The sequence below is a fragment of the Temnothorax curvispinosus genome, unplaced genomic scaffold (assembly GCF_003070985.1).
Source record: "Temnothorax curvispinosus isolate PA1 unplaced genomic scaffold, ASM307098v1 QBEX01018442.1, whole genome shotgun sequence".
NCBI lineage: Eukaryota > Metazoa > Arthropoda > Insecta > Hymenoptera > Formicidae > Temnothorax > Temnothorax curvispinosus.
The window spans coordinates 21,527-93,615 of NW_020228222.1; the positions used below are offsets into that span (position 1 = coordinate 21,527).

General features: G+C 43.2%; 1 protein-coding gene across 1 annotated transcript; it reads right to left on the reverse strand.

Moving 5' to 3' along the window:
* Positions 1-14,892: 14,892 nt before the first annotated feature.
* Positions 14,893-60,481, reverse strand: LOC112468406 (T-box transcription factor TBX20-like). Its single transcript, XM_025037559.1, has 6 exons — positions 60,109-60,481; positions 41,001-41,256; positions 36,552-36,825; positions 33,447-33,611; positions 17,821-17,897; positions 14,893-17,431 (listed from the first exon to the last, which is right to left on the reverse strand). The coding sequence occupies exons 1-6, from the start codon at positions 60,428-60,430 to the stop codon at positions 16,846-16,848; spliced, it is 1,680 nt and encodes a 559-aa protein (XP_024893327.1). The 5' UTR covers positions 60,431-60,481; the 3' UTR covers positions 14,893-16,845.
* Positions 60,482-72,089: the final 11,608 nt, after the last annotated feature.

Consider the following 72,089-nt stretch of genomic DNA (forward strand, 5'->3'; position numbering starts at 1 on the left):
TTATCCGAGGGGGGGGGATTATAAAGCCCGAGGACACGTTTCATTAGCTTCATTAGTCACCGCGCGTGAGGGTCGAATTTTTACGATGGAACGAACCGGTACGAACCGTACGGATTCCAAACACTTGTAGATCGGCATGGGATAGTGTCAGGCCGGACGATAACTCGCCTAATTATCGGGACCATGGAAGTCGCCCCGGTACTCCGGTGTTGAGAGACGCGCGCTGGAATTTCGGTAGATACTTTTACACGAGGGCGCCCAATTTATTAGCTGCAAGAATGGGCCCCGTTTGCCAGCCTTCTTCTTCTGCTTTTTCCCGGACCCCAAGAGATTAACTACGGATCTCTCGAAACGTGTTTGTAAATCCATCCGCGATAGGAATCGACGCGCTCGTTGATGTAGGCATGCTTGGCCCTTTAAATTCCCTTCAACACCGGCGCCTATCAAATTCTCTTTTTTTTTTCTGTTTTTTGACCATGTATCGATTGCATTAGACGTCTCTTTTTCTTAAATAACTTGTAATATACTAAAATACGTGTTGATTTCTTACTCTTAATAATTTTTCCAATAATCCAGACAAAACACTTTTTCGATTTTTCGGAAGAATTAAAATTTATAATTATTTTTTAAAGAAATTGAGGAAAATAACCCACCCAAATGTCATTTACTTTATTTTAAAAATAACTTTCTCGTTCAATTTCTCAGGAACAAAGTAATGCGCATGTATTTTGCCGAGAGGGCAAGTCCCGATTTCTCAGACTCGTGCCTACCGGAAGTCGAGAAAACAGCTGACAGCCATTCCAATACCCATCGATTCCCTTAAGCACCGAAACGACTAACTGAGATGTCGGATACTTCGAACTTTATCGAGACAGGATCTACAGTCAAGTTCCGACCAGTTACCATTTAATTTCCTTAGGCGAGCGAAGACGATTCATTTGCATTTGAATACCCAATATTACGTTACGTGAATTCGGCATCCACTCAACGTTTCCCGATCGAAGATTTGACGCACTGTCGACTTCTCTTGTAATTGCGTGTATCTGATAATTCAATGTTCTATATGTATATATCTCTGGAGCTCCTTATTTTATCTATTTCTCTCTCACTTTCGATTTTGCTACGAATTTATCATATTTTTTTTATTTCGCCCCATTATTTCCTTCATTGTCTTAAAATTTCGAAAATGATGACCATTAATACGAGGCAGAGTAAGAAGAAGAACAAGATTGTCCATTAAATTGACTCATAAGTAAATCTAACGACGCTTACGAAAATGAATCTCGTGTGTACGGTGAGGTATATCGACGCGCGGCTCGCTCGTGTTGGTACAGAGTCACGGGCCGTGGATGGACGTCGAAGGGGGGCAGGGTTCATCGAAGGGGGTGAGGGTGAGGTGGAGGGAGAGAACGAGCGGGCGGATGTGTCTGAGGTAATTGAGGCTACGGGTCATCCGGGTCGCAAGAGTCACGAGTCACGAGCGAGCGGCCGCGAACAATGCCGAGCGGGGCCCTTCTTGTTCATCTTCTTCTTTCCTCCTCTTCCTCGCCACCACTCTGCTGTTCCTTCTTCCTTCTCCTCCTCTTCTTCTTCCCTTGGAGGACCACTCGTCTCTTCCGCCGTTCTCCAACGTTCGCCTCTGCGTTCCGTACGAGCGGGCGATTCCGCCGAGCCAATCGCCCCATCGGCATTGCTCCGCGTCGCCTCTGTACTTATTAGATTTGATCCGAGCCGCAGATTAACATTGAAACAAACGTTATTTATGACGCGCGGTATCATTGCGAAACGGGCCGCGGTATGATGACCCGCGATATTCCGCGCCGACATCGTGCTCGCATCGGGGCCCTGCCGGCCTCGCGCTTTCTCTTTACGAACAGCGGCAGAGACGAGAAGGGATGAGAGGGCCCCGAGGGGGATCGAAGGAAGAGGAAACGCCGCGCCGCGCCGCGCCAGTCTTCTACGGAAGAACGCGGGTGCAAGTGAGAGAAACTCTTGGATGGATCCGGTAACGCAAACCGCGTCGGGACTTATTGTTAGCGATGGGATATTGGTAATCTCGCGTCAGGATTTTGTTGGTACCGTAAGATTAAAATGGAAAGAAGTAATGAAATTACTTGCGAAATTCTTTCGACTTTCTCTCGATTCTCGATCTGTAATTTGTTCATCCGCGATTATCCAATGACGCGGGTGGCGCAAGAACTTCAACGTTCAACTCGGAAAAACCGGTTACGAGATAATCCGTAAAAATGTTCGCTCTTTCCGGAGATGGCAATGGGACGTGGGGGTGGGAGCGAGGGACAAACAGAATCTCTCCCACGCCACGAGGTCCGGCGTGGCCGGGCAATCGAAGACAAATTAGTGTTGCGTGATGCGCGTTGATTCTCTTCGATAGCGGAACAACGGTTACGTATACACTCAATCGACGATACACAGCCGCAGGACTCGTCCGTAAACGCGTGTGCGCGCGCAATGAGAACGTATCTTAACGATGTACTTATCTAAATGTGCTCGTGTTTAATTTCGAGCAAATTTCAATATAATTTTTATTCCTAATCTAATTGCGAAGATATTTAATGTTGAAAATCAAGGAATATTGAAAAGAACAACATTCGATCAAATTTAATTTAAAAAAATAGCCGCAATCGCATATATTAGATATTCGCATCGTTAGTTTACTTTGTAGAATATCCTTTTCGATATTTCTGAAAACAACATTGTGCGATGTTAATATATGTCTTTGATACCGAGAAATAAAAGTACCTGTACCCTTACTAATTGGATGTAATCTTTGCAAAAGGATGGACGCAAAATTAGGGTTGACACAACCCGAAAGGAACTGAATACATCTGTATTTAAGTTGGTTTCGCGTGTCGACCGAATGATGTTAGGCCCCCGGTTCCGCGGAACCGCACTTGCACGCTTCATTTTTTGCGTTTTCGCGCACCTGTTCGACGATAATTTCTCCTTCGGCGATACTGGATTGTCACTCTGCTGGCAACGCGTTCAACAGAAGCGTATATGTGCCGCAGAGAGACAGCTGACAGTCAGTTGTGGCATAATTCTTTAATAAAAGCAGTCTTACTCTCATGCAGGAAAGGCCATATCTGAAGCGTGCTCCGCACACTTTATATAATTACTTGTACTCTTGATTATTCACTCCATTTTTTTGCTGACTTAGTGCCCGGTATGTCGTTGTAAAGATTGCAAGCGTGTCATTTATAATTATTTTAAACTTAAAAATTTTCAAGTTTTAACACTTTTCGACTTTTCGTCTTTTAAGATTCCCAAATTCAAGATTTCGATGATTCCGAAGCTCTAAACGTGAAAAATTGGCGAGATGAAAGAACGTAATAGCAACGCAAAGGTGCGGTCGATATGGTGAAACATGGGCGGGCGGCGTCAGTTAAACAATCCTGTAGTAAAAGGATGAGCAAACGGACACGTTTGGCGGAAGGAACTGTGTAGCGTCCCTCCGAGTTAATTACTGGCAGTGAGCGTGAACTAGAATCTCTTTCTCTCTCTCTCTCTCTCTTGAAACGTCTTGTGCCTTTACCTGTAATTTACGTGCTGGGCTTTAGATAACCGCCGTTGTTGTTTCTCCGTGCATTTCACTTCAGGTACAACGCTTAATTAAACTCCGTGTGTATAGCCGCTGAGACGCGAGAGCGAGCGAGGAGCAAGGATGCTCCTCATCTCGCCCTGGCTGAAAATCAGCCGGCCGGATAACAGGATTCCGCATCGCGTGTGTCGCCCGCGACAAACAATCAGCGAGCATCCACGCTCCAGTTGTTAGGAATTAAGGCGGTTTCTTCATAAGTATTTTCAAGCACGGCGGATGGAAGGCTATATTCAACTTCGCGGAAAGGTTGGATGTGTCCGAGAACTTCAGATATATACTGCAGATATAAAAAGAAAAAAGTCTTCTCAGATCTCTCCAAAAAGACAGAGGGCTACGAACCGTTCGATTCGTAATTTCAGAATGACGAAATAAAGATCTCAATAATTTATCGGATATATCAACAGACATTCGTTGACAGACATTAGAAATTAGGTAACACTTGTGTCCCTGCGCGCAAATATGAAAATTGTTTTGATAATCTTGAAAATTCTGCGATATATATTTATATAAAGATATATATCTTTATATAAAGCAATCGGGGGATTGACGGTTAACGTCGTTTTCGTTCGACGGGCTGAATTCGCAGGGAGAGGCTCGCGCGAAAGTGATTCCAGGTGATTTCACGAGCCGATCGTGGCGGATCGCACGAATTATCGGGTTCCTGTTAGTTGCGTGTCGAGTGTTGCGCGCCTTGGCCGAACAGCTCTTCTCCTCACGACAGGACAATTGCCGCGTTTCCTGATATAGTTTGCGCCCTTCCAAGTGTAACGGACGGAAAGTCCGCCGCGGTTGGACGTCGTTCTTCCGCGAAGGGCCGCGATTTTCTTTCCGATCCTTGCACAATCCCGATAAGTACGCGATTCTATAATTCGTCTAATTAATAGGACGTTGTACCAGCCGCAACTATAATCCTATTTGTCTTAGGACAGTATTAAGTACAATAATACGCGGAATTTTTAACTAAATTAATATAATCGAAATTGTGTGTATTGCAAGGGAAGGATCGATCTGTATTTAGATTCTGACATATTTAAGGGCATCGGCATATAATAGGATTAGATAGGTATTAGAGAGGGAAAAAGAGGGAAAGAATTACAAGAATTCCAAGCTGTACACAAATATGCAAACAGTGTACACTCAAATACGTTATTGTGATCGAATGTAACTATATAAGATAGGAAAGCGGTGGCTAAAAAAGAATCAATAGTCACAAAAATGGAGGCGAAACATAATATATGAGCGCACATGAAACGAGACAATGAAAAATGAGCGACGCTTTAAATATACATATATGTGTTACTTCCCCTAAATGCACACGACGGCCGCGGTAATACGAAGGATATCGTGGGGAAGATACACTTCGATATGGGGAATAACTAGAACCTAATACACTATTCCCCTTTATTTCTATCCTACCCGCTCCCCTCGTGTTTAGTGACGATATGTGACAGCTTATTTTCCAAAGGCGCACCGACAACCCCTAGTAGGACCGGTATGCTTCACAAATATAATCGAACGATCACGCTTTATCTCTACTACTCTCGCGTTACTCTTCGAAATCAATCTGCATATCGGAATGACCTTACGCGGATGTTGTTTGCAGATATAAATTCGTCTGTTTCGCGTCCGGCTAGATAAAAATTCGAGAGCTACATTCCGCGTTTTCGCTAGTCAAAATATGTTATTTACACAAGCCAAATGCATTAAATATAAAATAAATAATAAGATTAACAAACAGGAATTAATTTAAAAATTTTCGTAACTGAATAAAAATAAAATTTTCAGTATCTAGTCTTATCTTAAATAAATATCAAAATTAAAGAAAATTAAGATTAATAATATAATAATTATAGCTGATCCATATTTGAGTTTATAATATTGAGACTGGCAACATACTTCTTTTTCTCGCGGTTTATCCGTGTATAGCGTGCGGAAATTCAGAGAATCGGCCGACTTTGGATTCGCATCGACGAGTGCAGTTGCAATTCTTACCTGCGAGGGGAGCCTGCGCGCTCAGGCCAATCATCGTTGCTCGAAGGAGCGTGAAGTAGGAGGAGCCGAAGGACATCCCCGTTATCCGTGTCCTGACGTGGCGTGCGCGGTGCAAATTGGCAGCTTCCTTCCTGCCGACGCTTGATTCGCCACCATCGAAATCGCTCGAGCGTCGAGATCGAAATCGCGGAGCGGTTACCTCGATCACGGATCTCCTCGGCTTCGATTTACGAGCGAATCAAGCTCACGCGATCGCCGCTCTCGGGAATCTCTCGAGTGGCCCCTATTGTATTGTTAAACAACGAACGCGCGGCATTGCAAATAGTAATCGTGCAATCTGCATGGATTGCCTATGTAAATAAATTAGCGAGTATCCTTGAAGATTGTCGATTGTTACAAAATAATCGCATTAACGGATATCCCTTTCGAGAGATCCTTGGTCTAATTTAAGTCCGTCGCAGAAAATTGTTGATAAATAACGACAAAGCTATGGCGGATCAGTCTTTTCGAGCGAGTAACTTTAGAACGTCGGGAATAAAAGATGGGATCGGACGTGGATGCGTAAATAAAATATCATGTTTTTCTACCGAATAAATAAAGTATTGCGTATCCTGTGTAATGGCGATGTGGATTTAGCGTCGCGCTCGTTACATAACTTTCCGAGCTCGTAATGTTCCATTCGTTACATTACTTTCAGAATTTTTTGTATAATATGAAATGTACGTTTCGTACCCGGAGAGTGTACATTTTGCGTTGCGCGTGCTTGTCGTTACACGACGCGAGTTAAAATATAAAGATAAAAATTAAGATAAATAAATGGCAATGTACGACGTGATTTGTAATAAAGATGAACCGTAATGTCACTAATGTCCATAATAAATACAAGTACAAACGACTGATCTATAAAAAAAAAAAAGAAAACAAAACGCGTAAGAACACCATTCTTCATGAATTATACGAGATCCGTCATGGAGATGAGAGTGAACACGTTCCTCCCGTCTTCAGGCTCATCTCCGGAGGAAACCGAGAGCAACGAGAGACTCGACGAGAATCGCTCGCTTCATAGCCGCGGCACAATGGGATCAATATCCCGCTAGGGAGTAAACCCCATAATCCCCCGGCATCTGTGGGCCACCTGCAGTCGTGCGTTTCGTCACGGGTTAGCCGCGCGTTTTTCCTCCGGTGTCACCCGGCCGCGAGGTGATTCTAAATATTTGGACAAGGTGCCGGTTATCCCCTAAACGCGGTCGAATCGACAATTTTTCCCTAATCCGCTTGATCGACACTTAGCAACTGACACTGTAATCCTCACCTTCGCGAGTTTGTAAACCGCCGAGTCCTCTAGTTTCTCAATGTTTTCATTAATTCCAATAAGTAATATAAAATTATATAATAATAATATAATGATCCATTAATTAAGGTACATCAATATGCTAAGGTATTAAGAAGAATAAAAAATCAGGATATTCTGTTTTCTTGCGTGTCTCATTAAAATTGAGTTATGAACGAAACGTATTTTTCTATATTTCTCGGTGATTTTTAAACTTTTCTATTTATTTTGATGGAATCTCATTGTTCGTTCGTTCAATTATTGTGCGAATACGCAAAGCAAAGGTTGGTTAACTCTGACAGGCGAGTTCAACTTCGAGTGATCGCTCATGATCGACGAGGTGGTATCCTTAGAAACCAAGAGAAATCCCCGAGCTCGATCGATCATGATTCCGACCGGTGACAACCTCGAACAGAGGATTACGCGGTGAATCAAGGACCATAAGGACTTGGTTTATTCTTCGTCGTTTATTCTTGGTCTTTTGCCGTCGTCTCGTAATCTTTTTGAAAAGGGCGGGAAACGTCGCACCGGTCGAATCACAATTCAGAAATCTGTCGCAGGACTCCAAATATTTTCACAGCCACGCCAATCTATTGTCAAGCTCGGGGATTACCTAGAAGAGCCTTACAACCATTTTTGACTTCGCTACAAAGACTTGCCAGTCGGAATCGCTCGACTAACTGTTGCAGTCAAACTTTTGCATTTCCTAAATTCTACAGAAAATAAAATTAACGAAAAATGTATCCCGCTTAATTCAAAATCATCATTGGAGAAATTAGTACTGTGCTGTAATTGAAATCATGATATAATTTTATAATTTGTAATAAAATTCAGATTGTCGTTCTCAAATTTTCTACACCTATATCTGTAAGTAATATTATTTTAGATGATAATTTTGCACCAATGTCATACCATAATTTTCTAATAAGCGACCTCGAAATCGCCATCTCCCTATTCTTCGGGAACCAAGCTACTTCTACGTTGTAACTGCTATATTGTAACTTCAATTTCGTCAAATTTTATTCTACGCGTTGCCTAAAGATATTGAAATTTCTGGAATTCGATAAAATGATCGCGCGACGTTCACAAAAATTTGTAGGACCACTTGGGTGGCAGCGTCGAAACGGATAACGATAGACTCTACCAGCTAACTTTCTTTTCAAGTCAAGAGTATGATCGATCATCACGACACTCGGATTACGTTCTATTCATAAGGACATACTACAAGATACTCTCAGCAGGTAGCCGGCCCGCAGGATACGAATCGAATCACCCGTGAAAGCGTTAGATTCAACGCGGGTAACCGCTCGCGTTTTCCGCGCCCGCCGCCGCAATCGCCCCGGCTAAAAGCGGTCCCCTTAATCGCGCGCGCGCGCGCGCGCGGTCAAGATTTATTATTTATCCGCAGATCTATTGTCCTTAATTTATCGTGCGTTCCGCTTATCGACGTTTACGACCCTAATGGCGCTCGCTATCCGACGTGAAATCCGCCGCGGCGGGGCTGTTTGAATTTTTCAGGAGCCGAAGCGTCGAATCCGTCGCGGATTTCCGAGCGCTTATTTGGTCTCCGCCGCCGTCGCAAACTTTCCGCGTGTCAAACAGATGTAAATCATTCACCGTGCCGACCGAATTTTAACGACTGCGCCGCTCGCTCGAGCGGTGCACCGAAAAAATTCCGCGTACGCTTTTAGATCGGGAAACAAGCCGTACAATTTCCTTCGGAAAAGGATGCATGAGAAAACGACAAATTTAAAATATTAAAAGACGAGATTTCATTATAAATGTAAAATTTGGAACTAAAAATAGGAAAATTATTGGAACAGTACTTTTAAAGGCTGACTTGTTCATATACGTTTTTATAGAAATTGTGCAAGATTATAAAAAAAAATATGCGGGATTATAGTAAAATATATCAATATGCGATAACACGAAGTAATATTTTTCACGTCTTTAACCCAATCGATTAACGCAGTTATTTATAGGAGGAGCAACGGAAATCGTTTTCAAACTAAATTTTGCCAAAAAAGAGAAAACGAAAAAGGCAGTTTCGAGAGAAAAGAAAAAAAAAGAAAACGCGACCGGTCGGGCAACCAGAATCGGAATCCGATTCCGATACAGCCGATTGGATGTCGAGTGCGATCGATTTTCCTTCCAGCTGTAAATCGAGATTACTGGCGACGCGCGGTAGGTCCGTGCATGTGAGCGCACGCTCGAGAACGAGCGAACGAACGAATGAATGAATGAATGAACGAATAGAGGTGCCTCTATCTGGCGGAGATGGAAAAGGGGGAGAGGAAAGAGTGCGAGCTCCCTCCGCTGAGGTCGGCTCGGGTTTCGCCCTTCGAGGACCTCTCTCTCTCTCTCTCTCTCTCTCTCTCTCTACCCCTCTCTCCCTCTTTCTCTCTCTCCGTCTTCTTCTCCAACCGTTCGGTAGTCGGGTGGCACCCATTCTATCCACAGACTCGCCTGTTAACTTACCTAGCTCGGGTGTCGCGTAAGCCCGCTCTAACGAGGACCAGGCTCTCTCTCGCTCTTTCTCGACCGCTAAAGAGAGCGTCATTAAAAAGAGCCGGTCGCGATTCGTCCACTTCCAGGGAGGAAATCTAATAATGTGCCTCTTTATCGCGCGGGGTGTGGGTGAAGCTGCCGATGCGTATTTCAATGATGGATCATTTAACGTCGCGAACAGCTTAAACTTTAATTAACCGGCGATCTATGAGTTTCTTAATATTATTTAAGACTGTAACGAGCGTGCGGCCATTATCTGTCGCACGTATACAAAAATGTGGAAAGTAATGAGATACTAAAAGTCAACTGCGGCAATAACGCGACAAATGAATTATAGCGCAACAGCCAGCTATCGCTTTAACAACTTGCTCCATTTACGTTTAGTAACTTATTAAATTCGCATAATGCGCGCGGTCTTGGGCAAAATTACATTTGCAAATTACGTTGGAACGCACCGAGCAGTTAACCAATCGTCCATGCGTCCGTAACGCTATTTGCTAATTTAGAATAATTTGTTATGAGGCAGTAAATTTCTGTCGTTCTCGCATGAGTGGCACTCGAGTAAAAGCGATAACGTTATCACTCTTAATTTACTCTCGCTATCGCGCGCCGTAGCTAATGTGAAAATCGCCGATTAAAACGCGTAACTTTTCAGGACGCTTTCCAATCGTTCGTCGATTTTTCGGCGCGTTCAATAGCGTCCAAACTTTCGCGTGATCGTCAACGAAAATCAATACCACACGACGAGATTATTTCCCGTCGACGACAGGTGTCTCGCTCCCGAATCCCGGGGACTCCCCGCGGAGCCTCATGGCGCTCCGCGCGTCGGCAAATTAATTCGATCAATTAATACATGCTTAAGCGGCCGCGCGCGGACGACGCGCATTGGTTAATAACCAGCCGACTGGGTGCCATCTCGCCGAGTGCCGTCATCCCCCGCGCGCATCCGGGAATCGGCGCCCTGGCTCGCACCTACACGGACTCCGAAACGGCGGTAGCGACGGCTGTGCACACGCATGCACACGTACGTACGTGCAGCATTCAATCGATACCAGTGATATCGCCGGACGGCCATTTTTATTTCGGACCGATTATTTTTTCTATTGCTTTCTCTTCTCTCTAAACGCATTCCTCACATCGAATTCAGAGAGCTTAAATGTTTTTCTTTCATACATATTCCAATAACCTTTACTTTCTCCGTTTCTATAATATTTCATGTTGCTATTTAAAAGGTGCTATTTTCACACTTTCTAAAACGTGCTTTCTATGGACGAAAATCGTAATTAATTATTTGAAAACTGAGTTTGAGAAAAGGAAACTGTGTAAGAGGGGAGGGGCCCATTCTTCTATAGCTATAGCTATAGCTATAGCTTTGTCGGTAACTTTGTCGCTGTCGCTATCGCTATCGCTATCACCTATTGTGCAAGAGGCTTTAACAACAATTTCGTTATTGTTATATTTGCGTTGTGCATATATTATATATGATAAAAAAGTTACGCAACGATATTATAACAACAAAACTGTTGTTTAGAGTTACGGAATAGGCCTACTGGACATAACATAAATTTGGCGTCCCCCTTCCGCAATCGAACAATAGACAGAGTAGCATTTGGCGCTCTCTTGACGCCGGCACTCGGTGCCTGGGCCCCTTTCGCCCTTCCCTCTTCGCACGGCCCTGTTTCAAAGTGCGGAGAAATACAAATGTACATCAATCCTAATGTCGAAAAACAATTTTGTAGTAATATGTAGATCTATATAGAATACCACAGTGTGGTAACTATATTACTTCTGTGATAAATTTAAAGTTAAATTTTCCATAATCAAAACGGAAAGTCTTAATACAAATATACATATAATACTAATTAATCCTAGCAATATCAATTTTCAATAAACAAACATTTTTTCCATTTTCCTCGTTAATTTAACGCATCAAGTTTAATATACTTTCTGTTAACATATGATTCGATGGAGTTGACGAAAGTTACGCAAAGTCACAAACCTCGGCGAGCTTGAGATACTGGCGAAAGGGGGTTGGTACCCCGCTTGCGTTTAAGATGCCAACGTAATCGGAACCGGCGATCGAGATTCGATCAAGACCTGATAATCAGGTTGTTGGCACCTGTGGCGACGTAATTAATGCCGGTGCTAGATGCAGCACCCCTCCTTCTCTCCTTATCCCCTCATCCCTTCTCCATTCCTCATATTCTGTTGTCTCTCTTCAAAGCTCGTTAATTCTCGGCGGGACATTACCGAGCAAATTAGGCAAATCGACTCCCCCTCTTTCTCTCTCCCCTCCGTTCTTTCTTCTTTTCACTTTTCCTCCGTCGGCTTGCATTTTTGTGCCCCTTTCGCTCTCAAACGCGGAATAAAGTAGCCGTGAATCGGCCAGGAAGTGGGCGTTTCGTCATGATGTTTAAGAGACATGCAGAGCGAGGGGAAAGAAGGAGAACAAGAAAAAAAAGGGTACGACGAGGTGACTTCGTCGTCCTGGTTCCCCTGCTTGCCGTTGCTTTTCGCAAATTGGCTCTCTCCGCGTTCGTTCTTTTCAGATCCATCTCTTTTTCCGATCTCTTTCCTCTCTCCAGTCGCTCTTTCTCCGGCTTCACCTTCTCGCGGGAGTAATTAACGATTTAACAGACACGCTGGATGAGCGGTGCGTGAGTCGGTTAAGCAAGTTGTTATTAAGACTGACGCAGTATCTCTCGGAAGAGGGGGTGAGAGAAGACAAAGAAAGAGAGAAAGATGAGGAGGGAAAAGAAACGAATGAAATCGGCCTTATAAGAAGAGAGAGAAAAAGGAAGAGAAAAGTTTATTATATATCTTAGAATACGAATCTCCCTCCGGGTATTCTATATATAGGGAATTAGATTGTAAAGTAGAAATTAACATAATAATGTACGAAGTAAGGCTGGGTGCGTCTCGAGGCGAGGAGAAATGCAGCAAATACGAAAAAGTAGAAACGAAGCTGTGCGTTGTACGTCACAGTTGAAGGGGTGTATTACTTTAACGAGTACCGTAAGCTATAAAAGTCTGCAAAATACGCGTTGCGTAAAGGAAGATCACAATAATCAAACTGGCAGGTTCGGAAAGCGAGAGGGGATTTTCAGAAAATCGAATCTTTTTAAACTACCCAACGATACATCCGTCACGTTAACATTTCCGTTCAAGAAAAATCGCACATAAATTGCAAGATGGTTAAATTAAGAAATTCGCCGGGAGAAATGAGTTAAATGTTTGAGAAAAAGTACGTCACGGAAAGATGCGAGCGGGGATCGGCGCCAAGAATATACCGAACTGACGGGCGCAGGACGAAGGCGCGACGGCGAGACGAGCAAGGCCGTTAATGTTTTGTGTATTCAAATAAAGAGCGGCGGCGATGGGCGCACATTCGCACGCAAGTCGGGACCCGGGCTCGCCCACCGGCTAATGGGTTTATAATGCCTTTATTCCACATTAAAACGCCACCGCCAGCTCGCCGACACCTTGGCGACGGTTCTCGCGGTGTGTCCTGCAAGAGATCGTTTAGACCCGGTGGTACAATTCACCTTCTGTCCGCGATAATGCGCCGTTCTTGCGCGAAATTACACGGTTGTACCACAAAATCCGCGGCGCTAGAAGAAAACGAAACGCCCAAATATTTTTCTCGAGCGCGAACTCGGAAAGAATCATCTAAGAGAAATAATACAACGAAAAATTATTGAGACCTCTGCATAGTACTTTACACGTCAAACTCAAAGATTGATAATGCAAAAATTTGCTCAAAATAATTTGCCCATGAATAAGCATTTACTATAAATAATAATTTAATATATAATATATAATTTAATATAACAATATAGCATGTTAAACAGCGCCCAAGTTTTAGAGTAAAAAAAATCCAAAATACGCGTGGAGAATATCCGAACGATTAAGACTTTAGACGTCTGGTGTCCGTGACAAATTTTTCGTAAATTATATTCCCATCAGAAGTCGCTCTCGCGCGGCAAAATGTGTTCCTCTTTAATAAAGCAGAGGCGATTCATGCGCCGTCGTGCCCGGTCTTTTTACCGAAGGCGCAATCGCAATCGCGTGCTTTACGGCGACGCGACGGGAGGGGGGCCCTAATCAAGCGACCGGACATCCTCGATGTTTACGACGACGAGACGTTGCGCCCGCTTTTTCCCTTTTTCGTCGTAACGCTCTCACCGTGTCACTCCTCTCGGCGCGCCGCCACTAATACCGGATCCCGTCGCCCTTTCGTGCCGAACGCGACGCGTGATTTACGACCGAAGGATGGATCGGCAGGCCGACCGGCCGCATGTCTATTCATGCCTAATGCCCGCCTGATACGGCCATAACGACGAAAATGTATTCATTCTGTCCACTTTACGACACGATGATCGCCCGACGAATTAATAAAGCGAATATCTTGGCGAATGATAAATTTAATCCCAGTTTAGTATGCTAATTAATTATTTTTCAATTGCGGTTGCAATGAAAGTTACGGCTTTCATACATGTTCGCGATCTTAACGGAAGATAAAATAAATATGTGTTAATGATTATAAAGAATACAGCAAGATCAAAACCAGTTTGTAGAAATTTGTTAAAGAAAATGCTCAACGACGTGTGTTACTACCCTTGATACACGAGAGAACTTTAAATGCAATATATAGGATCAAGTATTATATACGATGCTGTAAAATATGAATTTCAATGTGTTTGCTCTCAAGATCCATAAGTATTTCAGCAACTTAAAACATAACATTAAAATATACTAAAATATATATTATTAAAATATAAATAATTCTTTATCATAATAAACGCGTGTCACGTGCGCTGACGAAAATACCTGGCGAAAATAACGACACGAGAACGGTCTCGTGACCGTGTCGGCGATCAGTCGGTCTCGCCGCCGGTTTGCATTTCCAGCAAATGGTGACTCCTTCATCCCCTAATCGCACGGTCGGCTTGAGGATCGCGTGATGATGCCTTTAAACGGGGCATCCTGTAGCCCAACCGTACAGAACCGACAACATTTGCCTAAGCGTGTACACGCCAGCTCGAGCAGAATCACTGCGAATAATAGTTCCTTACCTCGATCACATCAGATTTACCCACGCCAAGGATGAGAGAGTAGATACTCGAGCGATTTGTCCGTAGGATAATATCTGCGGCGCGACGATAAATAATCTACAAGAGAGAGAAGGAAATGTTTGTGTTATTTATGAGTTAATTATATGATAACGATATGATGTATACTTCAGTACCTCCCGCATGGATTATCCTGCATTAAATTCTTACGAATTCGGGTAATTAAAAATTAAGTCTCTGTTTATCTTTTCAAAAGTTCTTGTAATTTAAACGGGACAATTTTGGGAACGAGTGGAATGTGAAAGAAATGCATGGATAATCAAAGGGAGAATATTCGGGGGGAAATTTCGGCGACGCGCGAAAATATTCGGTACAAGAAGTTTATTAGGGTTTATTTACAAGGGAGCAGCTTGCACAGCAATAGGTGTATGCGTTCCTCACAACACAAGCATTAACAATATAACGCTCTACACTAACACTAATCGCCGCGGCGATAATAATCCTTTAGGTGTTCGCGGAGAACGCGCGAAGTGTCGCTCGGAGATCCTTAATGATCCTAATTCTTCAACCTCTCATTTACGCTCAACTTAAACGTGAATCGGATGTCGAAGTTCTCGGTCTTCCTTGAACGACTTATCGAAGGTTCGTATAGGTACTTTCAGTCGAAACGCATCGCGTCCAGCGCGCTCACTTCGCGCCCACTCCGCGTCGAAGTATGGAATCGAAACATAAATAACGATAACAATAGCTCGTGATACGAAATATACAGCTTATATTACAAGAGATAGAGGCGTAATTATCTTATATCGCAAGTAGATATATGTATACCTATATACAAGTAGACTTTAGTCGCCGTACAGCTTAGTTGCCCTTAAAGATGCATATACGTGTATTATGTACGGCAATTATGCCGCCTTTAGAACCAGCATGGTTACATATTTACAATCCGTTTGTATTCTTCGCGCGTGCGATCCACCGAAGATCATCTTTGCGGCAGTTCGACCTCGAAATGACGTAACCGTGTTTCTTGCGTACAAAAATACGCGACTACAAAATGAACAAACGAAACATGGAAATATATGGGGTGCATAACGAAAATATTTCCGCTTGAGAAATCATGCTATCCGATTTGGCGTATCATCGCAGTTCCTTCACTGAAAGCAGTCTTGGTGATCAACCTACGGTGCTGCAAGATACATGTATTAGAATAAAACATACAGAATGAATGAAAATTAAGCTTGAAAATCTCTTATTGCCAGCATCTTCTGAAAGTGTAACAAATTTTTGCGCGACGACAATTCTTTTATTCTTATCGATTTCAAAGTGCGTCCCTAGGTGCATCCTGACTACCAGGATCACGGCGGCCCTATCGCTTCCAATCGCTGATCAAGGCAAAGATACGTGTGCTCCTCTCGATCCCAGGGTTCAGTCGGGAGACAACGGAATCGCCGAGTCACGTGAGACGGCTCGGGTCCCCTGCGCCTGCCACCATGCCCGCCAAAGGTCGAAAGTTCAGCCGAGAGAGCATTCAGACTCTCGGAGAACGTGAGCTTTACGTTTTCTTTCCTCCGCATCGTCTTCGCGGCACGATAGAAAGACGGAGAGCGACAAATCGCCGTGGCCAACTCGGGAACCTTTGACACCGCACAATTATCGTTGCTATTCACGCCGGATTCTGTACGTTTCGTCGAAACCGCGGACACGCGGCGACCTCCTCCTGACGCCTTTCGACGCCGTGCGACGCCGCGCGACGAAAATCGATCCCCGTTCGCGCAAACATTTCGTAACGATTTGCTTTGTTACGCATCCATAATACGAATGTGAGAATGCTCGTTCATCTTGTATTCTAATGGAATGGAGACCGGCTCCTTAATAATATAATAAAGACAAGAAAATATAGATAATAATTACGATAGATATTGCACTTCTAATGAGAACATTCTATAACTGCTAAAAATTCTCCGAAATCTAAAAAAAATAAGAATTACTTGAAGTAAAGATAATACGATGGAAATCGACTTTCACCGCGCGCACAAATCTTCGTCAGTTCTCCGTGAAAGAAGACGAATTATTGCAAGGCGAATTAATCGCTACGCTTCGGTCTAAGTCGAGAAAAGGAGACTTTCATCACATGGAGAGGAATTAGATTCCTCTATAAAAAAGTCACAACGCAATTCGCGATCCAATTGCGCGGAATCTCCTATTTCTGAATGAGGAAAAACCAGCTTTCGTCGCGCAGTCTTAGTAAAATATTTCAAACTCCTTCTAGAGTCCCTTCACGAGAAAATCGTGAACCATTGTTTCCCTAATGAAGCCACAAGGGACTACGAGGGCGAGAGGTCTTGGGCCTCCCTGCTGAGACTATCCGTGGGCGACGGGGTCGCCCTTCTGGACGGCGACGGCGACGGCGCAGCCGGCGTCGAGGACTTGGGGACGGTCGCCGTGTGATAGGGCGAGAATCGGTGATGGCCCAGGGCAAGAGGCGACGGGTAGAGCGGCCGGGGGGCCGCCGGGCCCGACGGGTTCTGCTGGGAGCTGGACGCGACCAGCTGCTGTTGGTGATGCGCCGCTGCAAAGATAGTGGATCCGAGCGACGAGGCCCACCAGAAGTGGCCCAGTTGCTGTTGCTGCTGCTGCTGCTGTTGCTGATGCTGTTGCTGCTGATGGCTAGTGCCCGCGGCCGAGGCGCCCGGATAGGCGACCAGAGCGGGGTTGACCAACTGGGCGTAAGGACTGGCAGCCACGGCCGCCGCCGCCCTCAGCAGCATTTGAGAACGCGCGGCCCACAAAGCTTTCTCTTCGAGGCTGAGATTGCTCACGGCGCCCGCTTGGAGCTGCTCCACCTCAAAGGGCAGCCGATGCGGAAACCTCAGCGATTGCTGTTCTGCCAGCATTGACTCCATGGTCTCCCTGAAAGGGAAGCTGCTCCATTATGCATACCGTCGTCTAGCCGCACGATTCTCCGGAAGGACATTGAGCTCAAAACTTTGTCAGCCGTTACAAGCAAAATTCACAAATGGATTGTCCATTCCAGGTTTTTTGTTTAATTTATCTTCTTTTGACATAGGTCTTAGATGCCATTAAGATTAATGATCTCCTTTAAGTCCGGTAGCTAATTGCAATTTCACAGGCTAGTAAATAAACTTAACTCAAAAAAGAAAAAGATAAATCTCTTTTCGTACATTAATATAGAATCTGTTTCAAGCAAGATCAATATGATTTATGTCGTTGCAAATCATTTTATCATCGCAGATTTCATCAAATTTACCGCTATCTAATGTTAGCAAGGAGGAGTTTACCTTTCGAAGTCCGTGAGACGAGAGGAGTCCCGAAAGCCCTTGGCGAACGGATTACTGTCGATCTTGAGCTTCGTGATCTGTAACAGGCGGAAAAACGGCCGTCGGTTAGTACATGGCGGACAGGAGATTGGCGAGATCGGAGAGATCCGGAGTCGCCCCCGGACTTGCACTAACATCGACGATCTCTCGCAAATTCCCCGATCTTATTCCCCGGCGCGCGCGACAGCTCGGTTTCGCTCCGGGAAAATTACGTCACCGGACGGCCAGCCAACGGCGCGTGGCGGAAAACGGCCGGCTGTTTCGAAACGGTTCGTTCCATCGATCGGGAGTCAACGGCTCGTAAAATTAGAAGAAGGCGGCGAAGCGACGTACCTATATGAGGCGAGAGGAGGAAGTAGGGGAATCAGGGGGATCGGAGAAGAGATAGGGGAATGTCGCTGATGCACGGGAATCCTCGCGGGCGTTACGGGTGCGAGCCGGGGATCGGGATGCACCGGTTCCGAGATTTTTCTGGCGAATAGTAGCATCGTTGGCTGATTCACCGTTCGAATCGAGAGTTCGGATATTACTTTTGACTGGGGTGAGATAAGCAACCGCGATATTGCTCGATATCGAATATCGTATATACGACAGTTAATAACCCTTCGATAAAGTGTCTCCTTAGCACAATAGAATTGGACAGTTTTACAATTTATTAACGATGAAAAGAGCTGACAGTGGGAGCTTTCCAGCAAGCGACACAAGTCGACACAAGTGTCGTTTTGTCTTTGTTACTCATTGCCAAAAAAGGAAGATAGAACGACGTTTGTGTCGACTTGTGTCGCTTGCTGGAAATCTCCCAGTGTTCGAGAGTGACATGAGAAAAATTATGAGACGTAATGAATTTAATAAATGTATCTGTGTATATGTATAGGCTGTATGCATTTTAACAAAATGTTATTCTAATACACAAAAGGCATTGTTAAGAAGAAAGCTTTTCATTCATTTTCTTCGTAAAATCATAGATTTGTAGTCATTAAAGTGATCCCCTTCTTAAACGCTTGCTTCACAAAATAAATGATTTTTCGCTCCTAGTAAATAGTAAATGATCTTCTCCTTCTTTCTTTCCATTTTCTGTATAATGGGTCTATTTTATTCTCATAGTCTATGCTGTGTATTGCTACGTTAGCAGGCAAGACCTACCTCTCACTGCGAGGGCAAAGAACGCTTTGTTCGCGCTCGACACTTAAGAAACCATCACGGTGGTCGACAGGAAGAAATCCGAGAAAGTTTGTCTACGTGTTAGTCTACATATCGTCACGTTTGTAGTAGCCTCTTAAGTGGTTAGGCTGCATTTCCTCTCCCGCTCGTGTGTCCCACCCCTACGAACATCTACCCTAAGTCAGATCCGCACCCCAAGTTTGGTGTTTCGCGTTACCTACAGGCCCACCCACGACGGATGGGACGGATATATACAGGTGGCCTCGTTTCCGAGGTCTCCAACATGAACCATCTAACAGACAGCCTTCGCCTTGCACGCTCCCATTTCGGCAAAACCTTTGAGGACAGATTTCGTTGCCTGATTCCCGGGGGGATACCTGCGTCCGAACTGTTGCGAAGTTTCCAAACATAAAATGTTGTGTTGAACCGACAAAATTTTCCGCGTTTAAGCGCGAAATGCGGCAGCTTTCTTACGTTACACGACGCTCGTGACCATGAAAGATACATTAGTGAATAACAATAAGACAATTACGTTCTACAAACCCGAACAATTTCTGTTGTTTTATTACGACGTGTATCCTCATAATGAGAGGGTACACGTTGTGTATCTTAGTTATTAACCTAATTATTAGTAGCAGCTATTACTAATTTAAAAAAGAAAAATCTTGAAAAACTGCGTACGTCTCAATTGTGGAATATACATAAATAATCATAAAATACAGATTAAAATATATCATGGATTTATCAATTAAAATATCAATTTTAGCAATATTTTTTTGCGGATCTACTCAAAATAAATCAGAACTGTTAAGATAATTAAGGCCGTCGCAAACATGTCGAAAGATAATTACAAAAAATTACGGAATTATTATAAAAAATTAAAGTAAATTTATGACATACATCTTTAAAGAATTAACATTTTCGGTTAGTGTTATAAAGATACGCATATATAATCTTTCTTGATAAATTTGCGGATGCCAAAGGTAATAGTCAGGCTTAAAATCGAGTTGGTAATTGGATGATTAGACGATGCCGTTAATTAACGCCTTCCCACGCGCACTGGCGCTCGGACGAAAGAAAGCATCGGTGGTACCGCATAAAAATGTCAAACAAGCGCAGTGATATCCCTCGACACGAACCCATCTAATTTCCGTCCGGCGAGGCCAGCAGGCATAAATCAGTCTTGTCTTCCGGGTCGAGTGTCACGGACGAGATGCGGCGCGGTTCGTCCGTACGACACGCTCCTGCTGCTTCGACTGCTTGGGGTCTTTCGGGAGACCCTCCCTCCCGCCATCCGAGATGAGACACAACACGCGTGTATTTATTTGGAAAAAGGAGCCGCTTGTCGCAACTTCGGTTACCCGTAGGTGGTCCAATTAATCCGCACTGTCCCAAAACTGGGGAAGCAAACGAGGCATCCCATTTCCACGATAAAAATCCGATTTGAAGAAAACTATTGCAATGTGCATCGTTATTTCAATATTATAATTTAATACTGTACGGTATTAAAAAATATTCGATGTTAGTAATGTGTAGCAGAAACATTAATTCCATCAATATAGCTAAAGATATTCGATCGATTAACAGACTTTGTAAAAGTGCGAAAGCTCCTGTCTTTCAGAGAAGCAATAAAAAGATTAAAAGAACGCGTGTCTTTATAAATATATAAAAATGAAATAATAAAATTTAAACATAATTTATATTCCATCATCTATATTATTAAGTAGAATAGTTTGAAAACTATTCAACATTCAAGATATTAGATAACTTTCAAAACCAATCCGGTATTCCATGTATCCCTTTATTTAAATACACGTCGTATCTTTTTATTTTCAACAACAGCTTCTAAGGCAAGGGACGAGTCTCGTAATTTACATCTGTAATCTATTATCGACATATATATGAAGCAGCCATCATCCCCATTCACCCGTTATACATTTATCCGATAATCGCGATGACTTCACGTGTCGCGGTAAAGCAATCTGTTCTCAATAAGCCCGTGAGACACGTTTAGCATCTCTTTCCGCGTGTAGCATTGCAAGTGAGAGCGAATGCATCGACGACTGTCGGGACTGGAAGTCGTCGCGCGACTTCCAGTTTATCTGCTCGTCGAAAGCTCGCCGCCGTTTTCGCGTCCTCGGCGACGGAGGACGAGAAAAAAAAGGAAGAGAAGGAAGGGAGGAGGCAGCGAGGGAGCGACGAACGGAGAGTGGCACTCTTGGTGTGTCGAGTGGGTGGTCCAATTACCCTACGGTTTCGCGCTCACGAGCAGCACGTGCAGGCCCCGGTAATAAGACTCTTTCCTTCAAAGCTGAGGCTAAGCCGGTGCTAAGTCCGGGGCCGCCTCGGTTTTAGTTACGATTCCGCTGACATCATTAGCCAAACATCTGGTCCGCCACGACCAGCACCACCACCATCGTCAGCATCGTCGCTCCCTCGACAACATCTCGCCACCTCCGTCTACGTTCTCATCTACATCTTTCCCCTCTCTGTCTGCATTCGCCTCTCGTCATCGGTCTGCCTGACGATTCGCGTCGTCGTCGTCGTCGTCGTCGTCACTTTATGAGCGGATCGCCGGCGATATTCCGTCGCGCGGGTCTTTGAGATCCGCGAGACGAACTATACCGGACGCGAGTTCAGAACGACTTCTGGTCTTTGATATCGGCGCTTTACCGCGTTTTGCCGACCGACATTCTTGTCGAGCTCTTTGCTTTACGGTAGGTCTGCTGGTCGGCAATGGCGTGGCGTTACACTTGCAAATTTCATCAAATCCCACCCTTTTCCCTCCTAAAATTGCTAATCCTCAACTTTGAATATTTTCCTAAAATTTTGCACAAAGTATAAAGTTTATCTCTTGTGTTAGATAAAGAATAGAATTTCGTTATTCTTCGCAGTCTTGATTTGCTGAAAATGTTAGATTTTCTAATCGCTCCTTACTGTAAAACTGTCAAAAAAGCGTTGTTTACAATTTTATGTTAAACAATACTAAATTAAACGGTCACGTTTAGATCGACGTGATACACAGGAGTTCTATCGCGTTGATGGATGAAATTTCCAGCAATGTGGCGTTGAAACCTCGACGCCACTGGGGCGGGGTTTGCAACAAACGCGGCCGACCCGTCGAAGTTATACGATTTCGCTGACACGGCTCGGCCAAACGCTTGGACCACTTCCCAGACCGATTTACGATGTCGGCCGTGTAGCGCGCAGCGAGTGGTACACCACGTGATAAATTCGCCTCGCATGCTCGACGTTCTGCACGGCCCGGTAGCCCCCGAGCCCGATGGCCGAGCGCATCGCCCGCCGCGTGCGAATAAATCCTCGGGGGAGATGCATCCCGAGAGATGACGCTCCGCCACGCACGAGAACGTATGTCGTGTCGGGCACGATACGCGGTACGCGAACGAAACATCCGGCGATCTTTCGCGTTCGCGAGTCATTAGGAAGAACGAGACGATTAACTATAAGACTCTCGAGTGTGGCCGATGTGCGTAATAGAGAAGTTTCACGTGTGGACATGCGTGCGAGAAGAAATAATTATATTAGACGATTAATACTGATAAAGTGCGCGAACTTGTAAATTTTATAAATTTTAAGGCAACATCATATTTAAAATCCTCAAATTATTTATTCTTTATTTTGCCGAAGGAGAGGACGAGAATATATTTTTCTAAATCCCTTTTTACATATCAAGATTTACGTCCATTTCTATCAACGCAGATTAACTTTAATCTCGGTTTAATTTACCTTTCACCTTTTTCTAATTTTAAGAGTTAGATAAAGTTAGAAGTTAGAAAGTAAGTTAAACCGAGATCAAAGTTAATCTACGTTAGCAGAAATGGACATTAAACATTTTTACTCAGAATCGAGATACGTCTCAAGTCTCGGAAGGTTGGATAAAAGTTACGAACTCGCCTCGTTATATATATTCGCGACAATGTCCTACCGTCATCACGCATGTCCCTTTGTATGATCCTTTTTGCGGTGCATCGCGTCTCGCGGGAAGAAGCCCCGATCTCATCTTTAAACACCGACCGCCGACGTACGTCGCATACCGCGCTCGCAAAGTAATTTTCAAGAATCCTCTCCGCGCCAATCGTACGGAAAGGTGCCGTCGTCATTACTGGCAGCTAATGGGCGCACAGAAAGCCGGGTCTACAGGGTGTCTCGCCGCTATCGAGTCTTCACAACGGATATTTTTACGAGAGGGAAAGAAGTAGAAAGAAAAAGTTTAATATCATCTTACTTCTTTGACGAAAGTTTAAGATGTAAAATATAATTATATGCTAATTATATCCTTTCGCAAATTAACTTTAGTTCGATAGAACACATATCTGTGTATGTTACATGATGGTCTACTGTAAAATTTCAATTAATAATTTTGACTAAACTTCTTCCAAACGATATAAAATAAAATGATTTTTTTATATTCCAATTCTGGTGTTATTATTCAATATTTGTTCAATACGGAGAGAACGTTGAAAAAAATGCGATCCCGCATTGTAAGAAGTAATGGTGGGACACCCAGTATACTTGTAAGCGCCGCGGCTTCGACTTTCAAAGCGCGTCACGCGACGAAAACTTCAATGCGAAATTCGCGCGTTTCCAAGGTCCGCGGCGTGGCGGAAAGCAATTTTCTGTTGGGAACGCACGCAGGGCACCGACGTCGGGCCCCGTCGTCGACCGGCCGGCGCGGCACAGCGGCCCGAGGACAGATCGGCACGGCCGATCGAAGGACAGGTAGCCAATTACGTCCAGCTGCAGAGCGCCAAGCCAGGATGAAAATTGAGAGAGAATTTGCGAACACGGTGGGCGGAGCGGACCCGGGCGGGCCCGGATATTCCAACGCCGACGTACTCGCGGTTAGCGTGCGGATTCGATTGGACCCGGACCAGGAAGTCCTTCGCAAAGGAAGAGAAGGCGAAGGAAGGACCGACCGGTCGAAAACATCAAAAGCCGAACCCTAAATTTACTGCTTTTCCCTTCACGCAAACAAATAAAACTCTAAGAATGATACAGATCTGAATTACATTTGGTGTAACAAAAAATGAACATTCCAAAGTGTTCGTCAAATCCATAAATAATATATGCACTTCGAAACTTCTTTTTACACAATTGAGTGACTAATAAGACTTGTCATCTCACGATATTCTTTTATCTGATACATGATTTAACGTACGTGTAAGCTGTCATGAAGTTATAAGAATTACTTAATGCAAACGTGAGTTATTAACATGGACTTTGCGTTAATAAAAGATTATACGTATAAAGAGAAACGCTTGCCAGGCGCGAGAATTGTATTTTAAAATGATGTGCAATATATTTTTCAACGCCGCCGCAATTTATTCCATCTGAGTTATGGCATGTGATCTTCGTGCTCAACGATTAAGATCACCGTAATTGAATAATAAGCAGCTGATTTCTGCCGGCTCCCGGGGATAACTCGCGGCGTCGTAGATTTTTGATAGGATAGGTAAAGTCGTTAATTGCGCGCGCGCAAGATAGTCATTATGAAAATTTCGAGGAGGCGTGCGTGTTCGAGGCCGATTTAAAATTAAAATCGCTGGCGGAGCGTGCGTGCGAAATGATTAAAGGCTCGTCTAATAACCGCTCGATAACGCCTCGCGCCGAGTATTGTTCCGGCGCGCGCTCGTAATCGAATTTGCAAGACTAATTGCGCGAGAGGCGACCGGCGACGCGGCGGATAAGCATCGTAAACTTCAGCTTAGCGCGGAATAAAGTCGGCATTATTTCACGCAACGATAATATTCCGTTTATCAGGGAATGCGCCTGTCGATCGCGTCAAAATGCGTGTACGAGCGCGGCATTGTGCGTTACCGTGCACGCGTTTAATAGCGGCAGCGGTCTTACGTGACGATAAATCATGCCGCGTAATGGACAGCCTGGCGGATTTTAATCGGAAACGGTAGAAACGTCACGGAAACCTACCTACCTACAGAGTAAAGCACATAAGCATTGTTATTCCATGTAATAATTTAGATACTAATATATAATGTAATAACGTCCGCTGACGATGGCAATATCATGAATCCTTTACATTTCTAGAACAAATTCTTGCATTTTTAAAATTTATAGAAAATAATGTATATATTATAATCTGTGACATAATATATTTCAAATATATCTTAATATTTAATTTTTGTATTAGCTACTGCCTAATGCAATTCTAATTTTTTAATACTGAGGAATTATCATGTTTCTGGATTATCAAATGTTGAATGTAAGAGCTCCCGATTAAACTTTCGAATTTTAGAACTTACGTAGATCTCCGCAGATTCTAAAGTTCTTGAATCCTCGAGTTTTCGAACCCTCTAATATTTACATAAGATTTACTCAGATTCTAGACCCTTAACTTCTCGACTTCCTCCGGTTCCTTCCTCTAATCCTAACATCCTCAAATCCTCAGATCCTCCGATCTGGATCGCGTTAGATCCCCAGATAATATCCTCAGTTCTCGCGATCCTTGAAACTCCTTCGAGGAGCTTACTCGTCGAAGCGTTATCGTCCCCCTTTACGCGTATCCTCGAGACGCACACGCTCGGTAGAGATCGCGCGAAATGAAGCCGTAGGTAATTGAAAGGGATGCTTTCGCACCCGAGGTCCGGGTATCTAATAATAGATTTAATAGAGACACGCTCATATTGAGGAAGAGGGGGCCCCGCGCGCTCACTCGCACTATTTAGTGCCGCTTGTGTGCTCGCGCCGCTACGCTCACTCGCCCATCTCGCCGCCTTTTTTCGCCCTTTGCCGCCGAAACGCCGCTCTGCCGTTACTGGTGACGACTAGCGATAAAATTAAATTATCATACGCCGACTGATTTATAAATACGTCGCGACGGACGCAAACGCCGCGGGCGACGTTTTAATCCAAACGCGACGCCTTCGTCTCAACGGGGTGGTCCCGAAATCCCGTCCACGCACCATCCATTCGAATTTGGAAAATGTGTACGCCTATAAAATATTTCGGCTATCTTCTTTCTTTGTAATATCAATTATATATGCAATTAGTAAATATTTTATAATAATGTATAGATCACAATCTATGATATTTTAATGCTTCCTGATGAACATCCTGGATAATTATATTAAACATTTTGAATTTAAAAAATTAAAGCATAAATGCGTTTAAACAAGTTATTTTTGTACCTAATTTCGCGGGAAGTTATTATGCGAAAAGATATTCCATTACAAGTCTCGGAGCTATTCATATTTAATAATCAGAAGAAAGAGTCAGAAGAAAGAACACTGATATTAGTCGCTATGTCTCTCATTAAAATTACAATCGGAGAAGGTCTTAAATGTCCTGCATATACACTAAGGAAGAAACGCTTCTATCTCTGACAGAAACGATGTTTTTAGTGTATACTAGATATCGCGTATAATACCGAACTCATGAAAATTCACGCAACCACTTGAGCGTTAATTCCCGGCGGCGGTTAGCAACACGCAGCCGCCGCCTGCTGCCGCCGGTGTCAAAGGGTCCCGAGAAAAGTGTGATATCAACACAATCATTAACGTCGCGTCGACGTCGACGAGCGAAAGCGCGCGTTTTAATTTCCTCACTCACGCAACGCGCGTGTTGTCTTGTCTGGAACGCGAATTAATTAATTCTCACACGCGATTTATCTCGCGCTCTGATATAGTCCGTCCATAGCTTTGAGGGACATCGAATCGCGAGGTGTCTCGCCCCTGAAACGTGGGGCGACGAGCGATATTTAGTGGCGAGATAGGACGTCTACGAGCGTGAAGACGTTTGGGGCCCGGTGCGGCGCGGCGTGGCGTGGCGGATCACAGCGGAGATCCTCGTTGTGCCCCCGTGTCAGCTTCCTCTTCAGCTTCGCCGAGAGCGCGACGAGAGAGGGCGGAGTAGTATTGCGCACAGGCGGGCATCAGGTTCGACGAGGTCGAGACACACAACCGGCACGCCGCCGTGTGTGGCTCCGAGAGGGGGCCCAGCCCTTTCTCTTCTTCTTCTTCCTCCCCATTCTCCTCCCTGTCTCATTTGAACGCGATTATTTATGTTTTCTTTCGCTCGCGCCCGCGCCGACGCCGACGCCGACGCCTGCAGCCACTAAGACCTCTTCAGCCTCTCTTCTGCTTCCTCCTTCCTTTCTTGAACGTCGATCTTCGCTTCCTCGGCCTCGAGAGGAAACGGAGAGGACGCAAACAGAGCCGAGGATTTAAGAAAAAAAACTTATATAAGTGCGAAGAGCTCGATTGTTCGACGGTCAGATAATCCAAGAACCAGAAAGATATCGTAGATGTTCCGGATTCAAAAGAAACATAAATTCAAACTTTTTAATAATCCAAAGACAATCTTAACATTAAAAAATGTAAAAATTAGAAAAGAATTTTAGAAAATGTTGTATAGAATTCTTCTTCTTGAAAAATCCAAAATCTTGTGGAACTAAACTTCCTCGCTATTCTCTGTCGCTTCTCGTCTTCCTTTCTTTCTTCCTTCTGCTTCCTCTCTACCTTTTTCTTTTTCCTGTTTTTATTCCCCTCTCTAGCGTTCTGTTTTCTCTCTTTAGTCGGCCCGCTCGGCTCATTTGGTAATGCTCGAACGCGGTGGCAAGTGTCTGAATTATTGCCCGACACATATGGCGATTGTTAAGGGGCATAGTCGCGCCCATATTTTTGGACATTGCCCTACATAGACTAGCGACGGGTTTATGGCGCTGCCGAGCGATTATTTCTGGCGTGTCGTTACATCGGGATTTTATGAATTCAGTCAAAATGTTTACGACACGATTTTATTCGAGTTAAGTGACAAAGATAATATATAATTATTCTTCAATCAATTTAAAATAATTTACACCCACGTTTATACATATTTACTGAAATATCTTTTTAACAAAGAGCCTGATTCTTGCATATTTTGTAAGAAATTTGCATTAACGAGGATTCCTATATATAATCATAAATATGGAAGGAAAACAAAACGACGGAGAACCATTTTGATGACGCCCGATGATGTTTCGCAACCTTGAATGTAACTTCCGCGTCGCGCCGATTGCAAAGCATACCGCGCTCATTTACTATTAATGTGCACTTACGCACCTAATTTACGACAATTTTGCAGGCGGGGGAAATCGCGCATCCTGCGACGAGGATACGACGAGCGTGCGCAAACACGTCGTTAAACGTGTGTCGCAATTACGTCACCGAGTATATCGGATAAAGCGCGCATTGTGCCGGGAAGCACAATTTTACGCATCCGCAGGACACGGCGTCCTGCGACGTACAGAATAATTATTTGTAATCGCGTAATTATCAGGAGTTCTTCTTTATTCCCCGCGTCTCCGTTTTCGCTTTGCGCAATTAGGTACTCGGAACTGAAACGCGTGCGCGGTCGTCATACGTGTGTTTCTTCTTAATTCTGCCGTGGAACGAGAAGCAAAGTGGAAGAAAGGAAAAAACATTATTTATTAAGTCTTCTAATTTTAAATGATTATTTCAATTAGTTTTGATATAACTGCAAGGTAATCGATCAAGCGTTATATTAATTCAGTTTATAGAGTTGCAATTCCTGTTAAGAAACTCATATTTCACTCGAGACGTACATATCGAGACCCTATAATCGCCTGACTAAAAACTTCTTTAAAATTGCGAGGAAAAAATATGCTAATGGCAAGTAAAAATAATATAAAATGTTATCATTATGTTGTTTTGAATGAAATCATAGAGAAATAAAGATGAATTCACACAGCGGTTCATTCATTTGCTTAAATATCATATTACAATACTCTCATTAATTATTTGACGGATATATTCTTGGCAAATTATACAGTTCTCAACGCGGCTAATCTTTGTTGACATTCGGTGTTTGATTTAAGCGAGCTCTTACATATTGATCATTATATGTCAAATGTATAATTCGCTGATCCAAAGACAACAGCTCTAAATAGATATCTATCTGCACCAAAGAAATACACTACGTAACTTGTGGGCAGTCAGAGAGATTTGAGCTTAATAAAGATAACAATGAGAAGCAGAATAGATGAAAATGGATCGTAATATCGCATGCAGTCGAGAAATGTCGAGCTTGCCGCGCGACGAGTTGGACTTCCAACACGACGACCAGAAATACTACAAAGCGGAGTGCCACTTTGTTGACAAATAAATTTCTAAAAGTGAGAAGTGCCTGGGCACCTTTTCAGGGTAGCAAGAGCAATGAAAGCGAATACAAAGTGCGGGGTTCGCGAATAATAGATGACCACGAAAGCGTCGACTGCGTCGTCGATAAATTAATGCAAAGCAACGAAAAGAATTGAAATCTGCAGTGGAGGTAAAGTCGTTGCAAATAACGAACGGCAGAAAGATACGACTACGACGACGGATGTCGTGCTGACGTAAGTCTGAAAAGTCGAAAACTCTCGTTGAGGACGACAATTTATGACATTGGACATAAATAATCTGATAAATATATTTAAAAAATAGATTCTTCGAAGTGAATTAAATTGGAGAATTCAACTTTTCTTTAATGAACATTTAATGAAGCAGCATTCTTCTTCACAACGTTTTGATTTCTAATTAAGTTGAATAGCGCAGTGTGTGTGTAATTAAAGATAGATATATTGAACTTGAGTTTGCTCTTGAAATTATCGTTAACGAGACTTCATAACTCATTTGCGTTTCAGAAAAATCATAGAAGCGAGGAACGCCAAAGTCTCCGACGGAGTCCGGCCGTGGAAGCGTTAGCTCGCATAATGGATGTCCACAACGACGGGAAGGAGGGCGAGGGGAGAGGTGGAAAACGACGAAGAGCACGACTACCATGAGAGAGAGAGAGAGAAAAGGCGACATCAGGGGGCGATAAGGAGCCGGCAGAACGGATGGAGGAACTCCCCGGCGAGCGCGCGGCCGGAGGGAAGGAAGAGAGGCGGCAGTTAGGATATGAATTATGACGTGGTGCGAGCGAGAAAGACGAATCGAGTTGGTCGCATAGGTCGTTACGAGGCTCGAGAAGGGAAGCGCGAAGCCTGCCCGGGGAAGTAGAAGGCAAAAAAGCGCCATCCGCAACGATACGCGGCGGCGCGGGGAAAAAAGGCAGTGCCTCGCTAAACGAGCGCACCCCCGACAATGACTGTGACGATGACTGTGACGATGACTGTGACGATGACGACGACGACGACGACGAGTGACGAGGAACGCGTTAACCGCGACGAATGGCTTTCGAGCCGGCACATACCAAACGGGGAATCCGGTACCAAAAATCGGTAGATTGTACATATGGTTATGTATGTACCAGCGCAGATGGGGAGTCCAAACCAAAGCGCCAAGATCGTTTACCAACCGCGACTCGTGCTGATCGTGGCAATTCACATTTCACGCAAGAACCTCACGAGAGTCTTTTTGTGAACTATAAAATATTTAAGAATCTCCTCGATATTGGTCACAAGCAAAATCGAAATGACGAACCGTGTACTATATTAATCAAATGTAAATAAAATGTTAAAATAAAACTTGACCGTTTACATTGTTGGCGCTGAAATTACTGGCATCATTCATTTTTTTCCACCTGCATTCCACTAATGTTATTAATATTCCCGCTTTATCTTATTGCCTGCAACTATTTCAGGCTCATATATCCCTGGTAAGCCCATCAACTATCTCTCCGTGCGGTCTTTTTAATATATCGCCGATCCCGATCTTGTCAACAACTGTAGCCTCCTTTTTCACCGAATCTCGGGGGGCTTGTTTCACATTCTAAACAAGTCGTATCTACTTATCCATCTACCATGCAACATCCGCCGTCTGTCGCGCGCTCGACTGCATTTCTACGTCACTAACGCGCATTCCACGATGCACCTCTGTCCTTCTTCATCTCCTTGCTCTTGTTCGACCGCGGTGCCCGTGCCCACCGTCGACGTTCGCGATGATCGCCCACTGCTTCTTTCTCCTCTCCCTCTCCCATCGCTTTATTCTACCCCGTCTATTTTTGAACTCGTTGAAAAGCCATGGAGAACAGCAACTTTCGCACGCGCCGCCATGTTTGTGGAATGCTCGTTCTGATCAATGTTGCTGTCAGAAAAAAAATTCAAGGATTTCTCGCTAATTTACCATATTTCCTTTTCTATAATTTCCCTAACGCAGATCATTAATTAATGATCAATAAAAGATCAGAGAGAACGCCGCTTGAGGCACAAGGAACATTAGAAAATACTTAATATAAACGTGAAATCCTGCGAAGCTTCTCTCTGACTTCTGCTCAGCACGAAAGGGCATTCAACATGCTGGCTATCATCCCGAAGAGGCCTCGATGATCGAGATGACGATCGGTCGACGACATTCGACGCGTCTGTTCAGGAAGACGTGGGGTAAAGAAAAAAAAGAAACGGCGACACACAGGCAGACGGAAGAAGCTCGGAGGCGACGAGGAAACCGCAAAGAACGATAATGACGAGACGAGAGGACGCAGAAAGCGAGAGGCACAAAAGAGAGGACGCCGTGGAAGAGAAACTGGCCCGAGGTAATTGCCGGGGCGTCTCTTCGCACCTCATCATCATCATCAACAGCCGCGTCGTCCTCGTCGTCGTCGTCGTCGTAGCCGTCGAGGGCCCCCGGGACCACCCGTTAGAGTCCCCGACGCCGATTCCGTCAGTTTTCGTCTGCATCGGCAGACGAAGCGCGCCGTCTTCGTCAAAAGCTTCGCCGAAACGATGACAAGCCTAAGCAACGATCGGACAACGTGGATAATGATCGAACACTCGATACTTATGCGAGAAACTTAATTATATCAGAATGATATGCCACGGTAGATTAGACATTAACTCTTTCATATTTTTAATTGGAGTCACGATTATTGTTATGTATATTTCATACGCGTTGAAATCATTTCTCCTTAAATCATCCAAGTACAAATATTAGTTTTTTAATGAAAAACTAAAGAGAAGATAATAAAAAGAATATAACATTCAAACTCCAAGTAAATATTACATTCGCAAAATAATTAATTTAGTTAATAAATTTAATTAAAGTACAAAAGAAATTAGTCGTGCTAAATAAAAATGCGATCGTTCTATAATACAAAGATTTTTGTTCTTGATAACAGAAACAAGCAGCATATCATGCCACGTGCGTCACAGCTCTTCAAGAATTAAAGCGAGGAATTTCGCCCGAATCGAACTCGAGCTGTGCCTGTGCGTTCTCCTACGGAAAAAAAGCCTGTCATCCCTCGAGGGGATTCCACGACCGCCGTGCTGCTTCTCGCGGCAACAAGAAGAGAGATCGATTAAACGGGACCGGGATAAGCATCGGAAACGATGCCAGATAGTTGTCCGTTGTCGCCTCTGAGAATCATAGATCTTACCTACGTCGAGGTCCGAAATTCCAGCCGCGCCGCCGCCTCGCCGCGGCGCAGGGGGGGGAAACGACGAAACTGAGCCTGCTCGACGGCGCGGCGGCGATGGAACGGGACGCGCCGCGACGCCCGTGGAATGCGAACGACGCTGACCTGGACCACACATGACGCCGCGGTCGGCTCTAAACGACTATCGTGAAATACGATAATGCCCGTCGTTCTCGTGCGCTGAACACGGAATCTGAACTTGGACACGGAAGACGGCTCGTCGAGAGATCGGGACTACGACTGGCAGACGGAGACGGAGGCACTCTACTCTCCTTATGATCGTCTCGACTGTTGCAAGTACGCCTTTTGGTAGTTGCACGCTGTGTTCTAACAATGGCGAGCCTATTTGAGGAATATCGCGTTCCTCTGGTATACATCTGTTACCTCGCTCGTTGTGTAGCCTATTTGTCTATTTGTGAGTCCCACAAAATGTATTCTAAGCTAGTGTCCAGCATATATCCAACTCTTATATATTACTTAATATAAAATATAAAATTGTATTAATCCGAATTCAATATATCATAAATCTATGAAAAAAAGATATGTTTCTCACTTCATATAAATTGTGAGATGGGAAATCGTTATCAAATCGCGACAGCGAATATTAACAAGTACGCAATGTATAATGTTTAAAAAAATATTAGCAAAAGCTGTAAAATATTTCATGTATCATTGTATTCGATACGCAGAAAGGAAGCAAACGGATCTCTCGATACGCGAGCTCGATACGACAGCGTATCCAGCGGCACTCGTTAACGCCGACGTATCCGCGAGGTGTTACGCCAGTGTCTTCGCTCGCTCTCGACAGAAACGATTATCGAGGATGAAAGAGAGCCGCGGCGGGCGAAATGGAGGAACCAGTCCCGTGCGGCCGAGACGTGGCGAGACGCGGAGGACCGGAGGCGACCGGACGGACGACCGGACAGACGGTTACAGGCCCGCCGCGCCGTGGCGAAGGAAGGACGGAGCGTGCGGGAAGACGCGAGAGAAAGAGAGCGAGCGGACAAAAAGAAAGGCGGGAGTGCAACGGTAGCGAGAAACAAAGTGAAACTTACGAGCTGATTCTGATAGGCGGTGACAGCGGTGAATATGGCCTCCGGGAATATGAAGGTCTTGTGCGGCTCCTTCTCCAGGTCCACGATCTGCTTCGCCGTGCCCGAGTCCGGCCGCTTCACCAGGTGGATCCTCGGCTGGTACTTGTGCATGGAGTTCAGGACCAGCTGCAAATTATCGCAACTGTATCGCCGGCGTACAACTAAATTGTGAATATTCGCAAGTAAACGCGGGAGCCCGGTGAACGCGCGATTTTCCAAATAGACGCTTCTCACCCTTTATCTCTCATCCCTCTGCTCGCGCCCGTCACTGAAGTGACGAGAGTTTCACAATAGTTATTCGTACGATCTAAAACGTTCGTGCTATGTATCTGATCTTTGTATGCCAAGTGCATAACGCTATAAATGTGTCTGCCATTCATCTATAATTGATGCTCTTCAGTTTTCGATACGTTTTTTTTATCATTATTTATAAATTATCATTTGCGCACGTGAAATTTAAACGACTGTTCTTTCTCAAGTCATGTTATAATTCAAAGAGATGGATGGAAATAACGTTGCAGTCGAGAGATCTCTCGACGCAAAAATCGCGAGTGTCCGATTTCCGTCCAATTAAAGGAACGAAGTAATTGAACGATTCGACTAAACGATATGGATATCGTCAGATAGTTTCACGCGTCTCTTTGTGCTTCGCATTTCCAGCCCTCATTTCGAAGGGCACCATTAGAGTTCTCGAATCGCTGACGGCTCATCTTTTCCCGGTGACGAAGACGCGAGATTACATCGAGTTTCACGTTGCGTTGACTTTGGTCGTTCGGGGATTTGAATCGGCGACGAAGCCGAGGGCGTGCGATAGCATTAACAACAACGGCGGGAAGAAAAAGCGTATGAATTAGGAGCGTTTCGGGGCCGGGCGCGATCCCCGTTACCGTTCAAAAGAATCACTTTGCCCGCGTCTGGCAGCGTGTAATACCCTGAATACAAAATGAGTACCATGAAGAAGCGCTGCCCCGATCGGAGTTCCTATTTCCGTCAGTCATCCGATGAATTAAGGGCCCCGATGCGCCGGCGAGAAAGAGGATCTCGGGCTGACAATGAGACGGAAGGAAGGGGGAGGGGAGGGAGGGGACCGAAAGAAGAGCGAGGTGGGCGAAGACGCGGCTGAGATTCCCGTGTCTTATGACAAACGAGACAACGGACTGTCAAATTATCCCGTGAAGCGACTAAATCGCGCTACGATGAAATTCGTTTTATCGGCGTCATTTTTCTCCTTTTCGTAAACGAGACGTGCGGTGGGTCGCGAGGTTGGTTGAATTTGCGGTGATGACATCATTGATGGCTTTTTGATTTCAGAGCAACGTGAGGAACTGACTCAATTAATTCTCTTTCTCTCTCTCTCTTTCTCACTCTCTATAGATATCATGATATTCTTTCCAAATGCGAATACAATCTCTACGCATTGAAAAATCACTCGTATGTCATCACTTCAATTTTCTTGTAACTTCAAGCCTTTCAAAATTCTCTATAAGCGCTTCGCAATGTCATCACCGTTGAACTTTACCGGCTGCAAAGTCGCTTATGCAAGCCTGGCCGTGTCACGCTGTGTGTGGTTACGGAAAAAGAAAATTATCCGGAGAAAAATGTATTTCGAAACGATGTGAAATGCGGGAGGGTAAGATAAACGCTTTACGCGACAAGGCGAAATGCCGCCGTGTTGCGTTCCACTTTGCTGAACTTTGTTGAACCTAACAATCGATCGCCGGTCGATTTATTAATGCAACAACCGGAGGACGCGGTAGGCGTGCACTCGCTGTCTTCGATGCCGACAATGTCGTACTTTTAGCCGCAGCTGCGCCGAGTAACGCGTAAAAGTTTAATGCGCGAGTTGTCTCGGGACGATCGCGTCTACTACCCCTCTCCTCCCTCTCCCCTATTGCGAGAAAATGTAGAAAATTCCCCGTCCGTCAGAAAATGTCGACAGTTCGATAGAGTTCTCACTGCACATGCGATAATGAAAACCAGCTAAACAGAGTGCTGTTTTTTTATTTTTTTCGAAGACGTGGTTGTTTTTTTATGGAATCTTGTTTCTTGAGACATGGAGATTTAGGAAATTTTAATCACTTATCAAATTTTTATCTTTAAAAAATATATAGGTATATCTTTACGGCAATCATGAGATTTAAACATAATCCTAGTAATACAGCAGAATATTTTTCTTAACTATAAATATCAATATATTAATTATTATCAATGCTTTTCTATCGATATGTAAAACACCCACTTTTTTCAAATAAACTTAAAAAAAGATATTAAAAAGATTGTAAAAATTATTCAACGAAATATTATAAAATAATTATAATTTTGTGCCTTTCTATTTTCACATAAAATTATAATCGATATGTTTTCTTTCCTTATTTATCCTTTCTAATACTAGGGTTACACCTCGGGTTACATCTGGGAATGAGAAATAAGGTGCAAGCAAATTTTATTCTATCTCACTTATCACCGGTTCGCGGATCATTCAGAACGACGGCAAGGAATTTTACATTCGTCTTGGGAAATCAATGCGCGTTACTACGTAAACGCGCGCGAATCGCGCGATTATTCATCTTACAGTTGTAAGAACTTAATAATAGAGATTGATCTTCGTGGCGGTCTGACAAGTGTCACGAGAAATTAACCGGATGCCTTCGTGCGCGAAATAGACAGTCGAACGAGGCTTATTAATTAATTAATCCAATAAGAAACTTAACACATCCGTCGCAACGCGAATTGGAGTCTGCACTTCGTCGGATTTTGCCTTTTATAGCGAGCCGATATAGAAACGCCGGAAGTACGGAGATAATTCATACAAAATGATCAGCGTTGAACTGCTAAGTTTTTATTCACAACTTCATTGAGTTTGAAAAGCTAATTCGATCAGCGACACGAAACTAATACGCTTTCCGTCGTTCCTCGTCTCGTCTTTACTTATTCAACGTCCTTCGAAAATTGACGGAAATTATCATAGCAATTCAATTATTGTGCCAATCTGCGCGAGTTCAGCGATTGATCTTAATGAGACAGGGCGAACGGGGGGATGGGGAAGATTTTTCTAAAGATACTCACGTGCCCATGCCTGTCCATGTCGTTGTTGGTGAGCTTGACTTTCTCGAAGGAAACGACCTGCTTTCGGAGCTGCTCGCCCGTGAAAGGCGAATCCGGATGGATGTAGAGCCGGGCTGGCGCCGGCGGATCTGCCTTTCCGGCCACCAACCAGCAGCTCCTGTGATATGCGTACCGATATCTCTTATTGTCGACCGGCACGATGTCCATCAGGACCGCATATCGGCTGTCCGCCTTCAGTCCGTTAAATGAGACACGACACGTCGGAAACATCCGCCTGCGCAAACACGAACGTATCATCCGTCAAAGGAGAACTCCTTAGAATTCTTATCAAAACTAACAACTACTCCCAAACAGTTTCCAACTACTAACGTAATCGTCGTCCAAATTAATGATAATTTGGTTTTATCAATCGTTTCGTAAGTAATCGGAAATCAAAGCTACAATTCTTTAAATCGTTATTAAATAGCTGAGATTCTCTCGACTCGATACAGAAACCATAAACTGTTTACTAACGATTCTTTTATAAAGCAGTTCTTAGAATAACATTTATGACTGTTGGGTAATAACTAAGACTTAATTGATTCTCCGTCTTCTGCTAATGACAGAACCAGAATTCTCTTTGGATATTTTGAATAAAACAAAAGCGTCGCGTGTTTCGACAATCAATGATCCGGGATGGTTCGCGATAATTTTAGGGTTGACTCGCTCACGGTCATTGAAGGAGCACGAGAAGAGAATAAGCGAAGAAAAGGGGCCGGCAGAGGAGACGAGGGGGTGACGGGCCCGGACTTGGGATTAGTGGCGAGGGGACCGCGGGGGCAAAGGACCTGGCGTGAATGTTTTGCCTCGGAGGCCAAACATTAATACCGTGTCGGGCCCCCCGCTGCTCGACCACTAAAACGCGGGGACACCCGCCGATCTTATCTACGTCTTCTCCTCGGTCCTTGTCGACTCGGTATGCATTCATCCCGCCAGCGCCACGAGTGTGAGTAATGCTTTTATTTATCAAGCCGTCTTTTGTTAATGAATTGAACGAGGGAGAAGGTGGACCCTCACCCTCGCACCACACCGCCCCCAGCTCCCCTCTCCCTCGTTTGTGCCTGATTTTCAACCCTCCTTCCCCCCTTTCGCACGACCATTTCTCTCGTGACGCGGGCACAAACATCAAGAATGCCTGCGACTTTTTTTCCATCGGATTATCCGCCAAATTCCCGTCTCGCCGAGAGGATGGTGGCTTTATGCAAAATGTGTCAGAAAACTCAGTCTGAGCACCAGGAAACATAGAAATCCTTAAAAATAATAAACTGTCTTTTAGACATCTTTTAAACAAAACATATTTACACTGATAGAGATTTTTAAGCCAATTATTCTTTAAGCAGTTATTCTTTAGCGTTTAGCAAATGTTAAAATTACGGTCATCGGTATATAAAATAAAAATTTAAATTGTATATTCATTAAATGAAATGAAAGGACAAGTTTTTATAGTATTAAATGTATAACCACGATTAAATATAATTCACTAATTTACACGATCAATATTTTACAACTTCGCATTTTGCAACAGAAGTTACATAAAAGTTGCCACATTCAAGAAATCTATGAGCAAAGCATGAGCAAGGAGGTTGAGTTCTGCCCTGAAAATCTCCATAGACAGCGAGAAGCGTAATGGAAGAAAGACAAGAGAAGGGGTCGCCGCGAGGGTAGTTCCAGGACTGCCTAGCGGAAAGTCTAAGGGACGATAAGGGGCGGTAAGTTGACGGCTGAAGGGAGCGTCGACCAATGTCGCTAAGACGCAGATCTAATTACCGACGCACGAGTAGGCGCGCATCCAGCTGGAGGAACGAATCCCCCGCCGAAGGGGAAAACCTACGACGAATAAAGAGCAGGGATGTTGCCCGTCGTGGCGGGCAATTAGGCGCGCGTCGGCCGCGTCGTCCCTCCCATCTTTTCCGCCTCCTTTTTCTTCCGGAAAGTCTCTCGGTTCCTTGAGAATTCCGCCAGTGTTATTCTACGCGACCCATTCTCGCACCCCATCTTGTTAGACCGTAGCTCAGGGCTGGCATTCTTAATCCTCCCTTAATACTTGGTAAATGCGTATAAAAGAAAATTTTTGAACTAAAAAAAAAACTAAAAAAATGTAAATTATATGGTACGGTATTACGATTGTAATTTGTAGTATAATTTAATTAAATGCAATTCTTTCACGATTATCGACCGATAAACAGGATTTTACTTACGTGACTCGCCACATTTTACCTTTTTTTTTTAATAACGCAAATTGCAATTATGTTAAAAATGCGTTTCTTATTCTACGATCAATTCATCTTATAAGAACATCACATCGATACAAAAGGCTATTCTACCTCGATAGTTAACTTCGCGCGTCCAATGTTAGCATTTCCGTCGTTAAGTCGAAGATATATGTTTGAGAAGGTGGTATATCGCGAGCCTCGAGACAAACCGCGAACATAAAACTTCTCGACTGCCTTCCGCGAATAGGCAGCCCTGAGAGAGATCCCTCCCTAGAATTCTCCCCTCACAGTGTGATCCCACTCGAATCCTCACGCCTCCGATCGCCACCGCTTGTCCCAAGGACCCTTATAAACTGGCATAAGCTCGCCCGGTTTCTACACCGGCCCGACTAATTGACTGACGGTCAATATAGCAATTTAACCCGCCAGCTTGCCACCAGCTCGTTTTCCGCTTTTTATTCTCCTACCTCCCCTCTCCACGAGACCCTCTCCCCTTTCCGTCTATGCCTCCCTGGGCTCAGGTAATCTTAACTCTTTCGCAGTTTTATATTACTGGAGTATATTTGTGTGTGTGTGTGTGTGTGTGTGTTCTTATCCTTTTATTTGTACGATATGTTGCATTAGGTTACTTTCTTGTTATCCGCAATTGAATTTGTTTACTCACAAAGAGGCTCGCGAGCGGAAATGTTATACGCGTACACGTGTGTTAAAGCTTACATTTCACCTAACCGATTACTTCTTGCTGCGTTTTTATACTCCCGAACCAATTGAGAAGTTTTACGTTTAAGTCTTTACTCTTTTCTCTCCCGCCGTTTCCGAGTTCGTGCTCCATACCGCGTTTATAACGTTTTTTTTATTCGCGATCTCCAGTCACTTGTTAAATAACGTCGGTTTACCGCAGCATAGATAGTTGCATCGATCCCACTAATATTCTCGCCAATTTTCTTTCTCTTTCCTCTCTCACAAGTCGATTTTTTTCTTATAAATAAAAATTGCAAAAGGTAATGGACTTTGCTGTGTGACAAAAAATTTACATCTTTGAAAATGTTATCTTCCTTAAAACAATGACGAGATCTTCGAACTCGTGTCACTTCATATTTTTATCATTACTTAATTCGTATTTCGCCAAGAGTTATAGTTTTCGCATCACGTATTGTAAAAGATTGATCTCAACAAACTTTTAGACTGCTGATTGTTCCCCGAATAATATCGTTCTCTTTCCCCTCTTTCCTCGCTCGATTCCCGCGATTAAAGGATCGTAATTTCAATGCGATTAGGACGTTTGCTTATGTTTCGGTGTAACGTGTCAGGCGAGTGACAGCTTGCTCAGGGTAACGACACCTCTCGCCCTAACCCTAGCCCGTTTCTATCGCCGGGTCCCCCCCCGGGAATTTTCGTGGGTGTCGCGTCATGACCCGTGGCAGGACGTGATTGAGTTTGCAGCGACATCGCCCCGGGGGCGACGGCGGTTTCGGGACGAGGACCGAAGGGGTGAGCGGCCGCGAGTAATGAGAAAGAGTCAATCGCCCCGACGTTGTCCAGGAGAGAAATTCAGCCTGCGATGCATTAGCGGTACATCGTCCCGAGGGAATTCCCCGGAGCATCTGGTTGCCTCGGGGATCGCGTTTATCTCCTTCCCCTCCCCTTCCCCTCGAGAAACGAGTCTGGAATTGTTTCCGACTGCGAGCCTTCGATTAATCGTCGTAAAACACGCGCGACACTGTTCTCATTCTATCTCGGCATCAACGTGCAACAAAATAACAATCATATCTCGGGCTCTCAAGTATTGTTGCACGCAATTTTATATTTATCGTTCGTTATGTCAACTTTGACGCTGGCGGAGATAACTGCAGATTGCGTGCGATTTGTACGTATTACCGAATCATGTTACACAATGCAGAATTACGTAATATGCATCAGATACTAAAAATAAAGTTTACTTCAAAATTGAAATTGTGATATACTAAATAAAACGATTTAACTACATGCAATAATTTTAATAATTTTACATCTTAACGACATCGTTGAACTTGAAAATTCGACGATCACCGATGGCGTGATTAAAATTTATCGATGTCCAATCTGAAGTGCTCACAGTTATCATCGATATCGACAAATAAACCAACGTTATACGATCCAGATATCGATCAGCCTCTTAGACAGCGGAAGTTGATAATTTAAAGTACTTTGACCTTACCTGCCGGTCTTTGTGATGATCATCTCCGTCCCGAGCTCGTTGAATTTGTCCCAAAGATCCTTGGTCTCGAGATGGCACACCACGTGCCTCAGCTCCTCGCAATTCGAACGCTCCTGGAGCAGAGGATTCACCACCGGCGAGACGCCATTTCCACTCGTGCTTCCGGTATCGTCCGTTTCCGGTTCGTCCTCCGGACTAACTGTCTCCGAAATCGGCGGAGCACCGCGTGCGACCCCAGAACCGCTGGCTTCCCTTTCTGCAATCCATATTTTCGCAATGTTCAGTAATTATCGTGCGCGACATTAAAAAATGTAATATACAGGGTATTTCTAAATTATTTCTAAATAAAAATTTCTTAAAAAATAAAACAGGCTGTAACTCGGAAACAAAGTCATATCGCACATATATTTATATAAACTTTTTTTTTTTTAATTTTTGTGTCCTGAATTCACCATCGTAATACTTCCCACTAATTTGGAAACACCTCGTACGTCTGTAAGCTCTATAATATAGTGCTATATAATACTGAATTATCCTCTCCAGAACATACTCGTCGCCGCCGTCATTACTACGAATTATTATCCACCTCACAGCCGCGGTTTTTATATTCGCCATCAGCGCACCGCTGTACACGGGTACACGACCGGAAACGACCGCGAGAGGGAAACCGCTTCCGGCACGATCTGATATAAAAATCGAGGATCGCTGAAGCGTAGTAAAACCTCACTGCAAGCGGAGGCCGGTCGCGCTTAAGGACCGACATTTATCACTGCCGTGTCATTGACGCTCGTTTTTATCCGTTCAGCCGTAGTCACTAAAATAGCAACGACGAACGGGAGTTAACGTGAATGAACCGCGCTCGATGAATATTTAAGAGCCGTTCAATTACAGTTATATCTCGCCGTTTCGCGACGATGTTTTCCTTGCGAGCCGCGGCACTTTCGCCGCCGCCTCGCGCGGCGTACGAAATTAAAAACGAGGCCCGTTCATCGATTCGTAATTTACGGGAGGCCGCCCATTACCGCAAATCGTTATTAATTTTGTCCGAAGGAGCCGACGCGCGCGCGCACATATTCCGATAACTCGATTCTAAATTACGTACGTACAGGCCTCAGAACCGATTAATATTTATCTCCGTGCGCTCTTTTATGTTGCGCCGAACCTGCATCCTACTTGCGCCGAGCCTGCAAAGTTTTCAATTCCTCTCGCGAGGAAATTCTCGCGTTTACGTATGCGTGGACGTTAATGAAAAATCGCTTTCGTGACGCGCGATTTATCGCTTATTCGACAACTCTATTAGCGGAATAATGAAGAAAGGGAGTGTCTCCGATTAAGATTTTAATCGGAAATTAAATGAATGTTGAGAAGCTGAAGATGTTTGAACGGGAATAAACGGTGCATCGAAACGATGTCATTCGAGACAACATCGCGAAGATCTCGATACATAATATAAAATTATATTAAACAGTATTTAAGTAAGAAATGCCATATAAAATCAATAACGATATAAATGTTTTATCTACTTTAATTAATCCAGTTTAAATTCTTGTTTTTATTCTTAAATATATATCAAGATATCATCGGACAATTTTCATTGTTCGGCACGGAAATGAGATCGTATCGCGGTTGTGTTAAAGCAACTTGGAAGATACGGCACGAGAGGTGTGAGGTGAGGTTCTGAGAAAATCGCGTTGATTAAAATGACTCACTTGATTAATGCCTCAAATTAACTTGGAGACGTCGCATTAAGGTGTTTTATTGAGGTGTTTTATTTTGCATAGATCGTGCTAATCTGCTGCGTTTATACGCGCAAATGTCCCCGTTTACATGCACGCCGATTCAGCCGCCTACCGTCGTGCACGCAGTCCCGCGCCGTTCAATCACATCGACGTAAATCTAAGCGTAATCCATTTGGCGGTGGTTATAGGTATCCAGCTATCGATGATAATATATCGTCGCGTCGGTCGCGCGATAAGCGAGCTCCTTCGACAGTTCGGCATCGCGATCGATTATAAATAACGCGCTCTGCGAACGTTCCGCGCGAGAAAAGCCAGCTTTACAATTATATTACGTAGATTGTTTCCGATTTTAATGACGCAAGGGAAAAGTAATCGGCTGATAAAGCGACGTATTGCCGTCGACGGTGATTAATCGTTGCGCCACGACGCACGGGGCGACAGGAAGTCGAGCTCTCTTTTCAAGATACACGCGAATTTCTACAGGATGTGATTGTACGACGCGAAGATTGTGTGCTCGGCGCATGTAACTCGCCGGCGCAAAGGGTTCATTTTATTTTAACGACGGTCAACCGTTGTTAAAATAAATGCAATTTTAAAACAGATAAAACTTGCGCAAAAAAGAAAAATAATTAAAATAGAGATACATTAAATTGATTTCATTTGTCCAATAAAATAGAATAAAATTCTTTTCGACACCACTCGTAGTGAAATCGTGGTTTGCGCAACGTATACGCCGCACCGACGAAAATATCCTGACGTGATTTTTTAATAAATTTGCAGCTCATTTTTCGTGGCTTTCCGATAAGGGTCTTCTCCGCGCGCGCAGTTGAGATCAGAGTTATTTATACCTAACGGGAATGCGAGACCCAGCATCTGCCATTTTAACAGGTCCCTTCTCCGCGTAATTCGCGGACACGTATTTACCACGTGCGCCTTCGCGCGAGCGCGTTTCCATGGTAAGAGCCGTCGTTGTACTCGGGGAAACCGTAATAAACTTCGTAATGGGCAGTTACGAAGTACCGACCTGGCTGGTATGTCAGGTGCCGGCTATCAATTTTGCACGTTGATGCCGCGCGCGCGAAGAATTAATTGTCCATTCGGCATAAGGCGAAATCCGGCGCGTCGGTATTATGGCCTCGCCACTTTTCCGGTTTTCTCTCCGCGAAAATCCGCAATTGATCGCCGTACACAACCCTACGTAAACCGTGCACGTTTCTCTTTCCTTACCGGAAAAAGAGCACGTAAAAAAAAAAACAGCAAAATTTCAACCTAGCTAATATAATACGATATTCGATAGAAGGGCTGGCGAACTAGCCGGGTGTTATTGCTAAAATATTATATTACCTTAGAGCTAGTGCGCCAGCCCTTCTATCGAATATTGTTTTATACAAAGCGAACAGTTAGTTATTGTTTAATATAATACAATAGTAAGCTAAAAGCAGGGCGAAAACACCGCGCGAAATAAATACGTACAAGTGTAACTGATTGCCAGTATAACTGAATTTCACATAATTTGATAAATATAATAAAAACGACTGAACAAATATCCCAATATCTCACGATTAATGGCATAACAGTTCTTTTCAATGTTACTTCGATTTTATACGAATGTATATTACGCGCGCGGCGAAGATAAATCGAAATATTCACATCGCGATTTTTAGATCTCTTATACAGGGCAAACGCTCACCGATACACAAACGAGGAAGTAACGCGGTAGTAAATAAAGTCTCTTGGTTTACCTTAAGTTACTGCAGGTTATAATTTCACGTACCGCCGCTTTCCTGGCCGGCATCACGCTAATAACGCTAAACTAAAGCAAGCCCCATCGTAAGTGGATAATTATCCTTTTTCCAGGCGCTACCGCGCGCTCATTACATCGCTCGCCGACCGTGTATGACCGTCGTGCCGTAATCGAGGACATTAGTCATATTGTATTTAATAACGTCTAAACCGCGGCCTGAGATCAGAGAAATGATCCTCGAAGCTTCGGTCGATGTTATTGATCAGCCGTAAAAATGATTGACGGTAATACGTGCCACGAATTATCCAGTTCGATATGTAAATTATCCTCACGTCCTTCGTTATTTCGCCCCGTACATACACCACGCGCATTTTGCGGTAAACGCGGCCATTCAATCCCCGACTACCTTGTGCAAGAGAGAGAAAGGAAAAAAATTTGCTTTACAAAGAAATAAACTCTAAAATCGAATGAGTGCGTCTTGCACTCTTGCATGCATACAGTTTTCCTAGTGCAAATTGACATCGTAAGTTATTATAGTACTCTCTGTATAAATTACAATGCATAATGATCGCAATCTCCATTTTGTTCTACGTATTTCGCCTTGCGTCGACCAACCTTCCTGCCTCCTGCCTCTGTATCTTAAATGAAATATATTTTATATATTTTATGAAGTATCGAAAGTACGCATTACGATTGATATCGTATGCGGCGCATACATTATGTAAAATTATCCCGCGATTACATCTCCAATTCGCTTCACATGGTTATATCGCGCGTTTATATTTCTTGCCTCTCTATGTGCATCTTTACAACACGCGTGATAAATTGTAGAAAATAACGTATACTGAACTTATATCTTCACGAACGTGGACGTATTTATTAAACCGTGCAATATGGAAAGTGTTTAGCGCCAATCCCTGGTTGTTAACCGTTAATACGGCATTAATTTGCGCCTGGGCAAATGTATAATTCCAAAATTTTTTAAAACGATCCGCAAAAGTCATCCGTGAAAGGTGAACTTTAATTCTTCTTAATATAGTAGATTTCAAAATATTTAATTACAGTTTCTTTAAAAAAATTTGAATGTATTTTTGAAAAATGTTCATCGCCCAATTATGGAAGAGTGTAATATGTTTAAACTTTCTAAAATAATACTGGAAATAAATATCTCGATAAAGGAGCTTCGAAGTAAAATTTTAAGAGTCAACACAAAATCTTTTGTCGCACAGAAAATTACTTGCCATGTACCATATATATTATGTTTTTATTTTATATTGTTATTATGTTAATAATATCTTTCTCTTTTCTTAATGATACGTGCCTCTTTTTCCGACTTTCAAATATTCCTAATTTCTTTATTCTTGACACCCTAAAGAGTGTTTGTCTATTTAGACAAATGGACCGCTTTAGTAAAGGTTAAAAGCAATTTGATCCGATAAACCGGGCGACTTGTTTGCGCAATAGTAAACTCCTCGGCGGCCGCTACACATCGCGGAATATTAGGTACGAATTACCACTTGCAATAACAGTAATCTTCATTCGTCGGCCTGCTTTTAGCCGTAAAACGGCCGCGGAGAGTCCCTTGCGGTCGCCGGGCTCTGTATTTACGTTGCGCTTCGAGCTCTCGCGGCTGCGAACCTTTCAATATAGAAGGATCTTCGTCGGCGGGGATTATCCGCACGCAACTCGTCGTTTCCACCGCAAGAGAGCCGATAACCACAAAGCAATAATTAATTACCGTCGGCACCGATACGCCGATTTATCGACGATTATTACCCGGCGAGAGGGGGCCCGCGTACACCTGCACGAGTCGAGCTACGCGCGCGTTTAACACTCCGCGAAGAAGTTATTTAACAGCCGCGAGATCGAGTACATAAATTCTGAAACGGCCGATCGATATCGCTTCATTAATACAGCTCGATGGGCGTAGCCGGAATTATGGTTACACCCGTGACGAAGAAGCGTGAAGATGTTCGCACAATTCTTTGTTACGGGGATTGTTCTTCAAAATTGCATAAAGCATCATTTAACCCTTTCGAGCACATTAAGTATTGCGCAGAGTTTCATTCTCTTTTTCTTAAATTTAATTCTCTATCTTCCGGAATCTTTGCGCCAAACGTCTTCATTTACAATATTAAAGATTACTCTCGTTAATATGCGTTAATAAATTACAATATTATTGACGTTAATAAATTCTTGATCTCGCTCTCATAACTCCAGGTATCTTTATTTCTTCTCAACAGCGACGCGCTGAGATTGAAGGCGAATTGATTTGGAATATTTTGAGAATTACGGGACTCTTTGATTTCGTTGCGTGCGTGCGCGAGCTCGACACTCGTCGATTAGAAACAATAATCACCGACGACGACGACGTGCATCGCGAGACGCATTATTTCCCAGGAACATCGCGTGGGCTGAAATCGAGCGTGTTTCCTCGCTTAATTGCGGGGAGACAGAGGAGAGCGACAAGGGAAAGAGAGAGAATCGGCGTCCTCGGATATCCGTGATTAAGTTGCCAGCGAGGGTCGCGCGTCTTGACGCGATAAGAACCCGGCATCAGGCGATACCTGCTGCGTCACGTCGATCGCGGACGTACCGAGGGAACCCGCCGGTTTTTCGAGACGTCGCCAGCACAAATAAGCGCCTGGCAGAAACCAGTGATTTTCACCGGTCGCGCACCGACGTTACGTAAAGCGTCGCAATTGGCGACATGGCGGTTCGATAAAAGTCGTAACCATCTCCTTTGCATCAGACTGACAGTAGACGTTTGCCATTGTATTCTCTGGTTTTACATTTGTGATAGATAAAAGAATTTAATTTTTCTTTTTTTTTTCTTTAAGAGAGCAAACAATTGTATTGAGATGCTCGGTGTTTTATAATCATTCGGTCCATTCGAATCTAGGAATCGAGCTAGGAAAGTGCTCATGATTACCGGAGCGTTACAATCGGCACATAATTGGGAAGACGTAGGTACACGAGCGACTCGCGAGATCTCGATGTGTGGTCCGCCATCCGCGTATTTTTATTCGACACGATCTACGGCCGTGTTAAACGACTGACGAAACGGATGACGAGCCGCGCGCCGTGGCGGCCGAGTATCTGTTTCCCGGCGGCCGCGCGCGTCTTGGCTCTCTTGGCGAATCTCGCGGCTTTACGGCACGCCGAGTGAGTTACGGTTGCGAGTGCGCACGCGGACGAAGCGGATCAAAGCGCTCGCGGGACAGATTGAAACGGGTCGTGAGCGCGGACGACGATCTACGAGGCTCGCGCTACGAGGGGACTGAACACCAACCTCGTTTCGTTTGATCCGATTGCGCGCGAACGAACTCGTTAGAATCACTGAGCATCGTCAAATTGATGTCTCCACTTCGCGTTTTGACACCGCAACGTGAATACTCGGCTACGCCGAGTGCAATCACTGATTTTGTATCAATTGAATGTATGAGAAATATTAAAGATTAAGATTTAAATTAAAATTTGATTTTTGATTTTTTGCAAGGTAAGAAAAACGATGCAAAATGCAAGGGAGACGCTTTTCGGACATTTATATTTCTTTAAGTAAAAAAAAAATAAAAAGATTTTCTTTCCCAAGATAAAGTTTCCACTCTAATAAAATATATATAACTCGTCGGTGCTCCAAGAGTTAACAATGTAATTTAACAGCAGAAACGATGGCGATATCATAAATACTTTCCAGCGGAAGTCGACGTCTGTTCGAGGAGACAAGTTTACGAGCGAGCGCAGCGTGCGCGAATGAATTATGATCGTCACCGAAAATCGAAAATATTCACGGCTGACGGGAACGCGCGTTCCGTATATTACGAGGCCGTGCAATATCGCGGCCGTTTCTTCGAATTGCATTTTAATTTAGCGCCGCCGATAACGGGTCCTCCACCGCGCTAATAACACACGGAGCGAGCCATCCCTCCGCCCTTCTCCCTTCGAGGTCTAAATATCTAATTAAGATAGCGGAAAGCGTATTAAAAACGCTCTGTCAAGCGTCGCCGGAATTACGCCGACTCATCGATCTGTCATTAATGAAAAGTAAATTAGCAATATAGGCCGGGCGTGCGTTGCGCGCGACCGCGCGAGGGGAAAGACTCTGTGTCGCGGAAGTCTACGTTTGCCGTGCAACGAGGTAAATTGAGTATTGACGCGCCGTATCTGATCGCGCGCGATAGGAGGAACGTCTTCGGATCGATCAATCAATCTGTCGACAGGTAATTAAAACCGGCACCTTGTTTGTTCGCGAAACGTAAATTAATCTGAGCGTGACGCGGTGCGTTCCTTTCTCCGTTTCGGCGAAGATGACGTACTTTTGCGTCGCGCCCGACATCCGCAAAAAATTGATTACGCCATTCGGGGCCATCGACGTCTCACTTTGCGTCAATGTTCGCGAAACAATTCTGCAGAAAGAGAACGGGACTTGAATATATAATTAGAAAATAAAAAAAAGTATGCGAGTTTAAAATTAACGATACCATACAATAAATGTACAGGAAGATACTGAAGAAAATGTCTGATAGATGACTTTATATAAGTAGCTGTACTAATTAGAAAATAAATAAATTATTGTACTAATATGTTTAATCAATTAATGCGATACTGTCTCTTTCTCAGTCTTCCTCTTTCCTAAAGAACTGCAACTTTTTTTAATTACAGAAACTGTGTAAATATTAATATATTGTATGTGCACACACACGTTATATACTTCTAATAAGTATATATACGGAAAAGATAAATAAAAGATAGATAAATATAAAGATATATTTGCTCTTTCTATGTAGATGATATTAAATCAATTTTAATCATGTGACTTTTGGCAAACTTGTAAGTGTACGTAATTTATGATCGGTAAAAAGATAGAAGTTTACATCTTGCGCGAATACACAGCTTGGCACGCAATACGCTTAAAAAAACTGCGATTTAAAAAAAATGCAAACGTAATAGCATTTTAATATCGTCTACTATTGAGATCAAGGCCAGTTCATTACATTAGTCGACGCAGTCATTATACGTTAATCATCAAGAGTTCACGCCAACATTAAAACGTCATGTTAAAAGTAACCCTTTTTATAAATATAAAATCTCCTATTCCCATGAATTTAAAACCAGAAAATCTAGAGTAAAATCTTTCAAAATGCCAAAATGGTTTATTTTTTTTATATCGCCACTCAAACTTCTGAAAACTTTTTTGATCCGTTTTCTTTATTCGACGTTCCTCGATTAAAAAATATTCGATTATATAGCTATGAAATTTCTTCGTATGAGAATGACAATAGCTAAGAGATAACGCCCATAAGTTGGTACAAACCGCCAACACGCGGAAACGCGAAAGGAAACACGATTGGCAAACCAAGGGAGCTAGCCCGCCGTGTCTCTCTCATATTACATACGTATCTCCTCGATATCACCGCGGAACGAGCGTCAGCGTGGCAGGAAGGCGCTAACAAATGTCGTTCGCGCCTCGTATTTCAAGCACTGTCATTTGTACGTTGCGCCGCGCTCTCGACAGAGGTAACGAAGTGACGATGACTTCGACGATTCCTTCCTTTTCTCTTCCTGCCCGCCTCTCGCTATTATGAAATTGAACCGGTCCTCTCCGCGGATTGTCGGCCGCAAGCGCCGCCGAGTCATTTTAAACGAAATGCGCGCGGTTCGTGCATATTAAAGTGTATCACGCGTCAAATACGAATAATTAAACGATTCTTGACGGTCGCATTGTACGATCCGACACTTAGATTAATCAAATCGTACCTGGAAAACTTTTAATTTATTTAAATTGAACGTTCTATTATCTAATACAATCAATATTTCGATAGTTCGCGTTACAAAAATGTATATCCATTTATATTTACAACTCCAATCTCTCCGTTATTCTTTTCTAATTATCATCTGCATTTTGCCGGTTACGGGAACGCGGATGATCGATAGCCTAATCGTTGGTAAGATACCGTGGGCAGACGTGGAGAAGGAGAGAGAGGCGCTCTATGATTTCAAAGCGCACAAACCAATCGGTTTTACCCGAGTAAGAACGCAGCGTGTAATCGCGGCTGAACGAAGCATATCGTCATCGTTCGATGCTCGCCGCTGCTTTCTACGAACGGTTTCCATACCCTGGAAAATCGACCGATCGCCTGTCATTACCGGCAATTTGCAAAACTATCGGAACGGAGGAATGCGAATGTAATCTCGAGCTCCATCCACGCCTCTCTAATAACCGCGCTCTGTTACGTTGCGTTTCGCCTTTCGAAAACAACGTCGTCGCTCGTCCATCTCCACGCAAACGTTGTTGTAATGAGTGTAATATCAGCCGCGAACTCTTATCTAACGAACTAAATAATATCTGTGTGTGTGTACCGACGCGAATGAGGTAATAATACGATATGTATGTACATTTATCACGTATTCCCACAGTGTGACGACTTATTCCCGTAACATAACGTAAAGCGATATTCCGTAAATTAAAATACAGTGATAAAAAGCAGTTGTCTGCGAAATCTTACAAAACGATTTGCAACTCTTGGCAGGATCACTGTGATCAGGTAAAATGTCATAATAAAACCTTGCGTGGCTGTCGATCGAAGATCATTTCACGATATTTCAACCGTATTTTCACCGCCTTGCTAAAGAATTGAATTCTGAAGATTACTGATTCACATTTCAGATATAGCCGAGAGATTTTCAAATAAAACTGAACACTTTCTGATAACTCGTAATAAAAAAATCACGTCTAATGAAAGTATAAACCCAATTCTTGTATTGTCATGGTTGGCGTTTATCAACGAAAGGCGTTGATTCAAACACGACGATGTATCTCGGTTGCGATGAAGAGAAGCGGATCGCCGGGACCACCTCGGAGTGGAATCGTCGCACTCGCTCTGACCAAGAGAATCGTCTTCGAAGCCATCGCGTTCGATGCCCGCTCGTGTCAACGATCGTTTAAGTATCCGGCGTGAACCAGGTGGGTGAACCACGAAGTGGGACGACATGAATAAGGGACACAGACTAGATAAATGTTGACTGCACTTTCCGTTGCAGTCAACACTCTCGGCTCGCATGTATCAGTTATTGATAAAGAAAATAAAGAATCATATACTCGCTTATGACTCCAAATTATATGTATAATTGTATTATTTTAATTGTAACATGTAAAACTGTAACTGTTACATCATTATTTTTATGCCATTCTAAAGATCAGAAAATAATAGAATAAATAATTTCTAGTGAAAATAATCGCTCACTAATAATTTTTTAGTTGCATAGAATAATATATATTTTTCATAGTTACGCACGTGTAAGCTCTTATTATTCTTATATTTCTTATAATCGTAGTTATTTATTAATATATCATATTAACATGACGAAATTTACATATTATTCATTAACTGTGTTAACTTTCGACTCAAAACACGTGCACATCTTTGCTTCTTTTTTTTCACAAACATTTTATTTCAAAGACTCTTCACACGTCGCCCCACCACCACCTGTTTTTTACTCAAACCGACCGACACGACCGGTCGATTCCGACCGGTCGTAACTTTGCTCTCGGCCGAGTAGCTCTTCCCGCTTAACTAAGTCATTGGCTATTTATTATGGTTGACACTCCGACGAAACCCTATATGTCCCCGTGACGCTCTTTTATTTCGCCGAGCTCCGCGCGACCGGCTCGTGAAAACGAGCTACCGTTTATTCCCGCGTATCCCGGGGATACCTGGGGGCCGTTTGGGAATTAACGCGCTCCACGGACCCGCTTTGTTCGCGTCGTCCGCGAACCCGCTGAGTTTCAATCGAGAATTCGCGAGGCCCCGCACCTGCGCGTGCGTGAAGAAATAAAAGGACAGAGGGGGGCTTAAGGGCCCGCGATTACTCAAAACGCAGGCCCTCAGGTCCCGCGAGCGTCGTTCGAAGTCCGTTCGAAATCGATTCGAAGAAACTCGGCGCCGGTGAACGCGCCGCTTTAATTCTATTAAAATTCTTCACAGTGCGTTCGCCACATTTATGCCGGCCAAACAAGGAGTTTTACAGCATCGTTGACGCTCCAAATAAAATACAACGTTGCGATTGACAATACTGGCACAAAATAATGGTTTCCAAAAAATATCGTGTTATTATCTTCATTTCTAGCGTCACACATTCATGATAAAGAATATTTTTAAATCTTCGTTGAATCAGAAAGAGAGCAAAGTATAGAAAGAGAGAGATAAATTATATTTATCGCTAAATATACCAAAGTGCTTGTTGTAATCAATTCCGTTCGCGATCGCGCGCGATAAGATATTTGAAGAAATTTCCTGCTTTTCCGCTTCTTACGACTTATCGGTTATCATGGCCTCCGCATTGCGACTTCCTTCAGGGCCGTGTACAACTATAAATTCACTTCTGAATATACCACACATTCTCTCAACAACGGGAAAAGTATGGCGACGGCCCAGACCCGAATTCGACCGCGCGTCTCTTCTCTCGCGATATCTCTTGCACGCTCATCGACTTCGGACCAGTTCAGGCAAACTCAAACAAACTCCGGTGTTGAGATAACAATGTTAAGCGGTAAACGCGGGGCCGATAGCGCGCCGAGCTTAATCCCATAGTTATATGCCCGATGAATACCGGTTTCCCTGCGGTACGTATATAACACATCGGATTTAACACAAATGTTCGATAGTAAAAATAAATCTTGCCTAACGGCCGTCGATTCCATCGGTCGACGACACACGGTACTTTCCTCGTTTTAACATCTCATTTAAATTTCTCGCCCGCGAGAGAACGAGCGAGCGAGCGAGCGAACGAAGGTGCAAGAAAACAAACGTCGCCAAACAACGGCATCAAGCAGCACGAGGACCATCGGATGGACAGATTTACATAAGGACACAGCTATATGGCGCATAAGCGTATTTACCAAAGAAACGACCGATCTAACTCGCTATATTGTTTTTCAGAACTTATATTGGGAATTTCGATTGTTAAGAATCGTGCTCTCGAGCGATTCAATAATTTATCCCAATAGCGCGATTGCTTGTCTATTCGATGTAACACAAAGATTCGAGCGTGAACCGTTACCTTGGACTTAGAATAGAAAAATAGAAAGCTTGTCTGAATCAATTATTAGGCTACGGAAGAAAGAACGACAACAGCGATCCATTTTCACGATAGAGAAATATTCAATAATCGATACTTTAAAGTATTTTATACTTTCAACAGGTAAACTTTAATTCGTACATTTATTTTCACACAATACAAATCATTTTTAGAGTTGCCTTATATTCTTTTAATGAAGAGAGAGATTCAACCAGTTTCTTTCTTTTCCCTTGTTGTTAAAAGTAAAACCTGTCTTTGATTTACGCGACGAATATCGATCTGAATGAAAGAAGTTCAACGCGACGAAGTTTTACGACACGATGAAGTTCGCGGGATCGCAGATTTACTTCGCACACCCTCTCGGCGCGCCCGAGAGTACACACGCCCGTACACGTCTGCATTTGCGTGTGTCCGCTGCGAGAGGAGAGCCCGATTCATGCCGCCGTTTGCCGGAGTTTATTTGGGAATGGCGGCCCGTTTCCGTGGGTGAATTGCAGCGAGTCCGACCGTAAATTTCGCGCCGCGTAGGATCTTCGTGGGCGATTATTCGCCGCGGGCGTCCAAGATACGCGATGATGAAACCGAACACCATCGGGTCTCGTTCGGACGTCTGGGCTGGGGCCTGGAGAGCGGCCACGGCCGTTTCCAGAATTCCGATGGGACACCTCACCTGGCCGAGCTGATACGCGGTGCACAACGGGTTTTTTTTCGGGCCTCGCCTCGCCCGGGCCCCGCGTGTTCACCACTACGTATTTCACTGTGCACCATCGAAATGTCAATTACGCCCTTCCGGTAGCCGGTGCCGTAAAACGAGATAAACATAGGATAATTTGTCAAATCTATTTAAAACATATCGGCCAAAAATTGACTGTAATATTTATCGAACAATTAAATCTTGTGAAGTAAATTGTCCTAAAAATACCTCCGTAATGTGGATATGTAAGATACGTTTGCATAATCATGTTCAAGAATAAACTGTGAAATATTGCGGTGACTGGAAGTGTAACTCTCACATCCATCTACCGCAAGGTCTACCGATGCTACAAATTGTTATAAATTACGTTATAAATTTAGGCAAGCCCACTCGAAAATCAAATGTTAATATCTCCATAATCTCTCCATTAAGAACACGGTAACATATATTGTCCTAATGTTTACTATTATACGACAGTCACGAATTTTTATGGGTATATACTTTTATAGATATATGTGTAATATAAATATGTATGTCTTTCTCAATTCGTAGCCATGTACTCGTCACGCGAAGTGAATAAGATCGATTTTCAAAAATTGAGTATTGATAAAGCTAAATCTGAGCATTCCTAGTCATAGCTCGGCTTTCATTGACGTATAACTATAACGTTAAATAATTCATTAGTGCAGCGGCAATTTATGTGCAAGAATCGAGTTTCGAATCTTGTTATTCGTCCGCCGTTTCGTTTAATGGACCAGCTCGAACCTCGACGCTGATCGATTAATCTAAAATTTGTAATTCTATAAAGCAAAATTTGCGCTTGACATGCGAATAACATTCCCAATTAGGCGTGACACGTGTTTTTGAATAATGCAGCGTTTCTTATCTCGTCCGAGAGTAAATTCTGCCTAAAAGTTTCCATAGTCAATACCCCCGATGAAGTCTACTTCGATAGTGAATCACGTCGAATTGACGGAATTATCCTTTACCTATCGCGATGTAAAACTAATAGACACGCGAGCGAATATAAATTGTTGAAATAGAAATGTATAGGTACCTCGCCCACATAGCTGAATCGATTATTTCGGCAAGATAACACGTGCTGAAAAGCAACAGAAAAAGAGAAACCTGCTTATTTGAAGGAATGTACACATTTTCACTCGTTTCTAGAAATGCGAAACAGATATCTTAATGACGATTCCTGAAATTCTGCGTTATTAGGTGGAGAAGTAAAAGCCCTAGTGGTGTAAGTCAAATTTTTTAAAATATTAGACTTACATCACTATGGCTTTTACCCTTCCATGTATAAACAAGATTTTGTTGAACAATATGTCACGTCTTCAAAAATGTATTTATTCGTTTTAACCTACTACATAATAATCAATTCGATTGTTCTCGCTTACTCATATGCGCCTAGCATAATTGATTTCCATTGAAACAAATCACAATAGGTATCTCGGACACCATTGTCGCGCAAACGAGTTTCTAAAGCGACGAAATGCAGCGGCGAGCAGCCACGCGGCTCATCTCTCGCATAAAATATTCGCGGCTGATTATTTCGCGACAACGAATTTCGACGATTTAGGCGATCGCATTGTTTACCATTCCATTCACGCCAGTGTGTTAAATAATTCATTAATGCCGATATAATTTACGGTCGTTATCTGAAACAGCAAAACATTAACATCGAATTTGCTATAATCCAATTTCCATTATTAAATGCGTAGTCAGATATTTCCATTAACGATTTTCGGAAAAAACTTGGAAATTATTGACGCGCCTAACTTTAATTAAGTCAATCGCAGGAAAGGCCTAAGTATCGATTTATAAGATAATATTACCATAAATATATCTTTTTATACGCATCGAATAATTAAAAACATTAAATTCGGTTATTTATGTGTTTATTCATGTTAACTAATTGCTAAGTAATTAATCAGATAAATTATATATCATAACATAATAATTCTGAAAATAGGATAATAATGACAAATAATCACAAATCACATGAATTTGTCAAAGTTAAATTAGTAAGACTTTACTCTCACAAATTCAGTAGCAATAATTAATGTAATTAAATCGAAAGGCTCTTTTTGTAAAAAAACAGCAAATTTTCTTGTTAAAAAATTCGATTATTTTGCATTGTGAATGAATAGTCCAAGTTTATTTATAACAGAAGAAAATACAATCAAATTATTGGTTACTTTTAAAAGAATGTTCACACGTATAAAATACAGCAAAATTATTATATAGAAATAATGATGCATTTATAGCATAATAATTTCTATTACACTTTTACTATAACGATAATAATTCCCTTATCGTGTACAACAATTTTCATGCATATCAAGCGACTCTCTAGCAGCTATTTAGGTCGATTCACCTTCCATTTATGAAATATAGCTATCCAAATGTGCGCGACGGATTACGGAGTGACTTCACCGCGCGAATCCCCGCTCCGGACGCCTTTTTCGGTCGTTAAAAGAAACGAAAGTGACGGGCCATTATCCCGTTTCCCCACAAAAACGATCCGCTTTCGTCCCCAGCTACGAGCCGCGGCCCTCGCCGGTCATTTATCTCGATAATGACAGTTCGGAACAATTTCTATATTAGAGGGCCTCATTAGAGCGCCGCGCCAGCTTGTAATTTACCTCGTCGACATTTTTACGTCCGCAAATGCACGAATTAAAACGCGATGGCGAACGTGTTTCTACACTCGTCGCGCCTTAGCACTCAGCTCTTTGCTTAATCGCGAATATCATTTAAAAAAAAAAAAGATTCTAATTGTTGGCAGGTGTCTTGAACAAAGACAAAGCGAAACGATTGTCGAAGCAGTTCTCTGCTAACAGTAGATTTCGTATCATGAAAAAGGATTATCTCTCAAACCTCAATTATCATCAGAAACGTTTATAAATTTTCTATTCTTAGCGATATAGTGTGATAATTTAATAAAGCTAATTTTTTTGTGTATTAATAGTATCTCAAACAAGTAAAAGCTTAATCAAATTATATTCAAACGTATCATAATTGTTACATAATTACTTTATCATCAATATTCGCACTAATTATTACGCAGTAGCGCCTCAACGAGATATTATCGGTGCAATATTATTCGTGTTAAAATTTTTGCGATAACATCGAACGAGAGACCATATACAGTTCACGTTGACAATTGTCGGTTCGCAGGTAATCATAGTCCAAGTTTCAACGTGCGTCATCGTCGCTTCCGGAATTAATACTTAAACGCGAGAAACGCCAAGCGGGAAACTTTCCGCGCAATTCACGCACCTCCGTCGAGGAGGTTGTCGCCGTATTTTATTTCCCGGCACCAAGACACGTCCCATTCGTTTCTCAAGAATTTTGCTGGCTAAGAATCAACTTATAAGCGTCTGAAAAATTCACTTTCGCATTGATACTTCGATGGTTCATTAAACAAAAATTATAAGCGCCGCGTGCGCGCCGATAATTGAAAAATATTCACCTAAATGAAAAAAAAGTTTAGAAACTGAGGGGAAAATATAAGACTTCTTTTATATTTCAGGATAGATTATTTGCATTTTCCATAATGTAAAATAATTTATAATTTAGGAATAATTTGACGTTATTCGTCAAACGTTATTCGTCAAACATTATTCAAATTTTATACAATGTTAAAATATTTAAACTGGGAACGCAATAGTTTTCACCGTTCCCTACGTTTCACATATTTTGCAATCGTCGTCGCTCATCCACACGTCGAGACGCTCCAAAAGGATCGGAATATGAGCAATACGCGCGATAAATGTTAATGGTCGAAAATTAATTGGCAAGTTTTTAACGGGGCAATAAAAATAATGAGCCATGACGGCGGACAGGTAGGCCGGGGGATACGACGCAAAAATCGCGCGATAGACTGGCCGCTCCATTTTCGTCGGGAATGGCCGCATTAAATGTTATGGATGGCCGTACCGAAAGGGGTGAGCGATTTTTCTTCGAGTTAATGCGCCACGGTAAGAGAGGTGCGCCGCGCGAAGAGAGTTATGACTCGCGCAATATCATACCAAAGCGACGTCGCGTCGATGCGTCCGCGAGAAGCGCGATAACAATAAACTTAATAGTGTAATGACACTGCTGGCAGTTAATGAGTGATGATTTCGAGAACCTTAAGTATCTCGCAAGGACTCGAGCGTTAGCGACAAGTGTATCGAACAAAATGACTTGTCACTTTAATAAATAATATTTCAATCCAAATTCAATTCTAAACATTTTGTAAAACATTGTTAAATGTTACGTTATCATGTTGCTTTAAATAAATAGATATATAAAATATTGTAGAACTAATTATAAAAGCAAAATAATGAATAATTATTACGGTAAAATATTGAAAATTAAGATACCTATTAATTTCGGCGAATTTGTTATTTGAGAAAATTTAACTTTTTGATGATAGCGCCCATATTTTATGAAGTATTTTCTAACAATAAAGTCAAAGTTGCGAGATTAATTTCAGCGACACAGAGGAGTAATCGTGCGTTGATACACCAACGTGAAATGTCAATTACGCGAGTGTAGACTGATGAGCTTTCGCGAGCCAAGAGAATGACGTGAATTTATATCACGAAATTTTCGGAGAAATTAATGTGATCGAATTTAGAGTTAATACCACTGAAATGTAACCTGCATAATTATACTTTAACACTTTGAATACTGACGGAATAAATCGCTGTCTTGCCACTGCATAAAAAGATTTTATTTTAATGGATATTATTGATCAAAATTAAAATGTTAAAATAGCTTAACTAAAATTCGTGCAAAATGTGCAGATATGCAAAACCGATATCGTAAAATATGCAGATTTAACTGCACATTTGATTGCAAAAAATTATTTGTTGCTTAATATTAGAGATAATTCTGCATCGTGCATTCTTTCCTATTCGCGTTATTTTTATTATGTGTAATTAAAAAAAGAAATGTCACTTATTGGAGTAATACGAAAGTCAACAATGAAATGTGAAGTATTCGATGCGTGACATCTAATATACGATTCATAATTTATTTAAACAAAAGGAAAATATTTAATGATTCACGTAACAGTAACGATGCAACACACGATGCGTTGCATCGAGACTTTCGGAGCCAATTAATTTTTATCGGCAAAACGAGCGTAATTAAGACGCTCGTAAAGTTTACACGGATATTACAAACTGTACGATCGATTGCGAAAGGATTTCATGAAAATTTCAGAAAGCAAATCTGCAGCAATAGCTCACGTTCATACGAAGAAACTGTGCTCATGCGATAATTTATAATAATTTTGATTCGAAATAAAAATAGATGTAAATATAGTCGCTTATAAGTTTCACACAAACGAAAATCATATCGTACAGTTCTTCGAAAAGTTAAATATATTTATAATAAATTATTAGCGAATGTTTCCATGTTAATTTAATATAAACTTATCAATCAAAGATACATTGGAAAAACAGAATAAACATATTGGAGCATCGAATGCTTCCGTACAAAAGCTATTAAAAAACGAGAGAGAGAAGAACTGATAATAACCTTTTTCCTGAAAAAGAAAATTTGGGAAAACTACCTGAAATATTTGCTTTTGGTATTTAAGCTCATGAACAAAACGAATAATGTTGTTTTAGGTACAAAATCATCGTTTCTCACATTTTTACACTTAACAATGCGTTTTTAACGAGACCGTTATAAATTTCCACCTTCGAATAATCCTCCGAATAATCTTATTTTGCTACCGGCATTACTTTCACCTTCTTTAGGTCACTTCCAAATTCGTTACACTCATTGTTAGAAAGGTCTACTCCGGAATCCCGTTTGAGTTTGACCATTGACTCCAAAGAGACTCACCGTGTTGATGCAACTTGCCTCCTCCGACGGCTTGCTGCTGTGAATGTTTATGATGATGTGGTTGTTGTTGCTGTTGCTGCTGCTGCTGTTGTTGCTGTTGTTGTTGTTGTTGTTGTTGCTGCTGCTGCTGACGTGAATCCCGTGCCATGATCGCAGCGATGCTGAAGTCGGTTGCGCATTGACGGTTCGAGTTACAGTTGTTGTTGAGATTGTTCAGGAGGCTGCTGTTCGGCGACGGACTCGAGCTCTCGTCGCCGTCATCGCCGGCGCACCCGGACAGCCCGGTGGGTACCGCGGGGGCGGCGGTGCCCTCGCCCTGCATCTTTCTGCCCAGGTAGAGGTGATGTCGGGATTCCTCGTCGTCCTCCTCGCTGCCGGCACCTCCGGCACCACCGCCACCGCCGCCGCCACCGCCGCCACCGTCGCCGAACGAGGTCAGTGTCAGTCCGTTTCTCTTCCTACCGGTGAGGCCTCGCGACTCCAGCAACATCACCTCGCGCGCTGCTTCCTGGGCCACGTGGGGTCTATCGACAAACTAGTCGAGGCGCGTCTCGAGGCGGATTCGCTTGACGTCGCGACGTCGCTACGGGCCTCGCGCGTCACGACGATGCCAATGATCGCGACGCTGATGATCGCTGTCCGGAAGACGGTGAGCGTTTCTATCCTCGATACGCGAACACCGCTGAAGCGGCATCAGCATCCTCTCCTCCGAACACGCAAATCAGCTTCGATTTCCCGCTGTCGACATGCGCGCGTATACGCGTGCGAGGAGGTGACAGCGCGCGTGTACGCACGTGCGCGTGGAGGTATAGAAACCTGAGCGGAATCGAGCACGGATTGGTCGGTCACGATCGCCGTGTTCGTTGCGCGGCCAATGGAGTACGGGTAAACGTTGAAACTGATCAGGATCCTTATCGGAGCGGCGATAAGAATCAAAGCACACACTAAAACTACGTCAGACAGCTAACCGTGTCGTTTAGCGATTAGGGATAAGCGAATGTGATCCAGAGTAATCGACGCCGGCGAATGATGACTGAAGGAGCACTCCATCAATAGTGCGCGACTCGAGGAAAAGTTACGTCGTCACGGGGACACCAATCGTTTCTCTTACGCGCGTGCGAAAAAGCGGAGCCGCTTGATGTATCGTTTACACTCCAGGCCGCGCGAGCGAAACGTGGCGCGGACAGAGCAGGGAACGACAGACCGACCGGTTGCCCGACAGACTGACCCGCGCCACCGCCGGTCGCCTCTTCGTTTCGACCCCCATCCCCGCCAAACCCGATCGAGCTCGGTCGGACTGAGGCCGAAGGGACGGTAAAACATAAGCGGGAACGAGAGGAGAGAATACCCGGCGGGTGTCGATGGGCGGTTCCTTGGCACGCTCCTCCTCTGCGATCAGCACCCAGCTCCGCCTGCAGGCTCTCCCCCACGAAACCAACCTCGAGGTTCGCCTAAACGTTATTACCGCGTCGTTCTTCCTCTCCTTTCTACTCGTCCCTTCTCTTTCTCTCGCGCCCATGTCAGACCGAAACTGCCAACCGGGAGCCGACGATACATACAAACACGCACGAGCGTCCACAGGAGGAGTCTCTCGGTCAGCCGGTGGTGGTCGTCGCCGCCGTCGTCCTCGTCGTCGTCTTCGTCATCATCGTAGTCGTCATCGTAGTCGTCGCTGCTCACCCAGGTCGTCTCTCCTCGTCCCACGTCGCTTTTTTCCACACTCTCTGTCTTTTCCCACTCCTCCCTCCCTCTCTCTCTCTCTTTCTCTCTCTTTCTCTCTTTCTCGCGTCCTTGTCCCATCTTCCTCACGCTTCTTCCTTTCGCCCTCTCCTCTTCCCGCCCCTCCAAAGCGTGGCAACCCGCCCCGCCCGTCGCGCTCGCACGCTCGACGTCCACACGTACAGAACGAGGTAGGGTGGCGGTATTATGGTCTCGTACGCGCCATCCAGCCACGGCAGCTGCCATTTTTTCTTACGAGAGGGGGGCAATTGCTGACAGGGACCGCTTTCCTCCGCGCTAGTATGCCGCGACTCTCGCCTCTCTTTCTCTCTCTCTCTGTCTCTCATCTTCTCTGCCGCTCTCTCTTTTTCCCTCTCTCGCACTCCGCCGCTCTCTCGAGCGCAATTTATTGTTTTACTGGCGGAGCTTTAAACACGACCGAACGACGGTGGCGGCGGCTTCAGCGTCAGCGTCAGCGTCAGCGGCGGCCGCGGCTAACGCAGGTGGGTGGTTAGCTCGCTGCTGGCTAGCTGACTGGCTGGGCGGTGGATAGGCGGGTGGGTGGCAGTTGCTCTGGTGGCTCGTCTCGGCTGGGCTCGTCGAATGGGGGCGTGGGAGTATATCGTCGTACACTTCTCTGGGAAATCCCGTCAACGTCTACTACCGCGGCTATGCCACACTTCGCCGATCGTGCTCTTATTATTTCCCATCCCGGTCTCCCACCGCGTATTCTCTATCTTTCGAATCTCGTTCGGTATGATCGGTGTCTTTCAACATTTGCGGATATGCTCGCAAAAGTACGTTGCACCTCACCGATCTCACAGCGATTAAAACAGTCGATTTCCACCAATCGCTCAATCGTCTTTGTCTTCGTAGGATAGCATGCTCCTTAACACGGGTCACGATATAGTCTTGTGTAGAGAGAATGTTTCTACATATTTTATGTTTATATCTCCATCTATCATTATAATCTTTTTATAAGAAAATCTTCACAATTTTTATAACCTTTGTAGAAGTATATATTTATAATATATTTATGAGCTATATTTATAAAAAAAGACAGGATAAAAGTAGAAGCAATTATATTATAATTATAATAAAATGTAATTTCATCTTTATATTATTTAAAAAATATATATAAATGTTATGATTCTAGCATAATACAACCTATAAATGCGTTGAGCTCGATTTAAGTTGAAGACCTGGAAATTCGCTCAAGCATTCATTCTTGATTCTTAACATCGTTATTTGCCGTTATTTCTTAAGAAGCGAAAAGTGAGGTACGCGAAATAAGAAGACCCGAATTAAGATCTTCGCTAATCGTTAAGCCGCATCAATCGCAATCCGGTAGGATCACGGAGAGCTTCGCATCTTCGTTTACGTCCGTATCCACGGAGGACCCTCGAAATCTCCTTTTATCCCTCCCCTTCACGATTCGGCGCGCTATTAACGTCGTTATTGCCATTTGTCGAGGAACCGGCAAGTACGCGTGCGCCAGCAGCTGCAATACCGAACTGCTTTTTCCGCTGGGCGATTCTCCGACAGAAGTATTACGGTAGAAATAACGTTATCCTCGGCCGGAACGAGCGTCGAAGATGAATGGGGGTTGGAGCCCGCTTACCCTGCATCGCCGGCGCTTTTCCTCTGCCCCTCATCCCTTCACCTACACCCCCGGGATATTATTTCGTCGAATATCTCGCGAGTCGTTTCGAACGCAGCATTTCGCTGGAGATAAGTCTTGGCTTTAACCGTTCCGTATCCCCGTAAAAAAAAACCTCGAAATCATTAAATCTCGCGCACGAAGCAAGGCAGTTATATTTTTCTATTACGATTAAATCGTCAATTATAATTGGATTGAATTTCAAGAAGAAAATAGTAGAACACGTATAGCGTATTAAATTTTGCAAGATATATTTCGAATTAATAATTTTTAATAAAACGTTGCGAAAGAATAAAAAATTACCATTGCAATTAAGAAAATTGTCTATATCCTTTAACTCTCGTATACGAAATCTCATGAAGCATGCGTGTCACGTTTTCCCGAACGAAATCTTCAAATTATCGGTTGCAATTAAAAGAATTGATGCCGTCGGTAATATTTCTCGCGGCCAAGCGCGGCGGTGCGAAAACGCAAAATTACCACTGCAACTGCGCAAAATAATTAACGTCGCGCTAAGGCGGTACGAGGCGGTTAACGAAGAGAAGCGGCGCGCTCGAAAATAAGAAGGTATTCGGCGCGCAGGCGGAGGCATATTACCCCGGATATTATTATAATAAAGCAGGAAATTACCTCGTGTGATAAATGCGCGGGTAGCGATGCGGCCTCGTAAATTATATCATCAGCGGATTATCGTAATTACACAGCGCGGCATATCGCGAGTGAAACAACGCGCAATGCCGTCGTGTTGTTGCCGCTGCGGGGGAGAGGGGGGAGAGGGAGAGAAAGAGAGAGAGAGAGAGAGAGAGAGAGAGAAGTCTGAAAATCTCGCGATTCGCGCGGTGCGTTCTGCTATTATCCCGCGGGTGGTAAACGTAATCGTTCGCGCACAAATTGCGAGCCGTGCGAAACAGTTAATCGAGGCGTGACGCGATTCGGCGGCCCGATATATTTATGCGCGATCGGATATCGATCCTGCTTTTATCTCAGCGACCGGAAGCGACCGACGCGCTCTCGGTTATCGTGTTATCGGTCCCGACTTTCGACGAGACTGCGCTCAATTCGCGCGCAGTCGCGTCTGCAGCTCGATCGAGTTAATTTAATTAATCGATCTGGCGCGCCGTCAAAGACTCGAAGAGTCGGGATCGCTAATTGCGGCGCACAAAAGCGCGAGAATAAAACACCTAAAAATTCCCGCTGGTGCGACCTGTCGACTATAATTTTCTATGTTAAGTATCTTGACAATTAAACCATAAATAAAATCTCTATTAATATGACAAATAAAAATTAATTAAAATACAAGATTTTATTATGTTTATCTACATCCTCGAATTAATTTGCCAAATTTCTTTAATTCTGAATATCGAATGAATTATAGCGAACGCTTGTTTCTCTTAGATTGATGAGTATGAGAGGAATTGATGCGCGAAAGGCGGCTTTAATTAGCGAAATAAAAATCTTGTTGAGTTTAATAAGCATCGAGGCCACGTGTCTTGTTTCCTTAACGAAGTCGCCCGATGTAATTATTGCCAAGCTGCGGCGAAGAATAGTGATTCTCTATTCGCAATTAGCATAGTACGCAACACGTGCGGGGGCAAACCGGCGCGACCGAAACCCGCCGCACTGATTCCGCGATCCGATCTTCGCGAACACCAGTAATTAGACATGCCTGCGAAAGGCGACGCGCAACGCACGACCGGTGTCAATTAGCGATGGTCTAACGACGTGAGCGGTTAACTAATTATGTGCGCGGTATGCACTTTTATGTCCGCCGAACGATCAAGATCGAATCAGAGACCTTAATTAATCATATGCTTTTTCAGCCTTTCGTGACGTGACTACTGTATTCCCACATCAACAATTAACGCCTTATGGTTTGAAGTTACCATTCCTCCCTTCCCCTGAATCTGACAAACAGAAAATGCATTTAAAAAAAACATAAGAAATACTCCGTACAACTGTCAATGATAATGATTTTTCAATCGCAAACTCCAGATTTAAATATAGAATTCGATTGCGTTTATAAACATGTGGAATTTATGTCTCAATACAAAACAGGTTTTGGGAATAACTTGGTCAATGCGAAAAATATTGCTTGAAATTACTTTTCGCAAATGCCGTACGAAATTTTTCGGCCATTCTCACGCGAGACCGTTCAACTTTTCGAGTTAATTTCATTTACGCCAGCCCGTCAACAACATTTACGCTGGCAAGCCGGGCGGGCGCGTAAACGCAGCATCTTGCCGAGCTTCTAAAAAGCTATGCTTTACCGTGTATCAAAGAGAATACCGCCGCACCGCTTCCGGTCGTTCGGCTCTTCCGCCCACCGCCGCGGCTTTTTCGTCCCAAATAATCTGCCGCCGCCGCACGGCGGCGGTTATTGCCTACATTACGATCAGGTGAACCCGTTTAATACTCGTAGACCAGCGAAAACCACTTCAAAGGACCGCGTTGAAACAGACGCGTTCCGGCGCGACCTTTGTAACTTTATGTATCTTCAACGCTGTGCGGTAAAAAACATCTTTGTCGACCCCGGCGCGGTGCCACGCCGCGGAGCGAGCAGGAGGATAAATTTGGTCGACGAAATGGATAATGAAAATTGAATTCAATATTTCTGCAAGACTATTTCTAGAGGATATTTTAGGTATATCAAAGACACGATCAAATAAAAATTCAAAAAGAGATATTATATATTTTCGTATGTAGATCATTAAAATATTAATAGAATAGAATAAAATAGAATAGAATATTAACCAGAATTTGAATTCTTTAATATTATATAGGTTTCATGTTAAAAGTATACCAATTAAAATTAATATTAAGTTTCTATTCTAATAAATATCTATTTTAATTAATTCGTTTTTAAAGTTAATCGATCTTTACTCTAATAAATTTATTCTAATAATTAGTCTTTATTCTATCCTAATAAATATCTGTTTTAATTTGTAATTATTTCTCTCTCTTTAAAGAATTGTAATATGTGTCGCTTCACACTTCACACACATAGAACTAAGTGTAGATTCAGTAATCATTCTCTGCAGACTACGCTAATGATTAATCAATTTAATAAAAAATGAAATGTTAATTTATCATGTTGGAATGCGCGTAATAACAATGATAAGAGTCAGAATGCATGGCTCATTATATCTACGTAGGTATATGTATATAGGACGGCCCAAATCTACCCCGCGCAATCTTCTAACTAAATAAGCCCAGACCAAGAAAATAAACTGTGATTTAATCATGTTTAAACATCACGAAGACAATACCTAGGAAAAATTATATATACGCATAACTTTATAGTCTACGGCACTACACACACCACCTACGCTTTATACGCACGAATATAATACCACCGCGCAGATTAATGCTTCGCGATTCTACACGTCGTATCGTTCTAGACATAGCGCGATTTATATTCGCACGAACATGCCGTGAAACGAGCAATTATTGTTATAGCCATTTTGTGCTGCACCGATTAATGCCACGTTTCACGAGCGTATCGATCCCGCAAAATTGATTCGCGCTCAGCAATCGTCGTTAGGAAATAACTTTTCGTTATTACGATCTGCTGAGTCCCTCGTGTGATTTATGCGTTATTCATTTTGTTTTACGTACTACGCGATTTTCAACAATATATACACTGCATATTCAAGATCATTATCATTTTTATCAGTCCAAAACTCACGAGATTATTTAACAATCGAAATCTTTCTTGCGTATACAGACGAGAATCCTTATAAAATAATTTTTGGTCTCACTGACGCATTTATATATTCTTTCTGTTTATGTTATATAAAATATTAATCAGATTATGTAGCGTAGCGAATGACTCGATGTACTCTGTTCTGTGACTTTTAACGAAAGATTCGGCCGGGAGGACATTAATCGCCTAACAAGAAATCCCCGGCAGTAAAAGATGTCAATCACACGGGATATAGGCGTTTCTTTCTCTCGACTATAGGCCGATGGACCTCCCAATGAACTTTCGGGATTGCCACGGGCAGTCGACGGGGTTGCTGCTTCGTTTAGGGGAGCCAGTGTAATCTGCTTAGCTCTGACGCTGATCCGGACAAATCGCCGCGCGGTTACGCGGCACTTATTCCCATCTTTCGATGCTCCTTCGCTCTCTCGCCCTCTCACAATCCCGTCCCTCCACGTGCATCATAGACTCACACACGAATCCGATCGATGCACACGCGTCGAGTCTCTACCACTGAATCGATGAAAAATGCAACACGTCGATCCTAACTTCGCGGCGGACGCGCGAATAGCGACAGTCACATCTGTGTTTTATGCAAGTGTATCTTTACTTCAGCGAACACTTCACGAGAACATATTACATTATTACATTTTGCGTGCATTATTGGTGTACAAAATTTCTTGCATTTCTTGCTTCTTTCGTGATTGCCAAATATAATATTAAAATAATATAATATATTATAATATAAGAAAGACTATGAGAGATGTTTTGAAACTTGTCAATACTTAGGTATAGCGAATGCTACGAAATAAATAAAACTAAACGAAATTTAAACCTACGCCGAAATGTCAGTTGTCAAGGAATAGCGACCGCATTTGGCGCTTATCAAATATCGCGGAAATATCAGTACGAGAAGAAGAACGGCACAAAACAATGCCCGCTCGGTAATAATGGCGGTGCTATTAAGTACCGTCCGTGTCATTAAGGTAAGTGCTCTTTACCTTTTCTTACCGTTTTTTATTCCCATCGAGCGTGACGCGCGAGTTAACCACGGTATTCGAGTATCTTCGCAATATTATCTCCCGAGATAACACCATCGGTTCTTATAAGAAACACCGGCTGCTTTTCAGCGAAATAATTTATTAATCGAGGGAGGGCCTCTCGCCGACGAAGTATATAAGTTACTTTTTGCTTCGTACAGAGAGATATAAATGCATGCTTATGCCGCACATCGTCGAAAAATGTTATTTCAGGATTTATCTTCTCTCTCTCTCTCTCTCTCTCTCTCTTAACAAATTCTTGCTTTAAATAACTATTAAAAGTCATAAGTTTAAATAAAAATCTAATGTATATGATTACTAATTTTACCGCAATAATAGTTAATAATGCTGGATTTTGCATTTCTCATACAATTCTCAATAAGATATTACATATTGTAACAACACAGCTCACTGATGCGAGTCGCAAATCAATTGAGTTGAAAATGACAGCAATCGATAAAATGGCGCGTTTAGGGGTTGTAAAGCAATTTCGTAAAGACGTGAGGGAAGGCAGCGTGTCGTGACAAAGGACCATTGTCCATATCCTTCGAGCATGATTGACATCTGTTATACAACAAAACTCGGACGACTCCGAAAGTGGTTCGGTTAGGCTTGCGGTTTTGGCGGGCGCAGCCATGCCCGTTTACGTCGGCTTATAATGCCGACCACGTGGCAGTCGTAGCGCGATATTTAATATCGCAAAACGAGAGAACAACGATCGCGTCGGAACGGAGGGCCAAACAAGATCACATGACGGCTCGCAATCGGCCAAACAACGTGGCCTTTGACTGCCGCCGACCGTGCCCGAACAGACAAATATATAATTGGCAACGGAGACGAAGATTTTGAAAATAATTTTCTCTTTTTTCAGATCTCTCGGTAGCAAATTTCAATCGTACGATATGGCAGATTTGTTTAGTCTTGAGTCATAATTATTCATTAATAATAAAATAAATAAATCAACATTATGTGAGAGAGACAATAGGAGGCAAGCTCTCCCTCTCTCACATATTGTTGATTTATTGAAGTGAGCCTTGTTACTCTAATATTAAAATTAAATAATTTCAATGACATAATGATCTAAATTTTCGTGTTATTTACTAGACGAACGTTCATAAGCGATTTTATAAAATAATATATAAGGATCTAAGAAAAAATTAGAAGATTAAAAATATCAGAATTATATTAATATAGAAAATGGAAGAGTCGTATCCAATAAATGTAAGTGAAAATTAGGAACTTCAGGAACGCAAAAAGCCGAAATTTAAAGAAGAATCTCCGATGCTAAAATACGAGGAGCCAAATATAAAAACGTTCACGGATCAACGACTCAAGAATTTAGTAACTCTAGGGATCTAAAGATAGTTTTGTTATCGTCGCGGTGGCGCGTGATAGCGGGTAGCCTGTTTCTCTTGTTTGCTCACTATTTCGAGGCTTTGCTGTACCGAGATTCGAGTGTAATTCGATTTTCTTTATGCCGGCAGCAGACAAGCGTACGGTTCACCGCATCCCCTCGGTCGCCATGGCAACCATCTTGAAAAGACAGCGGCTTAATTAAAAGCTGATTCGTTCTCCACCTTGCCAATTTTCTTAGCGGATACCGCTTGAAACCACTTAATCGCCCGACCGCAGAAGTGCCACCAATTTGCCGGGTATACAGCGCGTCTGTTCGAAGATCCTCGAGGGATGGAAGACTAGGGGAAGATAGGCGGCAAGAAGGGGAGAGGAAAAAGAAGGAGTCGAAAGGAACGGAACGATCGCAGTTGGCACCCAGAACCTTCGAACTAATCCTGGAATCAATCGAGAGGCACGAACACCTATTAAGTCGCGATTATCCGAAGTCACCTCAGCTGCCGGACTTTCCGAACTTTTCGCGGAACTCCTTCATTAGCGTGATTTGCCACCGTCTTGACTAGCTGTTCAATGGAACCGCAAGAAAACTCGCGTGCGAATCCTAATTTTTTTTTTCGATCGTATGCAGTTATTTCTCTTTCGTATTTTTACTTTCGTATTTTCGCATATTCAGTTTTATTATTTCTCTCTTTCTTTCTCCGCCCCCTTCTCTCTCACACTGTATATATTAATCGGAAAATAAATAAAGAAGGCAAGACTAAATAAAATCTTGAAAATATTTCAAATTTATTTTTTCCACTAACATTTCTATCAAGCTAATGCACAGCAAGATTAGTAGAGAGCTTTCACAAAAGATGGACTTCTTACATTAAAAATAATTTTAGATTTATATACGTATACCGACAATTATTTTATAGCAGCCTAAATTGCTGCACAAATATATTCTTTTGTTCTTCAATAATTTTATAATATTTTTTACTAAAACAACCCGCATAATGCCTCAATCAAAATTCCATCATGAAAGACGAAGGAAATGTTTTTCCGCGACACTAAGAGCGACGAGCGAATTTTTCGCATCTCGTCGCCCCGACGATCCCGCGCGGCGTTTCGCGCATTATTTCGCCACGAAATTGACCGCTTTTTGCCCCGGTCTCGGCATGACCGAACAGAGAGAACGTTGGAGAACGAAGCAGGATGAAAGGAAAGAGAGCGAAGGAAAGAATGAGAGAGAGAGAGAAGACGAAGGTCCGGAGGAGCGGCGTTATCCCCCGGGATGAATATGATGTAAATAAATGACGAGCTGCCCTTAAGGGAGTGGATATTAGAGAGGGGGTAAGAAGTGTTATGAAACATAATTAGCGACCGCCGCCACTGACTCGCGATGATTACAGGGCGGTGAAGCGAAAGTCGTATGGCGCGCGATGGCGGCGGGGAGGCAGCCGGTGCCGGTGCCGGTGTCGGGATAGATTTCCTGGGCTACGAGCTACTACCTTCTTGCCTTCTCTCTTACCACATTCGCGAAGCGAGCGAACGGCCGCCGACACACGCGCGTGACTTCACACCCACGTGAGGGATCGCAGGCGCATGCACCCGTGCGAGCACGAGCGTGCGCGCGAGCGCGAATGCACACGTACACACGCGTGGATTTGCACGTGGTACACATCACACACCGGCCGCCTACGTGTCGGCTTAGCCACTGGCGTCGAAATAATTCCCGACTGCCTCGAAGTTGACTTTTTCTTTTTACAAATTTAACATGTACGGATTTCGACGGAAGGAAACCTTTTGGCGTAAAAAAAAATGTCTTTTGTGACACGTTGGAGAAAGAGAAATAGTTAAGAATACTCATCGACTCGATAATAAGAGGGATTATAGAGACTAGATATATAAATTCAATTCCGCGTGCAAATTCTAACTTTCAAATGGCCTAATTTGAAAATTGTTTTTTTGAACACGTGCAAGACTGAAATGTCAACTGCTTCATACAAATTATTTGTAAATTAAATTCTCCACAGTGCAATTCAGACTATTATCAGACTATGACTTCTTCAAACTGTTAAGTCTGGGAACAATTTTTTTACTAAAAGACAATTTTTAACTTTAACTATTTTCACCTTTGTGAGTCAAAATAGCTTAGCAGTAAAGGGTTAAACGCCTGAAATAGGTGAGAGATTTATTATACATATTTGCGATTCTAATAATAATTAATATTTCCTGTCTGAATATTCGATTGGATCTTCTATTGACATATCCTTGTTATGGCGCTACCGCCACGTCTGCTTAGCTAGCCCCTTCACTTGATCAAAATTTAACGAATAAATTATATAATAATGCGCTCTCTAAATCCATGAGAAAAAAATTTGTGCTTGTTTCATTTAACCAAAATAATTATTTTTAATGTGCAAGCTGAGTAGATTGTCAGTAAGCTCCCTCACATGTTAATTACAAGTGATTTTAAAAAACAAATATACAAAATTTATGTGCTAATTCTCACATCAGAGTAATTTCA

What these genes read in the sequence shown, in the direction of transcription:
- LOC112468406 (XM_025037559.1), bottom strand. Translation starts at nt 60,430, where the DNA reads ATGCAGGGCGAGGGCACCGCCGCCCCCGCGGTACCCACCGGGCTGTCC. An exon ending in AGGCAAGTTGCATCAACACG is followed by an intron (nt 41,257 to 60,108) that starts GTGAGTCTCTTT and finishes TATGGATTGCAG; the next exon opens with AAAGGGAAGCCAGCGGTTCT. An exon ending in CGTCTCACGGACTTCGAAAG is followed by an intron (nt 17,432 to 17,820) that starts GTAAACTCCTCC and finishes CTTCCCTTTCAG; the next exon opens with GGAGACCATGGAGTCAATGC.